Raw genomic sequence first — 53,460 nt, 5'->3', positions numbered from 1 at the left:
CGTCAACCTTTTCTTACCCCTTCAAGAACCACTTCTCTCTATTTGCCCTCATTCCCCGGGAAAACCTAATGCCCCTTCCATATCTGCCACTGTTCCCTCTGCCAGGGTCGGGCGAAGGGCTGTGCATCTCAGCACTATATGTTCAGTGGTCTCCATTTCGGCTCCGCAAGCTGCGCACCGAAGGTCCACGTCTTCAAATTTAGCCCTGTATGTTTTCGTCCTCAAAACCCCCGTCCTAGCCTCGAATAATAGTGAGCTGCCCCGCGAGTTATCAAATAAGAGCTCTCTCTTAATCTCCTGTTTTTGTGACCTATACATTGATAGCGATGGCTTTCCGAGCATTCTTTCTTCCCACATTTTTCTTTCCGTCTCCTTCACCTCCTTTCCCACACTAGAACCACTTTGTATCCCCTCCCTCGGCTGTAGGTATCTATTCCTCAGCTTCCTCGTTCTGAGTGTCCACTTTGTATGGTATGGTATGATGAACTTTATTTAATGTCCTGAAGATCAACCCTTAGGTTGACGCAGGCGACTCCCACGTCGGGACAGTAAGGTTTAACCTTACCGCCGTATCATGGGCCTTCTGGACGGCCTGTACTTGATCGGAAAGAACTCCACTGTGTAGGACTCGCTGCCACCAGTCTCTCTCCTTGTCACAGTCTGTGAAAGTCACAGGACACTGCCAAAGCATGTGATCCAGAGTAATGATGCCATTACACTTCTCGCAATTGATTGGTATCTCTCTTTCAGGATATATCTTGTTAATAAAGTTTGGACTTGGATAAGTTCTTGTTTGCAACAATCTCAGAGTCACCGCTTGAGCTCTATTGAGCTTAGCGTGTGGCACTGGGAATTCCCTTCTGTTCATGTAGTAATGCCTTGTGATTTCATTATATGTAAGTAATTGGTCCACGGATAGTAAGCCCTCGTGCAGCTGCGTTAGCCATCTCGTTTAAATTCTTCCGAGATGGATCGACAGACCCCATGTGCGCAGGAAACCAGCGGATTTCGATCTCTTGGCTGTCCAACTCACCGATCAGCTGGGCAGCCCTTTTGGTTACAAAGCCATTGGTAAAGTGTCTAATAGCCATCTTAGAGTCGCTGTAAATCTTCGTCCACTTATTATTCCTTAAAGCCAATGCTATCGCTACTTGTTCCGCGACTGTTGTGTCTTTAGTCATTAGACTTTAGTCTTTAGACTTCTGTCCACTTTGTGTTCAAAATTTTCATGTACAGATATTTGTACACTTTTCCTGCCCACCTTTTTTCCTCCAGTGCTGAGAGTCTCTGTTCAAATTTTATTTTACTTATTGCCTCTCTACCTTCAAATGACGTCCATCCCATGTCCCCCTGCACTCCCTCATTAGGGGTGTTCCCGTGTGCTCCTACGGCCAACCTGCCTACACTTCTCTGTCTCGTTTCCATGCATGCCTGAACTTCCGATTTCATGCACAGTACTGAATTTCCGAATGCGAGGCCAGGTACCATAACCCCTTTCCATACGCCCCTAACCACCTCGTACCTATTATAGTTCCAAAGTGCCTTGTGTTTCATTACAGCCGAGTTCCTTTTCACTTTTTCAATCATAGTTTTTTCCTGTTCTTCCAAGTACTTCTTGCCCTCGTTTAGCCATATGCCCAAATACTTGTATTTTTCAACATGATCAATCTTAGTGCTTTGTATTTCCAATGGTTCCCCCCTTTCTTCATTGTATACTATTACCCCAGACTTCTCTCTACTGAATTGGAGTCCCAATTTTTCTCCCTCCTCTCCACATATGCTCATTAGTTCCTGTAGTCCTACTCGGGTGTCAGCAAGCAGTACTATATCATCTGCATACATCAGTCCGGCTAGTACTTGAACTACCTTCTGCCCTTCCAGCATATAGCTTATGTCGGTTCCTATTGTGCTCTGTTCTAGTCTCTTTTCCATTTGGCTCATGTAGATCATAAAAAGCAGAGGTGACAATGGACAGCCCTGCCTGAGACCTCTTCTTATTTTAGCTGGCTTTGTAGTTTCCTCCTCCCATGTTATCTCTACCTCATTATCTGTATAAACTTGTTGTAGGAACTCTATCATCTTTCTCTCTAGACCATATTCCCTCAACTGGCTCCATAACTTTTCTCGGTTTACATTATCATAAGCTCCTCTAATGTCTAAAAAGGCTATCCATAGTGGTTTCTGCCTGGCTGTCGCTATCTCTATGCACTGTGTTATAACAAATAAATTATCATCTAGCCTTCTGTTCCTTCTAAATCCATTCTGCAGTTCTCCCAAGATCTCTTCTCGTTCTGCCCATTCCTCCATTCTCTCCTTTGCCATCTGCATTGCTACTCTGTATATGACTGATGTGATAGTTATTGGCCTGTAGGATTTAATGTTGTCCTTGCTTCCCTTACCTTTGTAAACTAATAACATTCTGCTTGATTTCCAGTCCTGTGGAACATCTCCCCCTACTACTATTTGTTCAATAAGTTGTCGTAATTTTAATTTACTTTTCTGGCCTAATATGCTTATCAATTTCATAGGTATGCCGTCAGGTCCTGTCGCTGTTCCCACTGGGACCTTGTGTTCAATTCTGTCCCATTCCTTACTTGTCATCCTTCTTTACTCCTCCTCTAATTCTGTCCTGCTGTTGTCATTATTCTCCATTTCGCTACCCACTGGCTCTGCAAATGCTGCCTCTATTGTTAACCTAATATATTCCTGAGCTTCCTCTCCCTCTACCTTTGTTCCATCTGGCCTGGTCAGTGAGTGCTGAACCACTTCTGTCTTCTTACTCTGTTGCCTAATGTGTTCCCAAAATTTCTTAGAGGCATTCCTGTCTTTTTTTTTTCGTATCTCTAACATCCACTGTACCCCAACTTTTGCTATCTTGGCTTGAATTAATGCCATTGCTTCTCTTTTCATTGCAAGGTATTCCTCCCATTTAGTCTCCACCTCTTCTGGTGTGGCTCCCCTTTTCTTCGCTGCTCTGTGTTTTCTGCACGCATCTTTGCGTTGCTCTACGGCTTCCTTAACTTCTCGGTCCCACCAGCTTTTCGGTTTATATTTTCCCTGCTTACTTCCTAGTTGCCTAATCTGTCCCCTCTCTAGCTCTCGTTTAAAAATACCTATTAACTCGTCGTATGTCCATGCCCTTTGTGGTTGCTTGGATACCATTCTTTCAATGTTTTTCGCCACTTCTTGTAGCTGCCTGTTATTCAATTTGCTCATACCTTTCCTTTCTTTAGTTTCTACCAGTGGTATTGTCCTTCCAAAACTGATTTTGATTCGTTTGTGATCACTCCCCAGGCTTTTTGTACCTTCCTCATCAATTTCCATACATCCCAACCGTTCATACAGCTTGTGGGACATTAGGCAGTAGTCGATTGTCGAGTGGGTGTTATTTCTTTCCCATGTTATTTTCCCATCACATTTAATTTCAGTATTAACTATCACAAAATCATGAGCCTCACAAAAATCTGCTAACATCTGTCCTGTTGCATCTGTCGCCCCATCAAAGTATTCCAAATGTGCATTCATGTCCCCTAGGATGATTATCTCCCGTTTCATAGCTACCTCCCTGATGTCCTTGGCCATACATTTGAAATGTTCTGCATTCTCCTCTTTCGACCCATTCCCCGTTTTCAGATACACAACTCCCAGGATTGTCTCAACATTCCCTACGGTGCCCTTGAGCCACATGTGCTCACTGCAGCTCTCTCTTACCCTTTCCCAGTCCTGTCCCTTCACTAGCGCCCCAAGGCCTCCTCCTCTGCGTTCTTCCCTTTTTCTGTTGCAACCAACCCAGCTACCTTGCTACCCAGCTACCTTGCTACCGAGCACTAATGTTAATGCTGATTGGGCCACTGGAAGGAAAGCGAGCCACCCAATCTTGGAAGCCGTGGTTTTCGTCATGCTTTTTTGCATTCCTGCACGCTTTTCATGCTATTCGTGCTTCGCAGGATGCGAGATTGCGATTTTATTCTATGCCACCATGGCGACAACCGTTAGGATCGCAGGGACACGCTCTCTAAAAATAAAAAGAAGAAACAAAAGAAACAAAACACTCAACGCCAATATCGCAATAGCTTTTTTTTTTTTTTTGCATATGTGTGTGCTTAAGTGGTCAATCTGAAACATTTTTTTTTCTTTAATTTCATTCTTATCCGTCGTGGTGGCGAATGCCGAAATACTGCAAAGAGAGAGTTGTCAACAAAATGCATAGAGTTTCTCACTACTCTATGACAAAATGGAACCTATGCTACAGCTCAAGTTGATGACACAATAGTTTCATTGAAGAAAAGAAATAACTAATAATAAATAACAACGATAATAATAATAAAAAAAAATGCACGTGTCGCGCGAACTCTGTTGAATTGGCAAATGCCCGCGAGCACACATTTTTAAACTTTTTCTTGCATTCCTGACCTGCGGCTCGAACCCGCGACCTCATGTGCCTCTCTGGCAATTAGAATCGCCAAATGAAAGTGTTGCGTAACCTTAGAATACCAGTTGCAAGCGATGACTGAAATTAGAACTGCGGCAAATGTTTCACAACTGGTGCAAATTTTCGCAAACTACATACGGACCAAAACAACATTGTAATATACACTTTTCTTGCCACACAAGCATAGAAAAATTACATCACAACGGCGGACAACTAAACGTGCATAGCAAACTTTTGAAAGTCTGTGCTGTTCATGGAGCACTGGAAAGGCACAAGCGCTCAATTTTGGCGCTCACAGTGCTCACAAAAACGGGCACATGGGCACACGAGTGCCCATGTTTGTTTCTCTCTTTCTTGTCTATGTCTTTTTCACACAGTTTTTCGTTAAGATGGAACCAAGCCAACTCACCCAGCTCTCAGTTTTGATGCGCTCAATTTGCTTCCACTACAGCACCGGGAGGAGCATTTTTCAAGAGAAGCTTTCTTTGCCTGCTTTCCCGCTTTCATGTGGCGCTCCTGGATGCTGTTGAGTCGGTTGCTATAGTGGAGGATATATATAGAGCTAATGAATGAAATCGTAACTAGGCTGGCTTCAGAGGCAGCAATTGAAGTGGGAGACATGGCACCAAGGCAACCTATAGGCAAGCTCTCCCAAGTAACAAAGGACCTAGTAAAGAAACAACAAAGAATGAAAGTGCCCAACTTAAGAGATAAGATAGAATTCGCAGAACTGTCAAAACTGACCAACAAGGCAAAAATAAGTGACATTTGAAACTATAACGTGAGAAAGACTGAATAAGCCGTAAAAAATGGACGCAGCCTGAAATCAGTGAGAAGGAAACTTGGCATAGGCCAAACCAAGATGTATGCACTGACACATAATCAGGGTAATATCATCACCAATCTCGAAGATGCAGTAAAAGAAGCAGAAGAATTCTATATTGACCTGTACAATACCCAGAGGAGTCATGATACCTCCATTAGAAACTGTAATGAACAGGATGCAGAAACTCCTCCTATAACTAGCGATGAGGTCAGAAGGGCCTTGCAAGACATGAAACGAGGAAGAGCAGCAGGAGAAGATGGAATAACAGTCGATTTAACCAACGATGAAGGAGACATAATGCTTGGAAAACTGGCGGCTCTTTACATGTAGTGTCTATCGACTGCAAGGGTCCCAGAAAGCTGAAAGAATGCAAACATTATACTAATCCACAAAAAGGGAGACGTTAAAGAATTGAAAAATTATAGGCCCATTAGCTTACTCCCAGTATCTTATAAAATATTTACCAAAATAATCTTCAATAGAATAAGGGCAACACTGGACTTTAGTCAACCAAGGGAGCAGGCAGGCTTCAGGTAAGGTTACTCTACGATGGATCACATCCATGTCATTAACCAGGTTATCGAGAAATCCGCAGAGTACAATAAACCTCTGTATATGGCTTTCATAGATTACGAAAAAGCATTTGATTCAGTAAAGATACCAGCAGTCATAGAGGTAATGTGCAATCAAGGATTACAGACCGCTTATGTAAATACCTTGGAAAATATCTACATAGGTTCTACAGCTACCTTAATTCTACACAAGAAAATCTGGAAGATACCTATAAAGAAAGGGATCAGTCAGGAAGACACAATCTCTCCAATGCTATTCACTGCGTGCTTGGAAGAAGTACTATTCAAGCTATTAAACTGGGAAGGCGTAGAAGTAAGGATTGACGGTGAATATCTCAGCAACCTTCGGTTTGCCAATGATATCGTTCTATTCAACAACAATGCAGACGAGTTACAACAAATGATTAAGGACCTTAACGGAGAGAGTATAAGTGGGGTTAAAAATTAATATGCAGGAGACAGAGATAATGATGAATAGCCGGGCAAGGGAACAAAAGTTCAGGATCGCCAGTCAGCCTCCAGAGTCTGTAAATGAGTACCATTACCTAGGTCACAGGGAACCCTGATCATGAGAAGGAAGTTCACAGAAGAATAAAAATGGGTTGGATTGCATACGGCAGACATCGTGAGCTCCTGACTGGGAGCTTACCGTTATCATTGAAAAGGAAAGTATACAATCAGTGCATTTTTCCGGTGCTGACATATGAGGCAGAGACTTGGAGACTGACAAAGAAGCTTGAGAACAAGTTAAGGACCGCGCAAAGAGCGATGGAACAAAGATTGCTAGGCATAACATCAAGAGACAGAAAGAGAGCGGTTTGGATCAGAGAGTAAATGAGTATAGACAATATTCTAATTGACATCAAGAGAAAAAAATGGAGCTGGGCAGTTCATGTAATGCGCCGGTTAGATAACCATTGGAACATTAGGGTTACAGAATGGGTACAAAGAGAAGGGAAACGCAGTCGAGGATGGCAGAAGACTAGGTGGAGCAATGAAATCAGGAAATTCGCGGGCGCTAGTTGGAATCAGTTGGTGCAGGACGGGGTAATTGGAGATTGCAGGAAGAGGCCTTCATCCTGCAGTGGACATAAAACAGGCTGATGATGATGATGATGATGATGATGATGATATATGCAAAGATTATGTGTGCACTAAATGAAAGTATCAGCAAACGGGCCGGTATGACCCTTGTATGCTGACTGTGCATGAACATCTGTTTTCTGCGTAACAAAAAATAACTTCCTAAATAAAGAAGAAGTGGCGATCGCACTCGCAATTCCACGTGCACTGACTCAGCCATGGATAGTCAGCAACTCTTGAGTGGCGTGTCGCAATTACCAAGAAGGAAAAATCTCGAAGAAAGTCGTGAGCATCCTTGCCAAAAACAGTGACCGAAGAGTGGGATATCTCCCAGAGACCTACATCATCTGGACCCCAGAACACGAGTTCCTGCCAGAGGGGACCATAAAGGTGACTAGACAGGAAGACATCCCGAAGAAATAGACCAATACTGCAGCACCATAGACTCGAATGCAGAATGTACCCCCTACCTCACCTGAAACTCAACAGAGTAGACAGTTAATTTAAGAAGACTGCAAACAGACTCCTATGTTAATGGTATCCTGTTGCATAGGATATCTCCAATGCAGTTCCCGTACCTATGCAAGTTTTGCAGAGTTCCGGGCACCATGCACCACATAGTAATGGAGTGCTCGAGGCCCACGGGACCCCCTCAAAAACCGAAGATGGCAGGTGAAAAAACAGCCAATTCAAACAAGACGGAAGAGGACAAGGAAGAACTGTAGGAGGCCATACTGTATTGCCCAGGGTTGGATGGCCAGCGAAAGTTGGTGGACTGGGCCAGGGTAGCAGCGAGAGCCCACAGATTCCTGGAATGAGGAAGCTACCCACCTGAGGGCGAGGAGAGATCTTTCTCGCTATTGCTAGTTCGCAAATAAATGTCTCTCTCTCTCTCTCTCTACACAATACTACCTGAACATATAGTGTTGGCTCATGGGCACCTTTCGAGCACACTGATTTGTTATTGAAATGGGGAATTATATTTAACGGCTTCTTTTATTTACCTTATTTTATTTGATTTAGCCATTCAGTAAGTGCCACTGGGTATGTGCCCATTCTTGGCCAATCCTCCAGAATGGGTGACGCAATAGCTACAGAACCCCCAAAATATTGCTTGGTATGTGTCGCAAGTTTCTGTGCGCACTCCTGTCATCACCTTTCTTTCCTCAACAAGCCTAATGCATCGCCTTCGTCTTTGTAATATTACTGCATATTCATCTCACACTGTGCATCCACTTGATTTGGAGTTTGTATTTAGGCAAAAGCCTTGGCTGGCGCGAAAAATCCGATGTACGGTGTTATGGCACCAAAATTCATAGGGAGCTGAATCCTCGACTTTTGGCGAGATTCGAACCCACTACCTGTGGTGATAATTAGGGCGAATTAGGCCACGAATTCTATTATAAGAAAGTGTGAAGCTAAGGCAAAGAAGAAGCATCAGCCCGAGCTGTGGTGTTAATTAAAGCAAATTTAATTAAGATATAGTTAATTAAGGCACTTGAACCCATGCCATTTTCTGGGAGTCAAACCGACTTGGAGTTATGGGTGAACAGGCCGTATCTCCAAGTTAGATTCCAATTCATATCATGAAGGTAGAGAGTCAAATCCACTACCTCTGGTGTTAAGGCAAAGTAAATTAAGGCACGGTCATTTAAGAGGAGTTAAGGCACTCGAACCCACTACCTTCGGTGGGAGTTATACCCATGACCTTTGGTGTTAATTAGGGCAAGGTTAATTGAGGCACAGTTAATCAAGACATAGTTAACTCTAAGGTAGAGTTAATTAAGGCACTTGAACCCACAACATTTGGTGGGAGAAAACAAGTAATATGAAGTAACAATGCATTAAAATGAAAATGTCAAGCAATGTAATGAATGTCTCGTGAATGCACAGGCTTTCGCCTTCATCCACTTAAGCATAAGCTAAAGTGACTGTCCACTTTTTTAGCATAGCTTGTGACTGAGGTAGTGCATAAACATTAAAAAAAGAAAGTGTTTTGACCTTTGTGGCAGATAAAGAAACATTCCATGAGATTGCACGTCACAAAGCATGAAAGTAAACAATGTTGTATGCATTGCCGTTAGTTGTAAAGCATTTAACAACCGCCTCCCTAAAGCTTCGCTTCACATAGATTCCGACATTTGCGTTAGATCTGCATATTTTTTCTCTTTTACTTTCTCCTTAAGTGGCCCACAGTATTACTTACCTTCCTCCAAATCAGAGGGTGCCAGAAGACACACTGCTTTTGTGCCTGCTGCATGGAAGAATATTTTTCAACAGTCTAACTCGTGCTTGTTGTAGAGCTCAGTTTTATGCAGGAAATTTTCACTTACCTAATAATGTTAGCAAGAAAAAAAAGAACACTTGCTCACACAACCCGAAGGGAATGAAAGGCAAGATGAAAAAATGACACAGTCACGCAGTTCCTTGATCATTCCAGATGCACAACACTTTGTACAGTGTGCATTTAGATTATTGTGGATGCACAGTGTTCCACACGGGATGTGTTTGATGAACCTTTACAGTCCTGTACACACAGTACAGGCGACATGAGTCCACTTGGCACATCGTCAGCTAGAACGCACACATTCTCAGCCCAAGGAGTGCAAAGCACTGGCGGGCAATGCATTTGTTCACACTTTATCACATAGAGTTCTTCGGCGACGGTGTTGCCACACAGCCCTCCACATATTATACACAAATATGTACAGGTGCCTTCCTGAGGGAAGCAAAGGTTTGCCACGTGGAGGATACAGCTTGGCAGAAAGTTCAGTCTGGTGCTGGACTAGACAAGCAGATGACTGGCATCTTGCACCACAGCAATGTGCGTCTCATGGGCCCCATCAGGCACCTGCAAGAACATTTGCATTCTGTAACAACTCCCGCCATTAACATCGGCAGCAGACAATTGAGATACAAGTTCTCAATTTGACCTTGCGTATGTTTCCATCACTCAGCTATTGTAATACCCAGGTTTGGGCACTGCAAACAAACAAGCACAGTGTGTAAACTATGTGATGATGACCACTGTATGCTGTGGGAACAGCAAAATAATCAGTCAAAAGCCCGCATGCTCTTATTCCCAGAAGAGCCAGTCCTCACACCGCTGAAGACGTCAACACTATCGCCTACCATGGTGTTAGGAGATAGACAACAGAAAACAGTGGTAGGCAAATGAACAACAGGAAAGAAAAAAGAGAAAAACAAACAATGAGGATAACACAAGCTTCAAAAAATGCTACATGAAAACTTTGATGAGGATACCAAGGACGCTAGGCCATGACACAGTAAACTACAAAATCACATCACATCACAATCCTTGCGCACATGTGAGTGTGTCATGGCTTAATGTCCCCGTTATCCGCATCTAAGTTTTCATATAGTATTTTGAAGCATGTGTTATTCTTGCGGCTTGTTTTCCTTTTTCATTCCCTTTCAGTTGTCTTCTTGGCGTGTGATAGCTGGGCTATATTGTCTATTCGTATTTAAACAAGCATTTACCGTGAATAAAATGTAGTTGGAGTTCAGTGCCCGTCCAATGTGATTTCTTTCTGTCTTTGTTGTTCGTAATGCCTCTAACCATGAATCAACAGCAGTTCACCCAATTTTGCGTGCACTTGGCCAGTAGTTACCTGGCCAACCAACTGCATGGCTGCAAGTACATTTGCTGCATTCCCGAAAAGTGCATAGTCAAAAGCGAGATGAGTTAAGATTATAGTTGTTGCATTCACATTCAGCTGAGCGCTGCTAAAGATTCTGCTGCTGATCTGTCTTCAAAGACACAGAAATTCTTTCTAGGGAAAGAGGAAAAAAATGGCTGTGGCTTAGGTAAGGTTAAGCCCAGGATGCGAAGCATACTAGCCTTTATTTTAGTTGTTGAACCACTGTTTAGCCTGGTGAACTGCTGTTGCTTGGCTATATTTGGTTCGGCTAGACGAAGAAACAACTCATGCATTACTGCTTCGCCTTCAAGAGTGGAACGCGACAGCGTTCCCGTCGACCCGCCAAGGGGTGTAAGACAATGGGCTACAGGGCAGCGACTACGCGCCCCGCATTGGACGCGGTGAGCGTCGAGCAAAGCAGCGTTCGGCGCGGCAACGAAATGTGCGCCTGAGCAAGAGACGCACGCCTTAGAAACAGCTCGTTTCTAAGGCAACACCGCATTCACTAGAGGCGCTTTTGTACCGCTTTGAAGCATCGTACTCGTGGCTCAGTGGTAGCGTCTCCGTCCCACACTCCGGAGACCCTGGTTCGATTCCCACCCAGCCCATCTTGCAAGAGTTGAGCCAAAGCCACTTCTCCTCTGTCGTGACGTCACGGTGTCACGTGGTTTCATGGCGACACCGCCGCGCCTGAGGAGCTGGGTTGAGCTCTCGTAATATGCTTCGCATAAAAGAAAACCCAGAGTCATCGGTGTATTTCATATTAGAAGACTTAGTAACGCGAGCATCAGCCAGCCGTCAACGTCACTCACAGATAATTTGCATAGATTCGCAGCACCTGTTGCAAGTGCAATCAACTTAGAGGGCCACCACTATAGATGTGTGGCAGCATACACGAGTCCCAAATGGTCTCAGACATACATGCACAGTGGTGACTTTCGGAATGAAGCATCACCCTGATGGCGCTGCAACCTTCCATGAGTTCCACAATATTCCTCATTGTGCTGCTGCCCTTCGGTTTCCACCACAACTGTACTTCTGCTTCGCTTTATAGTGGCTGCACCGTGGTAACCCAGGAGAATTCCGTTATTCCCACTTCACATAGCTTTTACTACCACGCCCTCCTGCCCTTGCTTACCCGTTTTAGATTCAGCATTGTCATGTGTGTCGTTTCAAGTTACAGCATGGCAGAATCTGAATTCCATTACGTTTCTTATCTATCAAAATACATAGTACTACCGCGAGACGTTTGACTGCATGGCTTTTGTAGGTGTGTGATTATTTTGTTTAGAGGCAAGCGCTCAGAAACCGATACTGCTGCACGTGTACCGTATTTACTTGAATCCAATGTGCACATTTTTTCCTCTAAAACAGGTCCAAAAATTGTGTGCGCATTAGAGTTGAGTATGAATCTAAATCTGTGTTATCATATCACCATCTGCATTTCAAAATGGCCGCCTCGTACACAATTTGAGCCTAGCTGCCATAGCTTCCTCCATGTGCTGTAGTATGTGTCCTTAGGTTAGTCCACCGCCTGTCTTCCCATTTTTGCGTTTGCTTTATCAGCACGGAAATGCAGACTGCAATGACATGCCGGGTTCATTGTGATGCCGCAATTAGAAGGGAAGTGAACATTTGAGTGGAGACGGACGGAAATCGGGCCATATCACCGGTGTTCGAAGTTCCCGAAACTTGCATACAGGACTGGCGCAAACAGAAGGAGAGGCGTTATACTCCGGCACCTGCTGCGTACGGCGTGGCCACCCGGACCCTAACTTGCTACGTGTCTATGCTACCATCTACGTGTCTATGCGCAGAGTCTACGCATAGGTGCACCACACTCTGTTCTCGTCGTTTAGTTTGCATTGAAGCGAAAGGCAGCACAAAGGTAAATTTGCTCGCTCCTGCTACCACACTTCCTCACTCCAGCATTTTGACAGCAAGTTTCCGCGGCCATCGAGTTATGTGTACGTGTTTGCTTGTGCAAACGTGACACCATGCTTGCTAATTGAGTTAGTAAGCGAATGTTCACAAGCTTATATGGACGATAAAACTACTATCCTTACTTCGTATAGCTGTCTCCTAATTTGCTATTGCAGTCGATGCTTTGCCTTTCGGGCAAGACTGCGACTTTTTTTATGCATCGCAACTTTAGTGCTTTGGGAGTGAATCTTCGTTTTTCCAAATGAGAGAAAGTTGTATTTCTGTATGAAAGCATGACGTACACAGTACTGCAAAGGAGTTTTCTTTCTTTAGGTTACGGCAAACAGGTGCACGTTACAAGTGAAGGCACATTAGAATCGAGTAAAGATGGTATCTGTTTTCGCAAGATGCATGATAACTGATTTTATAGCATACAGCGATCAAATAAGTGATTACTGCAAGTTTCTTACTCACTTTATTTTTCTGGTGGATGTGCAACCACCAAGTTTGCATACAGGCACTCACATGGTACGCCTCACTTTAGCTATGCCTGTCTGTGCTTGGGCCGTATTTTCGAATTATCCACTTCATTTTCCATTCTTTTTGTTTTTATCATAGGCTGGCGTCTTGAAGGCCGCCGCAGCGCTGATTTTGCTTGGATCAGCCACTCTGCCCATTAAATGATAAGAATGGAAAATGAGATTGAATGTTACAAAATATGGGCCCTAGTTGCATCAAACCTAAGTAAAGGTATTTAAATAAGTTGTATGAATTTTACTATATTTGAAAAAATATAATAGTGCAAGTCTATCCACATATTGAGCAATAAACCATGTATAATATTGCACGCATTAAAAAATATTTGTTGTGTTAATGCCACTTAAAAATTGCTTATTTTTGCTCAATATAAGTCACTCTGGAGGATTCAAATCTGTCCCACCTTTTGACATCATCATCATTATCATCATCATGGGGTTGGAAACTCGTTGTTCGTTGTACAACGAATATTGCAGTGCCTATTAGAAGCGCTTGTGCCTATTTCATTTTCACTTCAGGACAAAGGCCTCTCTCAGAGATGTCCAATGACCCCTGTTTTGGGCCAGCTTATTCCATTTTGACTGTAGACTTCCTAATTTGAGCATGCTGTCTACTTCACTTACCCTCTCCTGGCACCCATTTCGAAACTTCAATAGCCCACCGATTATCTTTCATATGGATTACATCACCTGCTGAACCGCTGTCTTCCTGTCGCTTAATTTTATGCCTATCATTTTTTGTTCCATTGCTTGTTGCACGGTCCTTAATTAGCTTCTCAAGCCTTTTTGTTAGCCTCCAAGTATGTTAACACTGGTAAAATGCAATTTCACAGTTTTCAAGAATGCAACTGTACCACCTTGCCCAGCTGTTCATGCCTTTTATACTTTTGCAGACACGTTGGCTGAAGAACTGCAGCATCACAATGCAAATTGCAAGGCACCCACCAACAGCCGCATAGTGGACACCTTGAGCCAGCACAGGTGAAGATTTTATGCTCACCTCAGTGGTAGCCTCCACACCAGCTTCATCCGCAGTGGTGGTCACGATGGCGTACTGGTGTCCTGGTAGCTCCAGCAGCTGGCCACCAGCCTCCACAAAGGTCTCCTCCAGAGTTCCATCAGATGGTTCTGAACATAGGAATCCACAAATGCAGTTCATCATGGTTGCTTTGCTATGTTACAAAGGATGTTGCTCGCAATATGCTACCAGGGCACACAAGATGGAGGATTCCAGCGAGATGAAAACTTGAAGGGATCAACAGGGGAGCAAGATGCTTTGCTGGGCTAATCAGTGTGTTGGCTTGATGGAAAGTAGTGCACAGACTGAAGAAAAGAAAAAGAGGGTTGAAAGAAGAGTGTGTTCTGTCCTTTCCTCTTTTTCTTCACTTTTTTCACTACTTTCTATCACATGAGGATCAACAGTGATCAAACGAGGGATGCCATTGAAGCCAATGTTTCATCAAGAGGACTTGTCTTTGTCACAGCAACTGCTTCCTGTCTGCTGAGAAAACAAAAACTAAGCACACCAGATGAATAATGCCATGCTCACAGATGAATATTATTTTTCCTTTTTCCCCCCCTGCTTCTTGGGAGAGCCAAGAAGACCTCAGCAGCCATGATCTGGGACTTGCATCATGTACACTAACCACCAGGTGCATGAATTGTATGCTCAAGTACTACTTCAAGGCTTTTAATAAGGAAATTAGGCAGTCACTGCAGTGACACAAATTCTGCTCTATGTTTACATCATTTTTTTTTCACACAAAAGCTTTGTAGTTGGTGATGGTGATGCTTCAGACATCTTGCAAAACCAATCTATTGCTTGACTTGATAGTATTTGCCTTTAGTGTCCCTCTGAATGATTTCAGCATGGTTTCTGAAATGGCCACTCAGGAAATGTAAACAGCACCTTGCTCGTCAGCTGCAGCCAGCAAGCCTTCTGGGGCTGCCTCTTCATATTCCGTCAGTTCTTGTTCAATCAGGTACACCTCACACTGGGCACTCATCTGATGCTCCTGCAATCAGTAGACAGTGACACAAGTGGTAAATGCCAAGACCACATTGCTACCACGAAAACTAAATGGGCACTACAACACTTTTTGAACATGGTAAGAAAACATTCACGATTTGCAGACAATGCTGGCATGAACTTGCAAGCTAAATATTATTCCACTGCTTGCAGCAGGGAGCCCACAATCTCGCATGAAATATTTTGCTCTCTCTCTCCTGTGGCTTTCAAGGCCCCTTCTATGATGACTTGACAGACTGCACGACAGCTCATAAATGCCAGTCATTGGGCAATTGTTCGTGAAGATAAATTACTCCTGAGCAAAACATGCGCATGCATGCACACTACTGCAATCTCTTGGCCAACAGGGAAGCGTCGGACAGTAGTATAGCCCACCCATCATGTCACTGCTTGTATGTCACTTTCTGGCACCTTTGTCAGATGCCAGCCTTTAAGAGTTGCCGTAAGTGAAAAGAAGAACGCTATAAGTGCTACCTCAGCTGAGAGAGGAAACATGTTGTGGAGGAAGGGGCAAAAAATAAACATTAGGCTCTTCATACTGTACGTATTTGAATCTAGGCCAACCCCCGAAATTCGGAAGGGCAGAAAACAAAGAACAACGAATAACAAGTAATAACATTGGAATGTTGCACTTTTGGAATGCTCAGATTATCAGATCAGCCAGAATTTCATCCCACGTTGCCACAACCCAGTTCACTCTCTAAGCGTAGTAAACATGTTGTTGACTTCGAAGCAGACAGACATAAACTTGTTGCGAGCTATGCCTAAGCCTTTGGCCTTCTTGGCCTTCACCTGCTTGGTTTCTGTCATTACGTGAATTCCTGGTTCTCTTTGTGCCCTGATAAAATCAGCAACACCTCTTTCCACCTTGTTGCAGTGACCTTTCTACGGACAGCAGTGTCTGGTGGTTGTGGCCAAACCGCATCGTCTATTCTAAGCCAGGACTTACTTTCGTACGTAATTCTCTAAATAAAAGTAATAACCTAGTATATTCTAGTACATACAGTATGCTTGTTCTAGTTAGGTCCTTGTCAAAAATATATTGGGGAGCATATTCTTTGAAAGGCATCGCAAGTGCTTCCCACATTTGAAGAAAAAGGCATTGCAGGGCCACTTTAAGGAGATTTTTCATTATGGCTTTGGCAACATTTGGATCATCTTGGCTCTAAGATTCCATGCGCATTCCCAAGGGAGGCCTACCTTGAGCAGGGCCTGGCTCTTGAAGGCCTGGCCACAGCGGTCGCACAGGATAGTATGCGGGTCGGCGTGACGCCTCTCAATGTGCTTGCGGATGTCGGTGAATGTGTAGCCATAGAAGTCGCACACGCCACACTTGTAGTCCTTCTGGCCTTTGTGCCTCTTCAGGTGCAGCTCCTTGTTCTTGGCATGCCGGAACGAGCGGTTGCAGATGCTGCACACGTGCTTGGGCTCCTCGTGGATCAGCATGTGCTTGGTGATGTCCGACCGCTCACAGCCCCTGCAGCAAATGAAGCACATCCGCAAAAAGGGCTCTCTCATGGCTGCCTTTTAAGGGACACTACAGAGAAGGAAACACTGAATTAGTTCAGACAGATAAGGCACCCTCTCAAAAGTCTGCTTTCATTTTCTTGAATTTAATGCCATAACCCCAGCACCAGTACGTCAGTGTGACATTATAGATTTCAAAGTAGTTTCTGGTATTTGGTGCAGTGAAGGTTCTTGAAACTTGCTATGTTCATCACTTCAGAATATGATTCAGTCTATCATTACCAATAAAAAATTAACGCCTGAGCAGATGCTTTCAAAATCAATGACACCTCGGTAAGCTGGTGCGGGAGCAACAAGTGGTACCTGTCTTTCGCTTTTACACCTTTTCTGGATTATGAAGCCTTCTCCGCCCACGGTAAGGTGGGCATCGCAGAAGTTCAGCTCAGCATACTTTTCTCTTCAGTGTCCCTGCAGAGCCTGCTTACAGTAATTCAGGCTCGGACAGCTCAAGATGCTGGTCAATTCAAGCATCTTTAAAACTGTTGGTTGGGCTGCATGCGAGTTTGAAGCGGGGCTAGTTGGTTTTCATTCAACATTCTGTTTGTCCCCTACCTTGTTCAGCTTCAGATAATTCAAACAAATGTAAATGCATTGACTAGGCCAAAGAATGCCTAACCGATAAAGAATCATGGCTTCAAATGCATAGCAGTGCTGTACAACAAGCAAATTTTTAACAAGGCGAGTTCCGTGGAAATTTGCAATATGGATTGAAGGTTTGATATGAGGTAAACTAATTATCCAAGCTATGAAGCTAACTTTTTGAGGAGCATGCATCGGTTTCTTTTGACTGCTTACTGCTGCTTTCCAGGGACTGAAAATTTTAGTCTCATGACTGAACTTTATTGCACAAGCAGCTCTAAGCTATGGAAGCTGTGAGGCTACATGCTGTGCCAACAAATCATTGTCTTTTGTCATTGCTGCTTGCTAAAAAGCAATTACAGGGAACCAGCACTTGCCAGGCGGTGCTGTGACATTGCCAGTGTACTACTAAATGATGCTGGTGGCAGTTTCTCTGGCACTGGTGGAAATGAGGTGGCATTTGGTGAATGACAATAGGCATGCACCTGTGCCATCAACTGCCTCAGTTCAGCATGCCAGTTTGAACATGGAAATGCCATATACCAGTAGATGTTCCCATATAATGTATAAATACTCCCATATAAATTTAAAGGGACACTTAAGAGAGAAAAAAGTTGAACTTGCCATGACATCGTAGATTTTGATGGCACCTGCTTAGGCCCAGTTAATTATTTATTGACAAAAAAATGACTGCATTGTATTCTAAAAGAGACAAGGGTTACGCGAGTTTTGATAACTTTTACTGAGGCACAATGGCACAAGCAGGAATATATATATATGTCTTAAATATCTATGACATCATGATGACATACTGCCACAAGTAGGAGTATATGTATGTCTTAAATGCCTATGACATCATGCTGACATACTGTCGCTGGGGTTCAGGCATGAAACTAAAGAACACTTTGATGTTTATATATTATTTTTGTTGTCATAATAATCAACCCATTATTGTGAAATTTAAAAGAATAGAGTTTCAAAAGAATACCTTATCAGTCTAAACTATTTAGTGCCCTTTTAGTGTCACCATGCTAAGGTTGTCGCACCTCCTGCTTCAAATGACACAACCATTTTCTTTCTTTTTTTTTTTACAGGTCTTACCTGAATGCCATACATTTACAGCTTTTCAGTTTTCCTCAGGTGAACAAATCAAAAGCTACATTGTGAGTACATCCCTTGGGCAGACATCAAACAAAGAAAATAAACTGATAATGTTTGAGCTCAAACACCAATCTTGGCGAAAGCACAGCACTGACCTTGAACTTTGCAGAACTTACTGTTGATATGCATTTTGCATATAGCCTTTCATATAAGTGTACATTGTATTTCTCCAATGTTAGCAGCAAAGGCCCCAATGCGCTATATCCTGGTGTTGGCACTTGCAGCACGTGGTTTGTCATTTGCGTTGGATTAGCCTGTGGTGCCTGGTCGCCCACGGAGTGCAGCTTCAACATGCATCGGCAGTGCTTGCACACTGCCTAATGCTTCGCTTTCTTTTTTTTTAAGAAGAGAATTATTCAATGAGTGTTGTGTTGCCACACTGTGCCAGATTTATCGTAACTTTATTCGTCTTTCTTTTTTTTTTTCAGCTTAATAATGACAACGAATCTAACACCAATAGCTGTATCTAGCGGCAACACATGACAGATAGTGCTAGACAGCACAATAATGACGTTAGAAAAGGATACGATAGTCACTTGGCTGAACACTGCAAAAAGTGCGCATGTATACCCATGTTTGGCGACACAACTTTCTTGAGGAAAGAAAACACAAAAACAGAACGCGAAATAGTTGGAGAGCATTTTATAAGAAAGACAGGTGACAAATGCATCAGCTGTCCGTGTTTGGTTTTGCAGGAAAAAGAAGTGATGTTTCTTTCGAGGTATCTAGGCACATGAACTGATTGACCATACAATCATTTGTATAATCTGATTCACTTATACAATCTTTTGTGTGTATGATGATGAGCACATTATGTAACTGATGCGCAGAGCATAAATAGATGATCGTTTGAAACAAACGCTAGTTTGAAGTAGTGCCAGTCCTGTCGTATGTGTTCCTTTCGTCTTCATCTTTAGCGTGTTTTTAGGAGAACTGTCAAGATGAACCAACTTGCCAAAACCATGTTATTGTTACAGATTCCATGTTTTTGTCCATGTCTGCCTACTATGGTGCATTTGCACAGTTCTATTGTGAAACTGGTGGAGTCCCACGTCACTGTATTCCCACATCTTTATTTTCATTTCGCATGAAGCACTGGTGTAAAGTTATTGCTTTGTGAAGAGCACAAATTTAATGAATGGGATAGGCAAGCACGTTTCATTTCCAGCATGACAGCAGCACATTGCAATGCGGTGATTGCTGCCAACCAGCCACCCACAACACTGTTGTCATTGACAACCATAGCCATTAAATACCAGCTATCATTACGACACTTCTTGATTGGTAGACATCATAGCCTAGTCAGCTATCACACAAATAGCAAGCAAAAGGTCAAAGCATGAGATCATTAGGCATAAAAATATGGCCAACAATTTTTCTGAGATCAGTACAAGGGACTTAGGATGCAAAACGAATTAAGTACTTGACTTAAGTACACAAGTATCTGGCTTAAGTGTGCAAAAGTTGTCCCTATTCCCCCCCCCCTTGCTATGCCTTTCTGCGCCAACTGTTAACAAACACGAAGCTGTTCCATTTGTGGCAGACAGACAGACCTGTAATCACAGAGGGGACACTTGAGGGGCTTGTGTGGGTCGTGTGTGCGGGCGTGGCGCTTGAGGTGGGCCTTGCGGCTGAACTTCTTGCCACACAGGGAGCATTCGAAGAGCACCTCGGCCGGCATGTGCACCATCTTGATGTGCATCTTGAGGATGTACGGGTCCTTGTAGCGTTTGTTGCACACCGGGCAGGTGCAGGCACCCGGCTGCGTGTGCCTTGCCATGTGGCGCCGAATGGCGTATGCCTGTCGCACAACAAGACAAGAACCAAAGATCATGCCATTTCATTTTAGGATTGCGCCGTTAACGGTGTGAAGTTTACTCAGTGTATTAAAGGGACACTAAATATTCTTTCAAAACTATTTTGTTAATTTAGCAGTAAGAGGCTGTTTACTAGAAGAGAGAAGGTCCAACTTCCATTTCTTAAATTTTATGCCGCAACTTTTCTGATGTTACTGATTTCAAAGATTCCTTCTCTTTTTGTATTCTGGTCATTGTAGTGCAACAAAAATTCTTTAAACTTACTAAGGGCAGTGTTTGGTTCATTTAAAAAACAATGCAGTCTATCTTAATCAATTAGAAGAACTTGCTAGGCCTGAGTAGAACCAGCATTCTGTCATTTGGGCTGCTGGAACTCATTCAATGGTGAATTGTTTCTTGTCAGTGAACAGCACTGCACAATGGCGTTGCTGAGAGAAATGCTTGAGAAATGTATGGCACTTCTGAGAGTGGTTTGGCTTTAGAAGGCCATTGAAAGCATGCATTTTCTGAAGAGTGATTGAATGGAAGCTCAGATATTGTTTTGATATGTTTCTAACCGAACCCTGACTCATGCTGGGCTCCTTTGCCAATTTTCTCAATCTTCTCTTCATTTTCTGTTTATTCCGCTGTCTGACAAATCTGGCCATTGCAGGAGATGGCACAGTACAAGCTCTTCCACTCCTGGCTCGATGCTTGACTGTCCTGAAAGCACCAGAGTGTGAAATGGATCATCCTGTGGGAAGCACCAGTGATTTCTGCAATTTTCTTCTGGCAGGTCCGAGACCTGGAGAGCACAACTCATCTTGGCCCAAACGAATTTAAATGGTATTTTGAAAGTGCAAAAGTATGCAATATCATACTCCACCAATAATTTATATATATATATATATATATATATATATATATATATATATATATATATATATATATATATATATATATATATATATATATAAACAAAAAAGTTCAAAGTTGCAATACTGCCTGACAACTACAACAAAAGTTACACCTTGTAAAATTCAGGTGCAAGGACTTTTCGGCCACTTGGTGCAACTGTGGTCCTTGCCCATTAAGTAAGTGAACAAAGGAAAAGATCGACCAACACAGGGGTTCTTGGAGAGTGCTCACCTGCTCTGCAATGTGGTCGCAGTAGGGGCAGATGCAGCGTGGGTGCTGCGATCGGTAGTGTGTGACGAGAGCGTCACGTGACAGGCAGACGTGCGGGCAGCGGCGGCAGCGCACCACTGCATCCGCATGCGAACCCAGCAGGTGCTCCTGCAGTTGCTGCATGTAGCCCGCCTGGAACTCGCAGGCTGGGCACTGCAGCTGTTGTTGCTCCTCCACACTTACACCTGCATGTGAACACATCATCACACCAAGCTTCTGGGCCTTCTCTTCCCGGTCCTTATTTGACAGGCTACGGACACGTGGCCATTCACTCACTCATCTATTTGTGTAATCTATTTCATCCAGCCATCCATTCACCTAGTCTGCCTTCTCACAGTACAATTTCTGTATCAATTTCGAGCACAAGGCCTAAAAGCCTTGAAAAAAACAAGACTTTTAAAGCCCCTTGCAATGAAATTTCATTTTGGCTAAATTGGTTATAAATGAGTAGTACATACCCTTGCAGCAATTTTGGCAAAGCTACAGGGCAAGTAATTTTCCCATTTTCTTATTAGCACCCTTTAAATATAACAGCACCTAAGCAGATGATGTTTGCAGCTTGTGGTTAGCGAATATGACCCAAATACCAGACCATGACCTTCAAGACTTTCAGTGTGCCAGGAGTGGTGGTATTGCACTCACTGCTCTCAAGCACAGATTTGATAACTCAGAGCAGCAGTGAGAAAAAAACAGGCTAGTTGGTGTAGTCTTACCCTCGTTGCCATCGTAGTGGGCGTGTATTGACACACTAGAAGGCAGCCAAACAAACTTCTGTTTTATTCCAGGAGCTACCAATATACAGTTCAACCTCGATGCAAAGAAGTAGGTAAAATCGTCAATATGCCTTGTTATATCGAAATTTAATTATATTGAAATTCTATTTCTTCTTCAAATTAGTACAGTCGCCGATCTATGTTTCTTACACAGAGAGGGCCCGCAGAATTTTCCGAATTATCGGGCAGAAAACAAAGAAAGCAAATTTGAATGAGAAAACAATTATTTTGATTAATTTTGGAGTCGGCAACGAGTAGTACGGTTTCACGCCACGTCGACTATAGCTTCACATCAGTGGTACAAATTAAGTGAAGCCAGTCACGCTTTCGCGTACACTCCGCCTTCGTGGCTGAAAGTGTCACCCGCAGCGAGATGACGCAATCATGAAAAGCGCTGGCAGCGGGGTGCCTCTTACTTCAATGGGTCGGCAAAACTTGAGATGACACAACCTTCAATACTAAATGCGCGGTAAGACAGCTTACATGATGACACACTGTCTCGGGATGCCCACTTTTTGCACATATGGCAGGTTACCTCTAAAGGAGGGTGTGCGAATGTTTATACACTCAGCCGCACTTACAGCCATGTGCAGCCATGTGCAGCCACGGCCGAGGCGCGCGCCAGAAATCGTGACGCACGCCAACTTACCTGCACCCCCTCCTCCCCCGCCCCATGCGCGCGCGCGAGTTACTGCGAGTTTCCGTTCCTCCACCTCTTTCCCTTTGCTCGCATGGGAAGGCGGCACTCGAGAAGCCACCATCTTTCTCGTCTCAGCCTCGCACACTTTCACTTGCACCTAAAGTGCAAAGCGCATGGGGCACGATAGGATGTTATCGCACTTGGTCTTTATGCAGAATGTGATGCGGCTCCACTTCGGCAGTCGCTCTAGTCGTGCTGCATGCGATTTGAGAATTGCGTTTGGAAGCAACTGCTTGTAATTCAACCATTTGCCCATCTGCATCCACGGAAGTTTCCATTTATTGTCTCGGTATTCCTCTGCAGTGGAAACGAAATTTCGTTATATTGAAATCACATAAAAAAAAACACTTTGTTAAATTGTGGTTCTAAATCCGTAGTGTTCTATGGACAAGAGGTTATGAAAAGTTAAATACTTTGTTATATCAAGAATTTCGTTATATTGAAATTCCTTATATAGAGGTTTAACTGGATACATAACAAGGGCCCAGTTACCAAGTGGCAACTAAAACTGCAGAAGAAATACACAAGCATGACATAACAGCTGGATTGACGATGAGGAAATTAATTAAATAAACATCACTAAACCACATGGTATGCTTACCCAACTTGGGAAGTAGAAGAGTGACCAACTTCTCAGGCACAGGAATCACTGTGGCATCCTCACTGCTGTTCGGGGTGACAGACTCCTCAGCAGGCTGCAGCAGGAAAGAGCAACATCAAAAGAGCACTGACACGACATTTCTGACTCATTGTTTTGTGTCAAATGAAGGTCGGAGCCTTCTAACTATAGATTAGCTACTAGCAAGTGCCGGAGCACCTCAGATAATTTAGTACATAATGTATTTGTTTCTACAAACCATATTTTAAAACTTTTTGTGCGCAAACAAACAGGGACAAAGAAGAGGAGCAACATAAGGATGAGCGCTTTCTTACAACTAGTTTTATTTTCGAAGAACTTCCTGCTTAAATACCCACAGATCTGCACAATCTAGTTAACAGAGCACGCCTATAGCGCATATAACACCTGAGATAAAATGCCATGGACCAAAGCCACACGGTCAACATAATAAACAGCAAGGCGCATGTAACAAGCAAACAAAAAGTAAAAAAATAATGAATCTGTTCCGACTAGGCCGACTCGCAGTTATGCTCTACAAACCAGTTTCAGTTTCGATACTCGGCATACTTGACTCGGCTAGTTGGCGATCCATTATTATGAGCTTACAGCACAAAGGCAAAATGATGACGTAGACAGGACAAAGACAGTGCTTGTCCTGTTTTGCTTTCGTGCTTGAAACTCACAATACTAATTGGTACAGGGGAAGTGGATGTGTCATGACATCACGATACAGTGGCTTGTTTCGTTCCTATGATTGCTGCAGCTGCCACATGCGAGTGCTGCCATAAGAAACACAGGCAGCCCTCTCACTTTTTCTTTCATGAGCAGCATCTTCATACCTAGCTTCATTGTCACACAACACTAGGAAATTTGGCTCTGTGTCATAGCGTCCGGTAATGTCGATGATGCCAGGTCTGACATTCAGAGACCCAACTTCAGTACCAAATTAAAATGCCTCATAAGTGCTTCCCGACCTTCACACTTGCAAAGTGTGATTCTTTTACATGTGTGGTCGAGTTTCTACAACTTCTTTAGGCAGCAAACACAGGCAACATATTTCTATAGCACTGTTTCCATAGGGTTGGCTGGGGTAGATGCATCCCGTTTTTAGCTGTATGATGAGCGTGCCGTGCCCATGCGTTTACCAATTAAAGCAAATACAGTTCTACCTCGATATAATGAATACAAATATGACAAATTATCAGATTAATCTACAATTTAAAATGTTTCTTGGCAATATCAGCATGTAATGAATACATGCTTATAACAAATATTGGATGTAATGAAGGTATTTTTGTGATTTATACAGGTTCGTTTTATCGATTTTCAACTGTACCCCACTGCTTGTATTTAGCCCTTGATAACAGTGTGGTTGTCACGCAGCGTAAAATGAATGTGCTGGCACTGTGTAATGAGGTTTCAGAAATATGTACTACTGGAAGTTGCCCTTTGAGCTCCTCTAAGAAAACTCCTTCATTGAGCAACTTGGGCTCCACAAGATGCACTGCCAAATAAACACAGAGGCCCCAGGCACTCCTTGCATATCACTGCTTTACTCACACGAATAATCTTCCCCTAAGACTAAACTGAAGGGATGTGGGAAATCTGTCCATGAATTACAAGTTCAGATATTTTATAAGAAATTTCCTGCGCCTATGAGAAGCTACAGAGTGGCCTTCAAACTGCTCAGCCTATCAGAGGTGGAACTTGTGTGAACAACTGCTCTTGAGAAACTTACATTGGTAGTTGCACCAGGTTTCCCTCTAGGTGGTGTAGTGTCCATGTATGGCACTCTTGGGAATGAAGGAAGGCAACCCTGGGGTTCAAGGGAGCTTCCAAGATGGCTGCAGTTTCGTTGAAGTAAATGTGTGTGTGTTCCCAACAGAATCGGCTGTAATCAGTCTCAATACTCGAACTACCATACGTTACAATGGCGACGAGGATGCGTCTGAACTTCGCGAAGGCTGCCAAGCAACGATTTTAAGCAGAACGAAGATACCAACACACATTGTCGAAGCTTCTACTTTGCGGTATGGCGCACAACATGCTTCCATCGTTCCCTTTCTTCGACGCGCGTGCCACTGACGCCAACAACGTCGGCACCGAGTGGTTGAAGTGGGTGAAACGCTTCGAAAACTTCATCGTAGCCTGCGGTATCACAGACGATGCCCGGAAGACGGCCATACTACTACACTACGTGGGGGAAGAAGTGTATGACATGTACTGTGCACTACCCGATCCTCCCGCAGCCGCAGCTGCGTCTACCATTTCAAGCACCGGTGGCTCCAGTAACGCAACCCCTCTCTACACCGCAGCACGTAGGAAGCTCGATGACTATTTCGCACCCCGAGTAAACACTACCTTCGAGGTTTACCGCTTCCGTCAAGCCAAGCAAATGGAAAACGAGTCGCTCGACGCATTTTACGCCAGGCTACGACAGCTTGTTAGGCACTGTGCTTTCGCCGATGACGACACCGAAATCAAGAATCAAATATTGCTGTCTACAACGTCGACACGTCTACGCCGGTATGCCATGCAGCATGACCTAGACTTGCAAGGAATTCTCAAACAAGGCAGGTTATTTGAAGAGGTCGAGCACGACATCTGCGTGATCGAGCAAGAAAGCCGGCAGTGTAAGGAAAACTCGGCGTCAGCGTCTACACTTGCAGTAAACTCCGAGCGCACCTCGCGACCTCATCAGCCGAAGCACCATGGGAAAGAGCCGTCACGGACTCGTGAGCCTCCGCGCCATCAACGGGCAAACGCGACATGCTACAACTGCGGAAAACCATGGCCTCACAGTAATGGACGCTCTAGTTGCCCCGCTCTCGGCAAACGGTGTACTGCGTGTCACAAAACTGGACACTTTGCTAGTGTGTGTCGTTCAGCACACAAAGCCGTACACGCAGTCGTGCGCGACAGCAGCCCCGACAGTGATGAACACGTTTTCATGACCTCCTCTCACTGTCACGCAGTCACGGGATCTCCACAGGTGGACGTCAAACTTGATGGCGAGGACGTCCGTTTTACAATTGATACTGGCGCTACCGTGTCTGTCGTCGGTTCGAACAGCTTAAAAAATCGTCTAAGCAAGGAAACGCTGTCCAAGACATCTAAGAAAGTATTTGCTTATGGGGCAAGTTCACCTTTACCGCTACTTGGAAAGCTTGATGTTGTCATGACCTACAAGGAGAGCAGCAGCCATGAAACTCTCTACGTTGTGTCTGGAGACTGTGCACCACTGCTCAGTTTCTCTGCAGCTTCCCGTCTAGGACTAGTCCAGATCACGTATAGTGTGGGAGACGTTACCAACAGACTGGATCCGAGGATGGCCTACCCAGACCTCTTCAAGGGAGTGGGCTGTCTAAAGGACTTCCAGGTGCACCTCCATGTTGACCCCAGTGTTCAACCAGTAGCCCAACCTCACAGACGCATTCCCTTCTCTATGCGAAAGTCACTGGAAAAAGAGCTCGAAAGGCTACAGTCCCTTGGCATAATCGAAAAGACTGAAGGACCAACCCCCTGGGTATCACCAATTGTCGCAGTACCGAAGCCACATGACCCCGAGCACATTCGAATGTGTGTTGACATGCGCTGTGCCAACCAAGCCATCCAGCGTGAGAGACACGTCACACCCACAGTGGACGACATCTTTGTTGCTTTGAACGGCTCCATCTTATTCTCCAAACTCGATCTGAAAGATGGGTACCACCAACTAGAACTTGACGCATCATCCCGTGTGATCACCACTTTCTCCACACATGCTAGGCTCTTCCGATACAAGAGACTCAAGTTCGGAATCAACTCGGCAGCCGAAGTGTTTCAGGACACCATCCGTCAGGTTCTAACTAACATCCCCAACGTGCTCAACATAAGCGATGACATATTGGTGTATGGAAAGACTGAGAAAGAACATGATAAGGCTTTGAAGGCCACATTGGAATGCCTACTTGCAAGTGGTCTCACACTGAACGTCAAGAAATGCAAGTTCTACCAACGGGAACTTACATTTTTCGGGCATGTGTTCTCCAGCAACGGTGTGCAACCGGACCCCACTAAGGTGTCTGCGATCTTGGGTGCATCACCACCTTCCAGCGCCACTGAAGTGAAGAGTCTCCTCGGGCTTGTTAACTACTGTGGTCGGTTCATACCCAACTTGGCCCACCTCACCCAACCACTCAGGAAACTCATGGCCAAAGGAGAGGACTGGTGTTGGACAGACATACAGCAAGACGCCCTGGACGAACTGAAGAGAAAGCTTTCCGAGGCCACAACTCTCGCCTACTTCGATCCAGGAAAGAACATCACACTCATTGTAGATGCTGCTCCTCATGGCCTTGGTGCCATTCTCACGCAGACATCCGGAAGCGAAACCAGAGTGGTAGCATATGGGAGTCGTGCTCTTTCTCCTGTGGAGGCACGCTACTCTCAAATTGAAAGGGAAATGCTGGCCGTGGTGTGGGGAATTGAGCATTTTCACATCTACTTGTATGGGACAGCATTCCGCCTACTGACAGACCACAAGCCATTGGTTAGCATTCTCAGCAACCCTCGCTCCCTGCCTTCAGCACGACTGGAGCATTTGGCACTTCGAATTCAACAATACACCTATGAAGTGCAACACACTAGTGGTCCAAGTAACCCATCTGACTACTTGTCCCGACACCCAGTAAACTCCACGTCACCATATCGGTGCATGGAGTCTGTCGCCGAACAGTATGTGAACTTCATTGTGTCTCATAGCCTGCCTCGTGCCATGACCAGAGAGGAGGTAACCGAAGCAACGCTCGCTGACCCGGTGATGAACTCGCTCAAGAAAGCCCTAAAGCAACCCCAGCAAGGCAAAGAGTGGAAGACCACAACTCTGATGCCCTTCTCTCGCGTTGCGACAGAACTGTCAGTTTCCAAAGAAGGCCTTGTGTTAAGAGGCACGCGGATAGTACTGCCAGCACAACTTCACACTAAGGCAGTGCATCTTGCACATCGAGGACACCAAGGCATTGTCAAGACAAAACAGCTGTTGCGTGAGAAAGTGTGGTTTCCAGGGATAGACTGTTTGGTGGACCAGACAGTTAAGAGTTGCCTGGCATGCCAAGCAAACACACCAGTACACCATCGAGATCCCTTGCCAATCCAGGAGCTGCCTCGAGGCCCGTGGACTGAACTGTCGTTAGATTTTGCTGGCCCTTTCCCTGATGGCAAGTATGCCATGGCAGTGGTGGATGATTTCTCCAAGTACCCAGTTGTTAGCATCCTACACACTCTTGCAGCACCTACAGTCATCAAGCAACTGCGCACTGTTTTCGCTCAGTTCGGCTGTCCAGAAGTTGTAAAGTCAGACAATGGCTCACCATTTCAGAGTGAGAGTTTTGCAGAGTTCGCCAGTGAGCTTGGGTTCAAGCATCACCGCATCACTCCACGGTGGCCAGAGGCTAATGGGGAAGCAGAAAGATTCATGCGCACCCTCAAGAAGTCTATACTCGCAAGTCGTGTCAGCCACTTGGATTGGACTAATGAGCTTCAGTCGTTCCTCCTGGCTTATAGGTCCACACCCCATAGTTCCACAGGAAAATCTCCGTTTGAACTTCTGTTTGGGAGACCCATGAAGAATCTTCTACCGACACTTGTCGCTGGTACTCACAACTTGGCTCAGTATGAGGCCAGACAGAATGACGCTAAAAGAAAAGCATACAACAAGTGGTACGTCGACACTCGGAGGCATACAAGTAACAACCAGCTGTGTGTGGGACAACAAGTCCTCTGTAAACAGGACAGGTCAAACAAGTTTTCGCCTTACTATGACCCACACCCATACACAATCACCAAAGTCAATGGCTCCAGAATCACAGCATCCAGAGATGGAGTGTCGATTTGTCGCAACTCAAGTTTCTTCAAAGATGCAAGCACAGTTCAAGTGGAACGACATCAGGACCCGACCGACATGCCATATCTGGATGATGAAGCTGTGCCAAGTAACAGTGACCTTCCAACCCCCAGCATAGCTGCTCCTAGCCAAGCCATATCAGCAGCTCCCAAGACCGTCTCACAGCGGTACCCCCAACGATCCAGGCAACGACCTAGGCACCTGAAAGACTTCGTGTTTAAGCAAAACTGATTTTTCCTTCCCTGAGGGGATGATGTAGTGTCCATGTATGGCACTCTTGGGAATGAAGGAAGGCAACCCTGGGGTTCAAGGGAGCTTCCAAGATGGCTGCAGTTTCGTTGAAATAAATGTGTGTGTGTTCCCAACAGAATCGGCTGTAATCAGTCTCAATACTCGAACTACCATACGTTACAGGTGGTGTTGTAGGAAATCCTATACTGCACACCTTTCTATATAGTACAACCAAGCTAATTGGGCACCCACCTGTACCGGTGTTAGTTCCACTCCGTCTGTGACTGGTCCAGTAGCCGGCCCCAGCACCTGTGCCACAGCATCTTCCAGACTCTGGGCAACCACTGCAGACACATTCTGAGTGGCCACGCTGTCACTGGAGGCATCATCAGCAGGCGACCCTGTTGAAGCTTCTGCAGGGCCATTTCTTTCACTACTCGCCAATTCGTTAGCCAAGCCCTCCTCCGACACATCTGCCAGACCATCCGTCGGGCCAATTACTGGACAATCCTCTGGCTTTTCAGCATCTGGAAGAGGCGGAGGAGGAGGCGGAGGAGGAGGTGGTGGCGTCAGGGGCCTTTTTCGAGGCCGCCCCGGTCGACGTTTTGGTGGTGCTGGTGGTGCTGGTGGTGGCAGTGGCTGTGCATCATCTGAGATGGCACCTTGCAATGCCACCAGGACGGGTGACGCAGCAGCACCTTCAGCCGTCAGGCAGCCTCCCGACAGGGCCTGCTGCTGCAAGTTGCACCAGATGTTCCACAACACATTCCGCAGTAAACACAGGCCTTGAAGCCATTCAGAATCATTTTGCTCATTCCATCCTATCCAACTACTCTCATCATTCAAGTGCAACAACTATGAAAAACACCCTCAACCTGCAACACCTAATCCCAACACTGCAAAATTGCTTGTACATCACCTTCACAATCTCCATAACTTATTCTTAAAACATGAACTTCTTAATTCCCTTTAGTACATTTCATTTCACTTTGACTGCAGATAGATATTGTTATGTTAGATATATATGTTAGATATAGTATGTGTGGTTATACTATACTAATAAGCTCAAGCCAATAGGAACCACCTTCTTGTTGCTATTGCTTTCATGAATGCTGTTTCAAACGTATGCATTATTCTTGTTTGATTGTGTTCTCTTGCATACTGGTGTGTAATGTTACACTATTTCCTACATTTTCTCCAAGCGGCAGGAGCCACTTTCCTGTTGCTATTGCTGCCACAGAAAGCACAATAAACTTTAATATTGCTGTCATGAATGCTGTTTAAAATGTATGCATTATTCTTGTTTGATTGTGTTCTCCTACATACTGGTGTGTATTGTTACACAATTTCTTACATTTCCCCCTATTTCCAAACGTTCACAGCACTAAAATTTGCCCTATAGAGGTGTTCACTGCAAACAAGTAACTACCCCGTCATCACATGTTATATTTTGCACCTGAAATCAATTAGCCATGCTGCATGCACTGTGGCGCAAGCCTGACAGCAACCAGCATCACTAACAAACTGAAAGCTAAAGACTTGTTTAAAATTAGGTACAAATTATGAACAGGGTACTAAAACAATATACACTCTACTGTTACAAATTTGTGTTGCTTTGTCAAAATTTAAAGTGCAATTCTAGCATCCAAATATAGTGCACTTAAGACACTCTGAAAATGGGACAAGATGACCTTCATGCTTGGGCAACAAAAGGAACACAAACAAACATGGCCTTACTTTGTAGCTGCCAATATGATGTTTTGACTGCACTGGCGAGCCAGAAATAGCCTGAGGCTATGCAGACTGACTGGATCACTGGGACATTTTGCAGGATTTGCGATAGCAACTGGCAAGCTAGGGTGCTTGGTACTGACCACAGTGTTGCAGGTTCATGCCCGTTTGCAGCGGCCACATTGTGGTAGAGGCACAACAGACTGACACTCGTGCTGCAAGCTTTCTGCATGTACCAGAACTCTGTGCTGTAGAAGGTTATTCAGATGCTTTCCATGCAGTGCACATTATATTCCATGGTCAAAAACCAAGTGAAGTAAAACCTCTAATTATATGGTAATAATGAAGCTATCTAAAATTTGCTTGGTTGTGCTTCATTTCAGTGAAGTTTTGTCCCGCTATAACAGAAACAAAAATGCTGGGTACACCACAATATCAGCTACAGCGAAGCAAATTTCTGTCTGGATGTGGCTCAAAATATGTGTTTTGGTGTATTATCTGCAATTTTCTTTTTTGACCCTATCACTGTGTAGGATTGTATAACAAATATTGTATATAATGAAAGTATTTTTGAATGAGATGTGATCTCTTTATAATGAGGTTCGTGTGTAACACACATACCAACAGGATGTTGTAGTTTACATTCCCACATGGCCAGATAAGGTCCCTATGGCTCACACAAATCAACATCTACTGCATGCTGTCGTGTAAATTAAGACCAATTCCACGTGCATTCATGTATCAACGTGTTTTAGCTAAAGATGTTCGGATAACTAAACATTTTAGTCCAATCAAATATGAATATTTAAGAAAAACTATGTTCAAATATCAAATTGAATATGAAATAGCTTATTTGGTTAAAAAAAAATGACGCTTGATAAAAAAAGAGGCTTAATGAAATCATTTACATAACTTATTTATATTTTATTGCATGTAATACTGTTCTTAAATGAACGTCCAATCAATTGATAGGAGCTCATAAATGATTCAGTTATCTGGCGAGCCATGACAATAACAGCATTAAAAAAAGGGGGGGGGGAGTAACCACAAGCTTTCCATATGCATGTGGAGTGTTAAGTCCATTCGTAGAGAAAGGTGTGGCACTGCAGCACTGCACATTTTTTCAAAGGGATGGAAGCATGGTGAAAATGGTCAAATAACAAACTGCTTTGCCTACACCAGGACAACAAATTTGCACAAAGGCTGCCTAAATGTGAGGCACTGATAATGAATGGCTGAAAATAACAGAGCAGAAGTTATCTGCTCCTTCTGCTCGCTCAAAAGCTGGCGGGCCTGAGCAGATTAGACCACCAGGACTTCCGCATGCATGATTTGATTTGATTTGATTAGATTTGATGCATGATTTCCCTGGATTGGCATACACCTGCAAAGGTTTTCCACAGGCATGCTGGTTAATATTTAGAAGATAAAAATACCAGTGTTTATCAAACTGTACAACTTACTGCAGCAGCTGCATTGAGGCTGGTGGCGATGTTCTGTGCCACCTGGTGCAGGTCCATGCCTGCCGGAATGCTTGCGGCTGGGATCTGCATCATGAGCGTCTGCCCATCTGCCATCTGCACCAGGAACGCTTGCATAGGGTTGCTTTGAGACGATGATGAGCCATCCCGCTTTCGCAGGCGAGGCCGGCGACGTCCACCATTTCCTGCGCGATGCCATTTGTGATGTGATGCTTCATTCAGAGAAACCCTTGCTCAGACTATTTGGTGCACTTGCAAGCACGGCGGACATGCCAACTTTAAATCGGAAAAGTACTGCAGTCTAAGCCAATAAATGCTAAAATGTTGACCGTTGTGTAAAAAATTTGAAAACTCCATTCACTAAGGATGCTGTGAACACAAACATCGCTCTAAAATTGCAACTAGAATTATATGCACCAAAAATAGAAATATTCATATAATGGCAGCCAAAATTTCGGCTCCCATTATATATACACATTCTGTGGAATGGGTGGTGGTGCTGTGGGAATGTCCAAATAACTGAGCGGGTCTGAAAGGTAAAACTAAACAAATTCGGTTGGTGACTTTATTTTTTATTCTTTTGAAATCAGTTTAGCCCTAAACTGGATGCAAATAAAAAAAATTTTTAGATCAATGGCACCATTATCACCACGGTAACCAAGCGCTAAAAATTGGGCATTTCGCGATCACATGGCAAAAGTTAGCAGGTGTGGTATGGAATGCACATTTGTTGTGCTGAGGAGGCCTTGGCCAGACTTGTTCATGACTGATCATCAGGTAAAATAAATAATAATAAAAGCAAGGCACAGAGGAACCTCACCTTGCTGGCAAAGCAAGGGCCTTTCAATTTCAAGACTGTAGCTCTACCAAAGCCTTCAATGCACACAATACGTATTGGAGTACAGCCAAGGAGTATCATGACGATGAAAAGAAAATGCAGTAAGATCATATCATAACACAACATAAAGCTCAACAGTGGTGAAAAAGGCAGTACTACTGACTACAGAAGGAGAGATCATGTGGTCATCAATATAAGCCCCCTTGGCAAACTCTGTTACCACGCAATATTTACGGACTACAATGAATAAGTTGCACACTACCAGGCACACTAAACACATATGCACAGCAAGGTACCAATATCAAAACCCTCAATACATACTAACAGTGTAAGAAATATTTTTATAATCACAAATATGTTTACGTGTATTGTTCCCTGCTCCAATACTTCTTTTCAGTCTATTTGGATCTCCAATGTAAGTTAAGTTTATATGCTTTAAAGTGTATCATTATTTTTACTTATGTGTAATTAAAGCCGCCACAATTTGCCAAAACTTTGAATTATAGGCATTCAGAATTACAGCTCAATTATAGACAAATGCAGTCAAGCTTTGATACTATAACAAACACAGAGATAATGAATTATCAGATATAACAAAGTAAATCTATAATGTATCTCGCTGACATCTGCATGCCCAGATATATATAACACAGGAACATATTTTCATGCAGGATGCAACCTTGTAATGTTTCACAAGCACACACCATGTTTGTTTGAACCTAGACCAGCCTCAACTTTAGGCCAGCCACTGAAATTTGGAAGGTCAGTAAATAAAAAAAAACTTTCCTCCAATGTAAGCCAAATGAAAAAGGTAATTTAACGGCAAAAAGAACACGTAAGATTGAGATGTCGGACTTTGAGAATGTTGCATTTCTTGAAAATGAAGATTGGCCAGAAATTCATCCCATGCTGCTGCTTCCCAGTTCACTACCTGACTAAGCTAAGTAAACACATCAAAGGCATGTAGAGGTAGACGAGTGTCTGAACTTGTTCCAAGCGGCGCTACGAACATTTGAGACTTTCTTCGCCTTTATGATCTCCATTGTTACAAACATTCCCGCATCTTTTTGTGCCCTGATAAAATCAGCAACATCGTTTCCCACCTCGTGGAACTAACCTTTCTGTGATCAGTAGTATTTGGTGGTTACGGCCAAACAGCATCCTCAAATTTTAGGCTATCCCCTACTTTCGAACATTATTTTCTAAAGAAAACTAGCTGCCTACATTTGAATAGATATGGTAACTAGAGGATAATGCTCATGACCTGGAAAAAATAATTGTGGTTATGTGAACTAATCATGTACAATAAAACTGTACTTGTAGAACAGAGCATTTTAGCATAATGCAATTAATGGTCCTTCACCACAATTTGCACTTGTACAGGACCAGCTGTGCATCTGGCAGGACCCCTGACAGCATGCAGTGTGCTTTACCTACACTCAATGTAAATTTGTCATTGTCACATGGTTGTAACTAACAAAAAATTGAGCCCCTCGGTTCCCCTTATTTCTCTTACTCAGTAAAAGGTCAGTAAATACACTGCACTGAGTAGCCAGCTGTGCACACATCAAAGCAGACATGCGCATGTAATGAGCTTGTGGGGCCACACATCACTGTAGCATGTCAGGTCAATGAACATAGAGTCTCGAAGTAAGCTTTAATGCTTACTGTAGTTCAACCCCTTTGCATAATCACCCCAGCATCCACTTCCGCAGTTTAAGTACAGGTTTCAACTGCAATGGTTATATATAGCACTGCTTGATGAGCCTCAAGTTTGACCTTTTTTTTTTTTTTAGATTCCAGAGTGACAAATTAGTAGGACAGTTGATATGTAGCACATACGCTTCCAAAACGGGTCCTCCTCGTGATAATTCTTGGGTGGCCGACCACGTTTACGGGGCTCTGGCTCAGGCTCAGGCTCCGGCTCTGGCTCACTCTCGCTGCCTTCACTCAAGTGATAGTCTGGAAGAGCATGAACGTTTTTAAAGGCATGCCTGTCCACATCACTGCCCCAACAAGCCATGTCCATTCAGCCACGCATGCTATAACACCCAGCTAAGCAGCAGTGCTTACCCTGCATAGTGCGTGCCACCTTCCGCCGCCGGCAGCTCCTACGCACAAGAGCGCCGTCTGCAACAACAGGACACACGGTTTATACTTCTGTGTCATACTTCTGTGTCACTTCGCACTAACTGACGAGTAAATGAAGCAAATGGAAATTGACTTAAGCTCATGCACAGTGAGCACGGACCTTCTTTTCTCCAACTTGAGTGACCCGCCTGCGTTGGTTGAATTCAACATAGTCGTACGTCCTAGTACAAGTGCTTATGTATTAACCTTTAATTTAAAATGTTCATACATCACATAATACTGAGAAGGCTGAATTTTACACATTGTTTTAGCAGGCACTCAACCCTCACAACACATGTGGTATTAGTGGAAAATTCTAGCCCTAGAAGGTGACATGTGAACAACATGGCAAAGAGTTAGATGAGTGAATAACACAAAGAAATGCATCAAGGCCAGTAGCTATCACCAGTAAGAGTTCAGAAGTTAGATATCTACAGGTATACGAGGGTGAGTATACATCTGAAAAGGATGCACTGTGAAGCTTTATTGCCTCAAGAGTTCAAAGCTGTGAAATTCTTGTGGGAAAATGTTTCTTGGACAGTGCCAGTGGTGAGAACAACAAAATGTTGAAATAAAGCTACAGGCGAATTGCAAAAAACAAGGACAGATGGAAGGTACAATACATGTGTTGTACCCTCCATGTGTCCTTGCTTTTTGCTTTTCACTTGCACCAACAAAGCTGCCGAATTTCTATCCTTCATAAGTTGAAATTAAAGGCACCTGCAACAACATTTGACTGTGGTTAAATTCGTAATAAATGAGCAGGAAATACTGCTGAAGCAACCTTGGCAGAGCTGCAGGGGTAGTAATTGTCTAATTTCTTTCTTAGTAGGCTTCAAATAGTACCTAAGCAGATGAGGTGTGCATCTGATAGTTAGTGGCTATCATGCAGGCACCTGCATGTTGCCCTGGAGAGTTTTCCACATGCCGTGGGATGCACCAGGCAGTACCTAATTTCAGAGGTCATGCCGAGAAGACCCAAGTGATATGTCACTTCTGGCGAGCCACAATGGTGCCACTTTCTTGACTTTCAGTATCAAAAATGCCTACTTTTCCGAGCCTTTAGGGATGCATCCACTTGTTTTTTTAAAATAAAATTTTGCGCAGGCGCTGTTTTGTGTCTACGCTATCTGAATCTAGGCCTTTTACACGGCCCAAAATTTCATTGCAGTTGGCTTTTTAATGTGAGACAGACACCGACCTTCTGTAACGATCTCCACCATGCCTTTGTCACCCTCTTCCTCTTCCTCCACAGCAGCAAGCTCTGTCAGGGAAGCTTCATCCGCAGCAGGAGCAGCTGGTGGCTCATTCTCAACGGGAGGAACCACCTTCCTGCAACAAGGGAAGGGGGCTCAACGTCCCAAAGCAGCACAGAGATGCTGAAGTGGAGGCCTCTGCATTGGTTTTGGCAACCTGGGGTTCCTTAAGACATACCCAAAAGCATAGCAGTATGCAAGCAGTTTTTCATTCTATCTTTATCAGAAGGCCACGGCTGCAGGGAATCAGGCCCGCAAACTTGTATTCAGCATCACAACGCCATAGCTACCAAGCTACTGTGGCAAGTGACATAGCAACACACCTTTAAGAGGCCTCTTTTACTTTTTATTGAAATGAAAATAAGAGAAAGAGACTGGCACCTTATAATGGTGACAGCTACTGCTTTTCACATAATAGTATTAAGATATATATATATATATATATATATATATATATATATATATATATATATATATAAGAAACATCATGGATTCAAACAATATAGAGCAGAGTGAGTTAAAGTGAGTAAATAGGGCCTGCATATAGCCGAAGATGCTCTGGAACTTAGCAAGACAAAAGGCTTACTTATCCGAACAAGGTAACTAGGCCTAGTTTAGGAGACCTAATATATTGTGTGAATGCAAGAGCTCTGACCTGCCCTTTGCATGTACACAACCCTACACCAAGCTATGGGACCCTATTCATGAGTGTCTCAGTTTGATGCCAGACAGCGACTGGCAGTGTTATAAACAGCATGCCACAGGATGCAGCATCAAGGACTGCTTGAGGAATTGTGGTTCCGTGCAACTTCCCATGAGAAAGCTAGGTCACCTGTGAGAAGACAAACTAACAGCTACCAGAAGTCTCAATGTACCTGGGAGACATTTCGAGCACTTATGGAGAAAAAGAAACATCTTAGAAGGACACAGAAACGACAGCAGGTTAGGAAGAACACTGGTCTTCAACTGGTTTTACTGCCCTAAAAAACATGCCCCAAGAAGCCATGCAGCAACCTACTAAAAAAAAAAATGGCACAAGATGTGTGAAACACACAGCTTAAAAAACTAGTCCAACTAGGTCAGCACTGTGCTGTATTCTACATGTGTGACACGTGGTCCAACTCATGCACCATGTTTCAAGCATTTCAGAATGTTGCCGCTTGATTTTTTGGGCAGTAAAACTAGTCGGTGAAAAGAAACTAAAACATGGTGGTCTACCTGAGAGTAGGACGAAGCAACAACAACAATAAAAAGTAATCCTGATCTGAGAATCGAACCGAGGAAGAATGCCTCCCAATTTCTTTCACCTTGCAGATTTCTGCAGAACTACTTGGCCATATTCAGCATCCCTGCACTTTGAATTGTCAATTAATTTGGCCACGCTCCACAATCTGCTGTCTTCTTGGTTAGCTCAGATGGTAGAGTGACCACCCCGAGCAGGTGTTAGTTCTGTGTTCAATACTGGGACAAAGTCAAATTTTTCTTCAACTGCAAAGCTTTCTGAGAAACCTGTACAGGCATCCTTTGTAGCTTTATGCTATGGTCAGGTGGGTGATAATTCTTTTCCCATTCTTGAAACTTTACCCACATTGTGGGTTCCCATAGAACTGATTTGCTGTAAAGCAAGCTGGAGATCAGTCCTGCCCCGTTGTCTTTTCTAAAGTGCTTCTTTCTGCTCCTCCCCACCCAAGTGTGAGAGATATCTAAGATGTCTAAGTTGCAAGCTCTCAGCACTAAGATCCATGTACCTGGGTCGCCCGCGCTTGCGTTTTGGTTCCCTGATAGGGTAAGCCAGCACCTGTCCTGTGCTGGCATCCTGCTGAAGGACGCACCGCTGGCCATTCACCACAATCAGCGCATTCTGGCACAGTTCGATCGGACTGCTAACGTCTATCACCACTGTCTGCTGTTGCTGCTGCTGTTCTTGAGCCTCTGGCTGCAGCTCTGGCACTGGATCTGGCTGCTCTGAGGTGGCTTCCTCTGTGGGGGAAGAAATCAGTGGCGATTTAGCAGTAAATGCGAGAGAAATCCCATTAGCATTATGTTACACCTCTATGAGGTCCTGGATCTATGATTTAAACTACATCACGTTTCGAAGTGTTAGTGGGGAGCTCACTTGACACACGTCCTGCCTCTCCAAGAGCAAAGTGCAATTGACAGTGGTCCAGAGCAGACAACCATCAGTTACACTATTATATATATAAATACCTCTACCAAAAGACTGGCTTCTGACATTTCACACACAAACACTTTCTTCCACTTTGACATTCCTTATGCTAACACATTAAAAAAATACTAACACCACCCCCTGTGGTGGTATTTTGTGTACACTTAGGTATATTGTGTACACCCAAGGAACACCACCGCCGGTCTTTAGGTGTACGCGAACTGGCCATTTTATAGGAGTACAACTAGCATGTGTACTAGCTTTTTTATAGAATTTTCTCAGGCAACACAAATGTTTCAAGGAACACTAAAGAGAAACACTAAATCAGTTTAGACTGATAAACTATTTGTCAAAAACATTACTTTCATTGATTTCAAAGAAAGAGGTTGATTGTTGATTACTGGAAGAGGAAACAAATGTCAAACTTTCATTTTTTTTACTTTGATGCTGAAACCCCAGCACTGTTACGTCAATGTGACATCACCAATTTTCAAGTATTTTCTCAAATTTGAGCTTTTATGGCACAGAAAAATTCTCAAAACTTACTAAGTTCAGTCTTTAGCCCTTTCAGAATACATTGTAGTCCATCTTTACAGATAAAAAATTAACTAGGCTGGCACTGTCAAATTCATGATGCCACTGCAAGCTGGTGCAGGAGCTTCAACCCGTCTTTAACTTTTTGCATCTTTTCCTGGCTTATTAATCATCTTCTCGATAAAAAAAACCTGGCCTTCTTTGTTATAGAAGGCTAACTTACAAATACAGCTCGATTCAACTTTTGTCTTTAGTGTCTCTTAATTCAAACGTGAAATGGGGACACCTTTAAAGAAATGCACAGAAGACCAGCACCGACAGGTTACCTTTCAGATGTTAAACCAGAGAGTACCGCACCTGCAACCACCGTGTCAGCCTGCAGCAACGCCTTCTGCAGAACATCTTCAGGCTCCTCCACTGATAGCAGGCTCGACAGGTCTAGTTCTGTAAGCTCTGCACAGCAAATGATACGCATCTTGTCTGTGTAGTCCTGCCACGGGATGCACATCTCCAGCTTATACATGCAGCACAAGCTACTTCTGTCAACCAGATCACTCTGCCATCCACTCCCTGTGAAATTCATTACACCTCACTCACAGATGCGCCCTGAGAGACTATTTTGACATTTTCAACTTGTAATGTTTTTGTGATGAATGAAGATCCTTCGATGTTAGAAAAAGTTTACAAAAAAGTCTGGGATGTATCAGAGTGCCTTAAATACTTTACTATAATACTTCTATCTATGAACAAGTTTCGGTTTCAGTACCAAGTAGGTGGATGCATCATGATGTCATAACACTATGGCAGGCTCACTTATTATGATCCTTGGTAATGCCACAAGGAAGCTCAGCCAAAATAAATGTGCACAGCACACTCATTTATTGTTTTGTGACAAACAACACCATACATAACCTTACTGCTGCATGATGCCAACAGATTTTGCTCTGCATCAAGACTGCATGATAATGCTGTTGATGCAAGATCCACCATTTCAAGACAAAAATTATATCAAGATAAAATATTTTATGACTGTTCCCTAACCTCAATGTTTGCCAAGTGTGATCCTATATGCAACTTCGAAAATATCTATGTGCAAGCACTTCCTTAAAGGCTAGCTGGTTAAGAACACCAAAACTGAGAAAACTACATAAAACCATGAAGCTGATAAAAAAAAAACTCAGACAAAAAGTGAGGGCAATCAATGTAATTCATGCAAGAGCAATGCATTCTGTTTTGTGCGGAATAATGAGACGCACACTAATTAATGGCATCAATGGCCAAACAATGTTGTCATTCTTCTTGAGACTCCACAATACACTTCCCATGTCTTGCTTCAGTCACTCTTGCCAAATGCTTTTGCCACTCCTCTTCCTTTTCTACTGTGCACTGCTGACGCCTTCTTGTCTTCGCTATCACTGCTGAATGGTGCTACCTTTGCTCATCCATTATGGCTGCACATTTTCATTGCACAGCTCTAGCAATCGTCGATCGATGCTCTTGTACAGGATCGCTCGTGCCACTCAAAGAAGGCGCAGCATCTACCATTATTTTTAACTATACAGCACACACAGCCCAAACGCAGCCACTAATGCGACTATCAGGATGCACAACATGTGTCCAGGGCCATGACACATCCTCTCCTCTGCACAATGTGGAGCAGAACTTCCCTGGGTCTGGAGCGGATGACACGCTCCACCTCCTCTCTCCTCCCTGTGGCGCACTTCCTCTCTCGTGACATCAGGTGCTTCCTTCCTTTCCACCTGCGTCGGCCGCCTCTTATCTCCATTCCCTCTTTTGCCCTACATAATATGACTGACAGGTTTTTGTTCGGATAAGCACTCTAATGCTAATGCACTTAAAACTGCATTAAACCTAGTTATAGCATACAGTTTTTCTTCTCTATGTAGCTTTGCCCAGTTTAATTATTTGAGTTTTGATAACATCGTTTTTACCCATTATATGCCTGAGCATGCATATGATCAAAGGGAAGTAGTGCTTCAAATATACTAGTGCATTGAACAAGTTTATCAACTGCCACAGGGTGCTAGTGCAGAAGACGATGGTGTATGGCAACCTTTAAAACAAACGACTGTGTTCATAATCAACAAAAAGGTCTCGTGATTATGCACAGCACACTGTACCTCAATACAAGAGAACTGCATTAGCGCCGCTCCTACTGCAATCTTCTTGAAGAGAGATTGACAACCTAAATGCCAGCCCAATCCGCACACTCTAAATACAGCACATGCACTTTTCACTCACAATGGTGCACCAACCAGGTCCTGAAAAAAATTTTTATGATGCACATGATAAAGTCGACTGGTGTCTAGTGTTTTCTTGAATACAGTCAAACTTTTTTTTAATGAGATCACATCCAACTTACAATGTTCCATCGCTTTATCCAATGTTTGTGATAATTACAACAGTCAAACCTCTTTAAACAAAACAGGTTATAACGAAATAACCTATATAACAAAGTAGGTGAAATTTCCCTTGAAATCTTCAAAGGGATTCACACTGCAGTACATACAATAATGCCTACAACGATGTAATTCTGGCTCTCCCTTCAACTTTGTTATAACAAGGTTTTACTGTATTTGTCAAGTGCTGATATTGGTGACACACATTTTAGATTTACTTCATTAAATCTGATAATTTGTTATTTCGAGGTTTAACTGTACGATGTCTTCACCAAAATTGGCAATGTATTTCACAGTGGCCCAGTTGCCTACTCCACTGATTTAGTGATCAAAAGCACGGAAAGTTGTGCAAGTTGATACAGATTTGTGGCCAGAATGGAAAAAAAGCACTGCAAAAAAGAATGCAAACAGGGGAGCCAGAGAAAACACAAACACCATTCAGAGTGGTGTCCGGATAAGCCAGGCACAACAAAGCAAATTTTATTATACAGTATGGGCGATATGTTAGTATTTCAGCTGTTAAGCATTTTTGCTTCCCGATTTTTTTTTTCATGTTTTTCTCTGTTTCGTGGAGTTTACACAGCATGCACATGTATGTGATATCGCCTTAGTGTGTATTTGTCCTGTGTTATTTTCCCCGCTTCACATCACCCTGTCTGTGTTCTTTCTTGCGCTGCTTTTTCCATTCCAGCATTATGACATACAGTGAAGCAATGTGGGGCATGCTCACGTCGCGCTGTGTCCTCTGCGGTAGCAGTGATTGCCTGTCCTTCCTCGACCACTGCCACCAGGGTGTCACCATCAATGTGCACCAGGGTGCCCGGGGGCAGTGTAGCCCCTTCCTCCTCTTCTACACCAGGCTGCTGTGGCTGCAGAGCCAGCAGTTCCAGTGTTGTGGGCTCCTCCATGGGCAACCTGGGCCTGGCCCACACCTGATAGAGCAAACAATCATCATGGGAGCAATCAATCAACAATCCTCAATTACTAACAGAAAAATTCTCCCTCTTTACTACATAGTTGTTGCACTGTGTGTTTACACTTACTAGAGGAAAAGAAGTCCCGACCTTTTTGTTCCTATTGAAGCAAATTAAAATTGAATTGTACTTCTCTGGTTTTAGCAAGGTGAAAGAATTTTTACACTCAAGAGTGTTGACATTTTAACACAATATTATTTCATACACTCATTATTCATGCTTTAGTACATAAGCTGTAGTGGGGTCTGTTGCACTGTTTACTTGTGTGTTAAGTGGTGTAAATACCAGCATCACTGTAATAAACCATCAGGCTGTTCTCAGTGCTGTGTCTTGCATCTTTTAGCCAACATTCTGCGTTCGTGCCATTTCTCCACTAAGTAGAATGCGCCACCAGTGCAATTAAATGGGACAGAAGCACTAGACAGACACCAGAAACACTGGTAACAAGAGCTGGTAAGGGTTTGCAGTGTCTTTGCCTACTACTTGTGTCCTGTTCAATTGTGCTGGTAACATGTTTCACAACTCTAGCAAGCAACTAGCCCATCTAAGAGCATAACTTGTTAAAAAAATGCTCATTTGGGTGAAAAACAAAATGTGCTTATTGGAAATGTTTTGAATTTGGTCTTTCTCAGTATATTCATAGAGCTATTTCTATCTATTGTTAAGGTGCCAAAGAAAGTGATGTTACAGTTTCTTCAGTTAATTTCACCTGTCACTCTGTCTAAATGCTGAAACACATGACTTATGCGGAGTTACGCAACCAGTATTGATCAAAAAGAGTCACATAAATGTAGCATGAAGCTATGTTATCACCAATATAACTATGTTCAATTAGTACAGCTTCTTCCTTATATTTATAACCACTTCCCAGTATGTCAAGACATGTAGTGCTTGTTCCATCAGTTTAACACGTACAGTCATCATAGATGACAGGACCATTGTTCAGCAGTACAGAACAATTGAGAAGAAAACTTTAATAAGACATGGTTGCTTCAAGTCGAAGTCCATCAACATGACATCGACGATGGATGCAACATGCGCATCCAACATGCAAAAAAGGGAGAAAAAGGAAGACTAGAGCTAGATGCCATTTCACTCCTTGTGATGAACTGCAGCTCTGCTCTTACAGTAACAACCACTCCTCCAACTAGCAAATCATAGCCAGTGCATTTATAGATTACGCATACATGCAAGAGGCTGTAGATGTAATGTTTGCTTATATTTCTGCCACTTCACGAGGCCATACTATAAAATTTTGTAGCATGGCATTTTGTATTCAGAATCAATTATACAAATTTGCCATACAGAAGCTATTAATCTCCACTACAGGTCATAGGTTTGGTAATCCTTATTCTGCATGAACTAAGTCCATGTTATATACAAGCATGTCCTAACATCATATAATCCTCTGCCACCCCAGAAATCGGTGCCCTTCCCTTGGAACCCATTTTGTGCAATAAGTAATGGCACATTCCCACTGGTGTTCACTTGTTCTCATTTGGCTGACAGCTGTCAAACAACAGATGTCTCTGTTGACATCAAAAATGTCTCTGTTTGACAAGGGGACAAGTCCCCTTGTCAAAACTTAGCTCCGGAGACATTTCTTGTTCGACCACTGTTTATCACGTCATCTCCACATTCCTATAAACCTCTGCCTTACTTCTACTGCACAGTAGACATAAATGCTGCACAGACAGTGAGTATGCCTGCCCTAAATTTTCTTTTTTCATGCTTGTTTCTGCTCTATTGGAAAACCAGTGAACAGTGAAAGTGGTACCCTCATGAATGAATGGTAAGGAATGCATATTCCAAAAATACCATGGTCCCTTTTTTGCAGGTGCGAATTAAAAGACAGCATGTTTTCTGTGTTTCTAGCCCTTTGAACTACTGACTGATATTAGTAAAAATGAATGCTTGCAACCACTCCATTAGTTTTCATACACTTGTTACATGCACATAGGGTGGGACCAATGTTGAAGGGGTCAGGTTATTCTGACAGAACAGTACTATGAAAAGTGAGTATAAAGGAAGGAAGGGGGGCTTTCGAGCTTATTTTACAGATAAATACTACACAATGCTTAGCCTGGCATAGTTGGTATGGCTCTAGGTTGACAAAGAGAAAAAGACTGAAGAAAGAGTGTTGTAGTGTGCATTAAGTTTAAGCTCTAGTTCCACTTCAGTGAGTATTGATATTTCCGTTTCATATGCTATGCTTCTTGGCCAGATTCTGTGCTGCAAACAATCAAATGCATGGATTAGGGAGCATATTGAAGGACCTGTTTTTGTGTCAGGGAGCAAAGATCACATTGGTTCAACATGTCTGGAAGAACTGCCCTGTCCCCTTATTATGTGTGTTTTCATGCTGTGCTGGTAGTTTCCAGAAATGCCACGTCAACCAGCCCAAGTCGCAACTCTCCTGAAGTTTATTTGACATAGCAGATATTACTGCAGACTTTGATCCTTCAACCATGGCTGGGACAGCAGGCTATCAGCCCTCTTCTGTGGCAAGCTGGCAAACATATTTTCTCAAAGTCTGCTACTTGACCATGGGAACTTCCCTTGGTGGGTAAAAGAGAGCAGCAAAAGAACAGCTGACAGCAAATACCTCACTATTTTCCCTGTGTAGTATTCGTTATGTGCTGCCTCTTCTGTCACACTTTCCCACTAATAATGAACCTCAACTAGTCCACCTTGAGAGAGAGAAATCCAAGAGGAAAGGCAGGGAGGTCAACCAGACGAGCATCCAGTTTGCTACCCTACACTGGGGGTAAGGGAAACGGGAAAATAGGTAGAGCAAAAAAAAAGTGAGTGAACACTGTGTGCAGTGAAGCATCATGACACCAAAGTCCCACAGCTGGTGATGTGCGCTGAAGACATCTGGGATGACCCAAGGGCCAGTGGTCGTTGTGCGAATAGGTGGCTGCAGGTGATCCATGGGCTTACTCGAGATGGGCAAGCACTGGATTAAGAGCATCCAGCACTTCTACTGCACTTTGCGCTGACAGAGTACATAAATTTATTAAGGGCATGTAAAGGGTATTTATGAGGAACTGAAGCATCAGCTTGAACTTCTGCTGTGGTCATGGGAATCACACTGCGTACAGCTCCTATTTGGAATTGAGCAATGCCACATCACATTTCACAACCGCATTTGGTGTGAATACATGCGAGTGTGTTCTGAAGGGCCAAAGACGCAGTCCTGTCTTGTTCGTATCAAGCTGCATTCCGGCTTGGTGCTGGCAGAGGTCACAGAAGCAGGACAAAACATTGCCTACTGCACTGCTGCCATCAAGACAGCAGGGCCATTGCAGTAAAGGTCAGATGTTTAGCCAGAGTGGCATGAAACACTTTACAGTGTCTGGCTTCTTGTGGTGTGACTAAAAAGGGGTATTTTTGTAAAAGGTGAACTTGTGGGTTGCTCGTATTATCCATAACAATATAAGCAAAGTGCCCCTGATAATGTTCCTGGCAGACACTAACTGCTGGGTGTATGGAATAGGAGAGAGAATGCAAGTATGTACATCACGAGTAAATTAAAGAAATTAAAGTCTGGGGTCTTACGTACCAGAACCACAATTTTATTATAAGGCACACTGTAGTGAGGGGCTCTTGATTAATTTTGACCACTTGGGGGTTCTTTAAAGTGCACCCAATGTGCGGTACATGGGTGTTCTTGCCTTTCACCCCCAATGAAATGCGGTCACTGGGACGGGATTTGGTTCCGCGCCCTTGGGCTTGGTAGCGCAACGCATTAATTACTATGCCACCATGGAGGTTTACAGCACGAGCAGATAAAGACAGAGCAAGGAACCATACAGATGGTGCACTCGTTATTGGCTCCGGCTGCTCACACTCTAGGTACTTGCCATGTTACACCAACCAGCTCAAAGAAGCATCTTAGCAGAGAGAAGTCAAGATACTTCCAGGAGAGCACCACTTATTTACTGAAAATTGAAACTGAGATGTGGCAGTAAACTGCAACAGTATACAAGATACTGTAACAGCATAATCATCTATATGTCCTCTGTAGTGATCAAAGCAAAAGCGATCTCCAAAGCCTCGTGATCTGTTAGGGTTCTGGTATCTTCATATAGATCACTTTTGGGAGATTTGGTTACAAATGTCATTGACAGGCTAAGCAGAGGTGGATGTAACGAATGAAATTGCACACATCTCGTCAGCCTTCTCCCATTGCATAGTTCTTGAGCACATTGAGAGGATGCTCATCTGACCAGTAATGAGCTGTACAAACTACTTCACATGAGAGTAAAAGTCCCTTTGATAGTAATCAACAGTGGCTGAACGAAAGATGCTGTTGCAGCAGCCGTTTCAACTTCACATTAAGAAACAGAAGTCCACTTGCCAAAATGTTGTCACGAGCATGATTGATTGCTTGTATGACCACTGTGGATCACTTCATCCCCATTTTTCTGTGAACCTTTGCGCTGTTTCGATCTCCGATAGTAAATTAGCGAAAATATGCACTCGCCATGTGCACGCGTGTGCCTGAAGTCTTCTGGAACCCCCACAGATGTGTGAACTCTGCTAAATCTCTGAATTATTTACCTTTTTTACTAGACTGTAAAGCAATTTGCGTATACTATTGTGTTATGCATTTTGCATAACTTATGAAAACAAACACCCATAAAAGTGAACTCCAGAAAGCCGGACTCGCCTCGGAAAACAGTTTGCACGCCAGAATTATCTCCAAGAACAGGTATTGACCGATGGTGGTTGCATGCATTTCAGGCGATGGCATGCAGTTCTTGCAGGCAAGACGCTTACCAAACTGCGCCAATGACTTTGCATGTTTGCATAGCAAATACTCGAAAATTATGACATAAAAGGTATAAGCGAACATTGCCACTTTAACACATAAACTACAGTCCAGCAAACCATTTTCCCCTGTAGCGTACTAGTGCCACAAACGTCACAAAGAAGTTTACACACACACACACACATATATATATATATCTTTCTTTTTTTTGGTTACCGTATAAGCATGCATGGGGACTTGTACCATATGATTAAGTCAAAACTTGAAATTTGTGCGCGCTTCTACTTTATGCAGCAGTGCAACGGGAAGCCCACTGGTTGTCAAAATGGCACATATTCATTTCAGTTGAGCGCCGGCACGTGTAAGAACACACGGAACTGCAAAGCCTGCCGATTGCATCCACACGTGCACAACGGCTTGGAACAAGGCACGATCGGCCTTGACGCTTCACGGAAGGATCCAGCCACCGGCTTCCTGCCCTCACGTTCTCGTATGAGCTCTATCAAGCGTCCCAAGACGCGTCACTCAGCTGTCCATTACGACCTTGCAGTTATCAAGGTAGTTGTAGGACACAACGCTATGGAAAACCTACTTAGTTAGAGAGAAGAGCGATCTCGTCTGCTTTGACACGTTTATTGCCGACGTCCGACGTAGTCCGACGCGCACTTCCGCGCCACCTGTAAACGCACACCGTCGGTTGAGAACACGCAGACAACTGTGTCCCACAAAAGCTCGCCTTCACGGGAAAACGTGAAGTGCAGGCTACAAATGTCGTTATGGGGAGTGTTCTCTGATGAGGAGCAACGTAGAGGTGAAACACTTCCACAAGCCCGTACGCGGCGTTCGGTACAACACTCGATACCTGCACACAGCCGACATCGCAATGTGCCATTCGAAGAAAACAAAGCATACACGAGAAAGGTTGATCAACGCCGCAAAACGCGCACATGCCGACGAATAACTGTAGCGGGGAATCACATACACATGGTACTCAGAAGCGTCTACTATTCGCCGAGAAACAACCTAACTCAAACAAAAATGGCGCAGAACAGGACCGCGCCTCGAAACCTGATCCAGCACGCTCGAATACGGCAACCTTTCCGCCGCAAAACTTGCACAAAATTACAAGAAATGGCAATCGGAAATTAGAAATAGTAAAACATAACTCACGTCTACGTTGGTAACTTCCTGGCGCATTTTACTTGGTTCATCGTGAAATTCGCTTCGGGATAAACAATACAAAGTAGAGGTATGATATGACCATGGTTAAGTGGATAAATAAAAGCAAACAAGTTCGAGATAAAGCCTTGAAGCAGAATGTTATAAAGTAAAAATATTTGCGATTTCTTTGTCCGTTGGTTTGTCATTCGAATGGAGTAAGCAAGATACGGGGCTCTATTCTGGACACGCATGGCGGCTGCACGGCCGTCATTATCCGCCATGTTTACTCTCTGATTGGCTGTCGAGAGGTCACGTGTTTTGAAATTTGTGCCGGGAAGCGGAAGTATTGCAAAATGTAATTTTGCGTTTTCATCAAGATGACGAAACGTGACGTGGAGCTGCAAATGTTATGGACTAATACATTTTTTTGGTCCTTGGCAGATATATTGTGATGTTAGCGCTTCAAAAAGAATGTGAGCGGTAGCGTGCAGAAGCCAGTGCAATGCATCTGCAATTGCGCGAATATGTGGTGGCGATTCAAGATATGCGCCATGCCAGCTTGCTGATTGGCTGAAGGAATATCTCATGAGGAGCGTCACAGGAAGGGCTGTTTCGTAAACGTCATTTTGACGACGCGTGACGTTTCGCAGGGCCGCCATTGCTGAGATTTTCCGCCATAATTTTTGCTGCGACGAGCCGCGCGAATTATGCTAATGGGAAGCCATATGCAATGGCAGCCGAGAGGAATGCGTATCGCCACATTTTCCCCGTCGTTTGGCGCCACGAAAATCTTTTGTTCATAACGCGTGCTCATAGTATTTGCATCGCTCTCGGGTGGTGTTGGCATTTGTGTTTTGGGCCATCGTTTTTTAAAAGAACGCGTTTATACGAAATAATATTGGTTGAATATAGCAAACTTTCAGCAATGTTGTCCACTTTTCACTGCTGCATTTGTATTGTAATCGAGATTAATGCCTTTTCGCACAATCAGACGTTATGACAACGGCCTCTTTCTAATTTATAAAAAGAAATGTACACAAGGCGGCGCCTTGAAGTTTCCTCCCGCGGTGCGAGAAACCAGCGAAATGAACAAGAGATGGCAGCGCCGGCGCTTGCGTCGCGCTAGTGGTTGTCTCTGGCGCCCGCAACGCTATCGGTGATATTCGGCCGTTTCTAAGCCAGCCGAGTCGGGCTGAGTCACTTGCGTTTCACGAAATAGCGATAACGTGGCCTAGAACGTGCGCGCATCACCACTGGTAGGTCGCGTATGTTGTCTCAAGAAAGAAAACAAGCGCGTTGGCGCCAACATGCGATGACTCATTCCATTTTCCAGGGACACGCATCCGAGGTACTGAAGCAGACGACGGCTTGTACGCAGCAGACGACGGAAGCGAGAAGCGTTTTCGACAGAATAATCATACGCTTTGAGATAGCTGCTTTATTTTTACTGCGGAGGAAAACTGTTTTGCTTTACCGATAACGCTACATTCAGTGCCTTCATTTCAGTTTCTTAGGCGAAACGTCAAGTTGGCGTCACGTTACGTAAGCAAAACCGGGCCACCAGCGCCATTTTGTTTGCGTCGCGCCTACGTCACGCATCGAAGAAAATGGCGGAATGTCCAGAATAGCGCCCACGTTACCTGTTTTGCAAAATTTTGTAAATGTATCTTTGCTAAGTAATTTTGAAAAAAGGACTAGCTCTAGAAATAACGCGTGCTTTTTTGCTTCTGAAAGCAGAAGAAATGCATTGCGCGATACAGTGCTCACGATGCTGACTATCTAGCCTTGCCTGCGGTCCTGAAAAGTGTTGCTTTATGGTTCAACACATATGTGTATTTGAATTTCACTAACGGCAAATATTCTGATACGAGCAAGCTTGCTCCAAACGGTAACGCCACATGCATCATCATCATCATCACCGTGGGTGTCACACATGGTCACACTGGTCACACCTTTCGCGCCATTTCGCAGTTGGTTCAAAGTTGTTCTTTATTCTATGGTTGGTTCTTTATTCTATGATTTCGCGCTAAACGTTACGCTTGCATAAGCTACAGTTGCCGGGATACGTTCTTTATTTTATGGGGATGCGTGAGAAGCAGTCAGCTACCATTTGATGCTACAGATATCGTGTGACTTGAAACTGCGCGTTAAGCAAGGCCAGCTCAAACCAGTTCTCGACTTGAACATGCTGAAGTTGGCAATGCGTTTCATAAAGGAGAATATTAAGCGTCTATTAAGTTTTTGTGGTTTACGTAGCGGACGGTAAGGGTGACAGCGGGCTGAGGGGCTGCGGCCACGGTCGCTGCGCAAAGTTTTATTGCGATAGCCATTGTAGGGACACTCTAGGCGAATTTTTGCCGTTGCCGTGATGCTCAGTATAAAGTCCAAGTGCAGTAAGATACTACCGCGCGCCGTATGATGTGGGTGCGAGGGTGAGCCTTAATGCGCGCCGCCTTCCCGCGCACCACCAAATGTTGAAGGTAAGGTGATCAAGCTTGCGTCTCCTCCGCTAGCCCGGCCATATGACCCGGCCGTGCGCCACAGGCTTGGCCGTGGCTGCGCATGACTGTCGGCGCGAGCGTATACGCGACCCGCGTGCACGTCTTATCTTGGAGGTAATCTCTCGCAGGTGCAATGACTGGGCGATCCGCGGTGGCTTATAGTGGTTTCACGTGGCTTTCTTCCGGCGCGCCTAGTGCTGAAGGTCGTGTAAACAAGCTTCGGGAATGTGTTCAGAGGCAGCACAAAGCGTTAGGGCGTTAGCTCCCCTCCATTTGCGCTCTTTGTCATGCCAGCGTTGACAGCAAGTGTTCGTGGTCATCGAGTGAGATCAGCGGTGGTATTCTGTAAGTGTACGCCTAGCGTACATTTCGTCTACTGATAAAGTTCTGATTGGCTGGGCTGGAGTATGTGAGAAGAGGAGACAGGTGCTCCCAGTAAATCAGCACTTCAGCAACAGACGAACTGGACATGTCCATTAAGTGGACATAATACCACCCCCTGATCACATTAGCCTGTGGGTGCATGATACCCTGCTTGTTAATTAGTAATCAAATGTTTACTGCAATTTATACGGCTGACAAAACGACAAACCTTCTTGCAGTTTAATACTTTGCTATTGCTACCAAAGCTTCACCTATCAGGTGAAACTGTGATTTCTTTTTTACATATCCAAGACTTGACAGTCAGCGTAACTACCCGAAATCAAAAAGTGCAATGAAAAGGTAGAGTAGAAAGTGCTGGCCGCATCTGATTGGAGATGATTGCAGTTACTTGAAGCATTCAAAAGATTGAACCGATCATGGCGTGGAAGTACTGAGTATATATAGAAAATAAGGCATGCAAGATAATTTGATTTTAATTCTTTGAGTCAAGATAAGCCCCAAATGGTGCATCTGCAGGTCCTTAGTTAAAATCCTTAAGGGGCACTACGACATTACGAAATTTGTCCAAAGCATGTTGGGATTCCCGAGATGGACCCCAGCGGACACAAAACTAGAAGAATGAGCCCATAACAGCTATCGCAGTAATATAATGCTTGCGGGCCCCTTCCAGACCTGTTTCTGCTACCCAAATGATAGCAAAAATAGCGCCAACACAGAGATCTGTTCTTGCATTTCATTTTTTCCTCTTGGTATGCTTCATTGGCCTCGATTACTCTGAGGGAGTATTTCATTGGAGTGGGAGATGCGATGTGCACACCAGCTATATAAGAAAGCAACACTTTTTTACTCACTTGCAGGAAATTATGGTTGTTGAAAAAGTGTTCAACTTCTAGCGGCTCCTAAGACAAATGACCTACTGCAAGACCTATGAAGCACAAGATGGTTCCTTCACCAAGTTTCCTGCAGTGTGAAAAATGTGATCCACACATCTTGTGCATAGACAACCTTGTTTTCTTTAGCCTTCGAATCTTGCACTAGTATAGGGTCACAATATAAAGCAACAACTATCCCACAGTATTATATTGGCAAAGTAACTGGCATCATTTGTCGGTTCACATAGGCAAAGGCAACCTGTCATCATCATCATCAGCCTATTTTATGTCCACTGCAGGACGAAGGCGCCTCCCTGCGACCTCCAATTACCGCTGTCCTGCGCCAACCGATTCCAACTAGCGCCCGCGAATTTCCCAATTTCATCGCCCCACCTAGTCTTGTGCCTTCCTCGGCTGCGGTTCCCTTCTCTTGGCACCTATTCTGTAACCCTAATGGTCTACCGTTTATCTAACCGGCGCATTACATGACCTGCCCAGCTCCACTTTTCTCTTAATGTGAATTATAATATCGGCCATACCGGTTTGCTCTTTGATCCAAACCACTCTCTTTCTGTCTCTTTAACGTTATGCCTAGCATTCTTTTTACCATCGCTCTTTGAGCCATCCTTAACTTGTTCTCGAGCTTCTTTGTCAGTCTATGCCCCATATGTTTATGCCCCATATATGAGCACCAGTAGAATGCACTGATTGTA

General features: G+C 43.9%; 1 protein-coding gene across 3 annotated transcripts; it reads right to left on the bottom strand.

The window, feature by feature from the left end:
• Positions 1-9,205: 9,205 nt before the first annotated feature.
• Positions 9,206-49,262, bottom strand: LOC135920324 (uncharacterized). Of its 3 annotated transcripts, none has more exons than XM_065454535.1 (16): positions 49,000-49,262; positions 42,809-43,010; positions 40,016-40,111; positions 38,706-38,937; positions 36,903-37,033; positions 35,645-35,701; positions 35,414-35,533; positions 32,716-32,918; positions 29,774-30,256; positions 23,389-23,482; positions 21,276-21,499; positions 19,884-20,131; positions 16,264-16,540; positions 14,944-15,049; positions 14,035-14,162; positions 9,206-9,764 (listed from the first exon to the last, which is right to left on the bottom strand). In XM_065454535.1, the coding sequence occupies exons 1-16, from the start codon at positions 49,024-49,026 to the stop codon at positions 9,699-9,701; spliced, it is 2,694 nt and encodes an 897-aa protein (XP_065310607.1). In that variant the 5' UTR covers positions 49,027-49,262; the 3' UTR covers positions 9,206-9,698. The 3 variants fall into 3 exon arrangements, with proteins under 3 accessions (XP_065310607.1, XP_065310608.1, XP_065310609.1); XM_065454536.1 differs by having other exon boundaries at positions 29,774-30,253; XM_065454537.2 differs by lacking the exon at positions 49,000-49,262 and adding an exon at positions 48,422-48,871.
• Positions 49,263-53,460: the final 4,198 nt, after the last annotated feature.

Source organism: Dermacentor albipictus, chromosome 10 (assembly GCF_038994185.2).
Source record: "Dermacentor albipictus isolate Rhodes 1998 colony chromosome 10, USDA_Dalb.pri_finalv2, whole genome shotgun sequence".
Taxonomy (NCBI): domain Eukaryota; kingdom Metazoa; phylum Arthropoda; class Arachnida; order Ixodida; family Ixodidae; genus Dermacentor; species Dermacentor albipictus.
The sequence above is the reverse complement of the archived record's forward strand: the minus strand, read 5'-3'. Positions and strand labels throughout refer to the sequence as shown.

Excerpts from the sequence above, each read along its gene's own strand:
- LOC135920324 (XM_065454535.1), bottom strand. The coding sequence starts at position 49,026 with ATGCGCCAGGAAGTTACCAACGTAGAC. Across the intron at positions 35,702-36,902 it reads GGTGGAGATCGTTACAGAAG|ACGGCGCTCTTGTGCGTAGG; the intron begins GTCGGTGTCTGT and ends CTGTTGTTGCAG. Across the intron at positions 9,765-14,034 it reads GTGTGGAGGCTACCACTGAG|GTGCCTGATGGGGCCCATGA; the intron begins GTGAGCATAAAA and ends ATGTTCTTGCAG.